Source organism: Bos mutus, chromosome 8, assembly GCF_027580195.1.
Source record: "Bos mutus isolate GX-2022 chromosome 8, NWIPB_WYAK_1.1, whole genome shotgun sequence".
In the NCBI taxonomy this organism is placed as follows: Eukaryota; Metazoa; Chordata; class Mammalia; order Artiodactyla; family Bovidae; genus Bos; species Bos mutus.
In genome coordinates, this window is record NC_091624.1 from 9,167,975 (window position 1) to 9,228,922 (window position 60,948).

Here is a 60,948-nt window from a genome sequence, read left to right on the forward strand (position 1 = left end):
GAGTATGGAGAAAGCCACGCTCCCCTCAGAAAAGACAACTTCTTGTTTCAGCAGCAGTGAGTATGGTGAGTTTGAAACCGGGGCCCTAACGCTGACCGGGAACCTCTTGGGTAGGGAGCCTTGTCCTCATGTCCAAACCCAAGTTTGATACTGAGCTCAGTGGGATGACAGGAGTGGCGGGACTCCTCCCTTTAGGATGCTGCAGTCACATTCTAGAACACACCAGACAGAGCCCAGAGAAAGACCTGCCTGTATGATCCTCCGAGCTGGGAATTACATGAGGAGCAGGAGCCCTGAGAGGAAAGAATACACGTCCATACTTTGCTTCTAAGTCCCCGTGGCAATGTCTTACATGTGTACAGTGTGTGAGTGTTCGCGTAATGTCTGCTTCAGCCTCCAGATGGTAAGTTCCAGGAGGGCAGGGCCTACATGAGTGTCATTCCTCCAAACTCAACCAGATTCATAGCAGATAAACACGCCAAAAAACGCCTGTGCATTGAGAGTCTCCAGGTGGAGGAGGATGCCTCTGAGTCCTGGACTGTAGCCATATCCAGGAAGAAGAAATGTGGCTCCCTTGATGGGCACCGACGCTGTGCCCAGGTGACCTCACATAGCTCACAACCACCCCATGAGGCTGGCTGTTGAGAGGTAAAGGTCCTCCAGCCCAGTCACTTCAGAGGGATTCGCAACAGGGACTTCCCTGGCAGTCTAGTGGTTAAGACTCCACACTTCCAATGAAGGGGGCACAGATTTGATCCCTGGTCAGGAAACTAAGATCCCACATGCCACGCACATGCCACGGGGCACAGTCAAAACAACAACGAAAAGGCTACCAACCCCTTCTTGGAGTAATGTATTTATATGCATTTAATAAAATACACAGAATTATAAAGGACATCAATTACATATCATATATATGTAAGATAAATAAGATTCCACATTTGAAACAAACAAACAAAATTCTCATAACAGCTAAACCCTCCTTGCAACCAAAATCTCAAAGTCCAATTTCTATAAAAAATCAAAGAGGTCCTGCTGTGCTTGAATTGGGCATGAGTGTCTGGGTGCCCCACTAGCTCCCCTCCCCCCACAGGGCTCCATGGTGCATAGTTTAAAAGCCCATCTCTGATTGTATAGAGGAGGCTTCAGTCCCTAGTGGGAAGGGGCTTTCCCAAAGCTCAGCAGCTGCTGCTGCTGCTAAGTCGCTTCAGTCGTGCTAGACTCTGTGCGACCCCATAGACGGCAGCCCACCAGGTTCCGCCGTCCCTGGGATTCTCCAGGTAAGAACAGTGGAGTGGGTAAGCTCAGCAGAGAGAGGTGGTAATGTCAGAACCAGGCTGGGCCCAGTTCTTCTATTTTCTAGGCCAGTGCATTTCACAAGACAAACTGCTGTCACTTCATGCTCCGATAAGAGTACCAACACGTCCCAGACCGGGAGTGGAGGTGGGGGGGCGGGGGGCACATGACTTACAGACTATTCCAGAATCTGATCCTGAACAGGGATGGAGGTGACCGCAACAGTCCATCCAGGCCCAAAGCAGAGTCTTCGCTCAGTGTTCTTCCCTTTCTCCTTTCAGATGTAAATTTACAAGTTTCCAAAAGAGGGTTTCACAAGAGAAGGCTCAGCCGCTACTCCCAGGATCACTGGCCGTACCAACCATGCCTCATCGGGAGGCCCTGATCATTCTAGACGGCAACCCCCTCGCAGGTCTGGGAGCCTGCGCAGCTGCAGAGAGTTTTCAGGAGAAGGAGGGTGGTGCACCGGAACCATGAAGACTGATTCGGAAACTCCCTTCCAGGAGGAGAAGACGTCTGAGCCAACGCTGTGCCGCCAACAAGAGTCACTTCAGACCCCAAAAAGCCACTTGGGAGGAGCTGCCTCCAATTAAAGTCTTTGGTGACGTCACAGGACTGTGTCCCTCCTCTCTCCCCTCCCCCTTACCGGTACATCCAGTTTATAGAGGAGTTCATCCATGTTTGTTACATGTTGTGGGCCTTTATTTCTTACATCTAGATCCTTGTTCCGTTTCACATTTATCATTATATATATTAGGTATGGATCCATATCTTTTTGGACATTTATTTGAAAGACCATCTTTGGCCCAATCATTTGCGATGACTCCTTTATCCTCGTGTACAAAAATTTCGTATGTATTTTGGTTTCTTTCTGAAATTTCTATTTTATTCCACTGTAAGTCGGTCTGGTACCACCTTGTCTTATTCCTCCATTTTTTAAATTTATTTTTTAGTTGAAGGATAATTGCTTTACAGAATTTTTTCTGTCAAACCTCAACATGAATCAGCCAAAGGTATACATATATCCCCTCCCTTTTGAACCTCCCTCCCATCTCCCTCCCCACATTCCTCCATTTTTTAAAAATATAAACATTAGTATCTATTTGTCTAGATCCATTTAAAAAAAACATTGATATTTTGGGGGATTTGTCTGGCAGTCCAGTGGTTAGGACTGTGCTTCCCAAGCAAGGGACACAAGTTTGATCCCTGGTTGGGGAACTAAGACCCCCACATGCTGTGCAGTGCAGCCAAAAAAAGAAAGAAAGAATTGATATTTTATTGTGACTGTACTAAATTTAAAAAAGACGCTTACTTCTTGCAAGAAAAGTTATGACCAACCTAGATAGCATATTGAAAAGCAGAGACATTACTTTGCCAACAAAGGTCCGTCTAGTCAAGGCTATGGTTTTTCCTGTGCTCATGTATGGATGTGAGAGTTGGACTGTGAAGAAAGCTGAGCGCCAAAGAATTGATGCTTTTGAACTGTGGTGTTGGAGAAGACTCCTGAGAGTCCCTTGGACTGCAAGATCCAACCAATCCATTCTAAAGGAGATCAGCCCTGGGTGTTCTTTGAAAGGAATGATGCTAAAGCTGAAACTCCAATACTTTGGCTACCTCATGCGAAGAGCTGACTCATTGGAAAAGACTCTGATGCTGGGAGGGATTGGGGGCAGGAGGAGAAGGGGACAACAGAGGATGAGATGGCTGGATGGCATCACTGACTTGATGGACGTGAGTCTGAGTGAACTCTGGGAGTTGGTGAGGGACAGGGAGGCCTGGTGTGCTGCGATTCATGGGGTCGCAAAGAGTCGGACACGACTGAGCGACTGAACTGGAACTAGTACTAAATTTTAAAATTAACCTAGGAAAAAAATATAAATTAACATAGGAAGAACGAACACCTCTACAATTTTGACTCCTCCCATCCACATACAAATGGCTTTTCATTTGTTCAAACCTACTTTTTTGTCTCTCAGGGCTATTTTTCAATGTTCTTCATATACATTTTGCAAATTTCTTGTTAAATTGGTTACTGCCATGATAGCACAGAGGCCAAGACAGGAGGGGAAGTAGCAGCAGCACTGCCACCCCAGCAGAGAAGGAACTAAAATGGTATAACCCACTTGTAAAGCAATTTGAACCTTTTAAAATTCCACCTCTGATCACTTCATTTGCCAATTACTAGCAGTATCACTTTAGCCAAAATACCTAATAAATTTTGTGCTTCAGTTTCCTCATCTGTAAAATGGGTACAGCAATGACATCTACCTGTGGCACAGCAAACTATTAGCCAGTTCTTCACCTTTCTTGGCCAAGTCTTCTTGGGTGAAGTGTCCTTTCCTCCCCCTTGACTTTGAACTTCATCATATGACCTGCTTTAACCAATGGAAACCTAGTAGATGGAATACCAATAGAAGCTTAGAAATGTGTTTTCACAGTAGGGCTTGCTGTCTCATGCCTCTAGAATCCCCCTGAGAAGAACATGCCCCAGCAACCTATTCCAAGGAAGGAGCTACATGAGGCAGAACCACCCCAGCCAGCCTGATGAACATGGGCAGACGCCATGGCATCGTGAACCAAGGGAAGGTCAACGGGACAGAGGGTCAGTAAACCTCCTCCCCCTTCTTTAACTCTGTGGTCCAGTCAAACCCTTCTATCCCCAACATTCCCTGGTTCTCAGGCTCTGTGACATCACAGACAGTCCCATCTCTGCTCTGCCAGCTGCAGGTGAGAGGGGCTCAAAGGTTGGGCCTGAGAGCAGGAAGAGTACTTTTCTGTATTTAAAGGACAACATCTCCATCACTCCTAGGCACCTATCCACTTTGCTCCGGAAGCAGACGCCATTACTCTTCCCATGACCCCAGTGTTTCTCTCCCTGGGTCCCAATCTCCCCACCTGTGTTGAATGACCCCTAAGGGCTCCTCCAGCTCTAGGAGTCTTCCCCTCTGACCTCACTGATCTTTCTCATTCTGGTTGAACTGCTGTGGGGTCACGGGAGACCTGAAGTTCACAGCCCACTTGGGGGCAAACCAACGGCCCTTTTCTTTAGCTCCTGCTTCCATCTAGAGGCTGTCATTGGTAGTGCAAGGAACACCACACCCACCCCACCCCAGCCAGCATTTCTCCTGGTAAGACAAAGCCCATGCAGATAAACTCTAGGAGGTGTTGGAATGCGCCAAGGGCTCTGCAGAAGAATGAACAGGGACTGCCAGGGGAGGGGGAGGGCCATTTAAATAGGGTAAATAATTCAGGTAACTTGGCCAGAAGACCTCACCAGAAAGATGACCTTTAAGCACAGCCTTGAAGGAGGGAGGGGTGAGCTTGCGGATCTCTAAGGAAGGGCGTTGCAGGCCAAAGGTGGAGCATGGAGCATGTGCAAAGGCAGTCGTGGTGGGGTGCTGGGTGCAGCTGGATAAAGGAAGGATGAGAGGAGACCGCAGGGGTAGCAGTGAGACTGTGAATTTTTGAGGGAAGTCCCAGAGAAGGACTTGAGCATTTCCTCGACCTCACACGAGAAGCCAAGGAGCAGAGGGGTGACACGATCGGACTTACACTCTCAGCTGTGTTGACACTAATGGAGACTGGGCTGGGAGAGGCCAGGAAGCCATTGCAATAATTCAGGTGAGAGATGGTGCTGGCTGGGAAGGGTGGGGAGCCGGCGCCCACGGGTGAGGCCAGGAAATGAAGCCAGTGTGATGTTAGTAAAGACAGCCACCAAGATGGAAATTCCCAGAGTGGGGCTTTGGCCAGAGGGAAGAGGGAGCAAGGGCAGGAGATGCCCAGGCATCTGGGAGAAAGAAAGGAGAAACTGGGACTGAGACAAGGGCTTGCAGCTTGTGTCATCAGAGCCGGAAGGATCCCTGGAGAGAAGGTGCAGCCCAAGTGCCTCCTATTACAGACGGGAGCCTGGACTCAGAGCTACTGAGCAAGTGAGTGATGGAAGCAAGAGTTCAAGGAGCAAGGCTGAGCTAAGTTACCTATTCCAGTGGGACTGGAAAAAGAATGCGTGCTGAGCCAGCATCTATACGCACCTGCCACCCCAGTGGTCACCGTGCATAGTTAATCACTTACTCCTTTAAGGTGGGTACCACTCAACACTAGTGTTTTCCAGGCAGGAAAGTGAGGCTCAAAGAGATTACAGAATCCACCCAAGAGCACAGACCTAGAAAGCAAAAGACAGATCTGACCCCTAAGCATGGGCTGGCCTGTGGGCGCTGCCAAAAGTCCTGGCAGAGAAGGGACTGGCTTTCTCTGGCTGTAATCTTCTATTCATTTAGGAAACAGCCTTGTCCAGAGAACTGGGCCAGACTCTAAGATTTGCTGATTTCAATAAGGCGACCCTGGGGTAAAGACTGGGCTTCCCAGGTGGCGCTAGTGGTAAAGAACTAGCCTGCCAATACAGGGGGTGCAGGAGCACGAGGGTTCCCTCCCTGGGTCGGGAAGATCCCCTGGAGGAGGGCATGGCAACCCACTCCAGTATTCTTGCCTGGAGAATCCCCATGGACAGAGGGGTCTCAAAGAGTCGGACCTGACTAAAGCCACTGAGCACACACACACGTGGTAAAGACTGGCAGAGCAGAAGCAGTACTTCCCATGGTTAAGTGAATTTTGGGCAGAAGAGGGCATGGATCTGCTGGCGCTACAGGAGATTTGGGAGAGAAGAGGGGCGTGATATCTTGGGGGAGGCTAGTCCAGTATGACCCACTGCTTAAATAACAATGGGCTTCTGGATTGAGGCCCAGAACCAGACACCGCAGTGCCCTTTCCTCTTCCCACCACCCACCAAAGCATGGTGTCAAGGATCTTTTGTTGCTGCTGCCCTGATGAGGGGTCTTCCACCACAGGTAGCTCCCACAGTCAAAATGCCTGCCAACAGCGTCACCCACGGACCTTCGGTAGGTTCCACGCATGGGTGTGGTGGTGCTTTGGTAAAAACACCGAATCATTTCTCTGGACTTCTGACTCCCCACCCAGCTTCTGCTCTGGGTCATTTCAGATTTCTTTCAAGTCTTTTGGGGGTGTGGTAGGGGGTTTTTTTTTATTCAAACCTATAACAGCACAGCTAAAAACTACATCAGTTATTAAATAGACACTTACTCCTTGGAAGGAAAGTTATGACCAACCTAGATAGCATATTAAAAAGCAGAGGCATTACTTTGTCAACAAAGGTCCGTCTAGTCAAGGTTATGGTTTTTCCACTGGTCATGTATGGATGTGAGAGTTGGACTATAAAGAAAGCTGAGCGCCAAAGAATTGATGTTTTTGAACTGTGGTATTGGAGAAGACTCTTGAGAGTCCCTTGGACTGCAAGGAGATCCAACCAGTCCATCCTAAAGGAGATCAGTCCTGGGTGTTCATTGGAAGGACTGATGTTGAGGCTGAAACTCCAATACTTTGGCCACCTAATGAGAAGAGCTGACTCATTGCAAAAGATCCTGATGCTGGGAGGGTTTGGGGGCAGGAGGAGAAGGGGATGACAGAGGATGAGATGGTTGGATGGCATCACTGACTCAATGGACATGAATTTGGGTGAACTCCAGGAGTTGGTGACGGACAGGGAAGCCTGATGCTGCGGTTCATGGGGTTGCAAGGGGTTGGACACGACTGAGCGACTGAACTGAACTGAACTGATGACGGACTTAAGTCCTACACACCAGTCAGAGCTCAGTCTCAGCTACTTACTGTGCATGTCTCTGAATCTCTCTCTGAGCTTCAGCGTCTTCTCTGCAAAATGAGGATCATGAGAATATACCACCTGCTTTTCAGGCTGTTAGGAAGATGAAATGAAGCGACGTATATAAATGACTACAGCCCCACTCCGGCACTCAGTAGATGGTAATTGTGTATCCGTCAGAGTCAGGGCCAGACAGGCTGTGCTAAAGTGACAAAGAAATTCTAAGATCTCAATTCCTTAACCCAATTTGAGGTTATCTGTAGCTTGAGCAAGCAGAATATTTTTTTTAAGTCACTAATAATATGCAAATATCCCAAGGAGGATATGACCAAGACCATTTATTCATATGTAATTCAAAGCCTTTACCCGGGATAAATATTTTCCTCCACTCTTCCAGATCTGAATGCAAACCCTCAAAGAAATAATATGTCAACGAGATACCAACATCGTCATCACCATCACTTCAACAATTTTGCGTTGAAGAAGTGTGTTCCTGGGAGACCCTGATTTGTATAGATGGCAGCCCCTTGCATGCGTGTGAGGCTGCACGGTCACTAGAGTGTCTCCAGGAGGAAGAGGGTGGTGAACAGGGACCATGAAGACTGATTCAGAAACTCTCCAAAAGGAGCAGGTGATGTCTGAGCCATCCCTGTGCCACCAGCAAGAATCGCCTCAGCTCCTGGAAAAACCATTAGGAGCTGCCTCCAATTAAAGTCCTTAGTTGCATCGTAGGCCTGTGTTCTTCCTCTTTTTTTCCCCTCTCCCAGCCCTGTTTCTGAGATCCCCTTCAGTAGGGGACAATTAGAATCTGGCATCCCTGATTACAAAATGAGGTTTGATAAATGTCCATCCACAGAGGAATGGATAAAGAAGATGTGGTACATATATATACAAGGGAACATGACTCAGCCATTAAAAAACGAAATAATGCCATTTGCAACAACATGGATGGACCTGGAGATTGTCATACCGAGTGAAGTCAGACAGAGAAGGAGAAATGTTGCATGACATCCCTTAAATGCAGAATCTAAAGAGAAATTATACAAATGAGCTTACTTACAAAACAGAGACTCACAGTCTTAGAGAACGAACTTGTGGTTGCTGGGGTAGAGGAAGGATGAGGTGAAGGGATAGGGAGTTTGGGAGGGACGTGTACACGTTGCTGTATTTTAAATGGATAACCATGAAGGACCTACTGCATATTATTTAAAAAAAAAAAAAAAAGAAAGCAACAAGGAAATGAGGCTTGATTCTAAAGCACTTTCAGTCACTCCTCACCCACCTGACGAAGGGCTTGGGAGAGGCTGGTCAGCGTGAGGGGCAGCTCTAAATAGACGTGGCAATGCCTGTCTGGAGCTGGAGGGCACAATACTGCTTGCCTACGCAGGTCTTGATTTGGTGCTCGGGGCCCTGATGAACAGCGGGGCAGGCAGCAGCCCTATAGAGATGCAGCGCACAGCCCATGCAGATGTAGGAAGCTGTCTGTGCTAAAACACAGAGCATGCCAACATGAGTAACATGCAAGAGCCCCCAGGTGGCTTCAACTTTAGCCAGGGAGCCAGGCACAGAAGCAGTCGCTTCACACAGCAGACCACGATTTGGAAACAATAGCACTGGGAAATCTGGCAACCAACTTGGGGGGATGTGGTGGAAGGTTTCCTGGTGCTTGAGCTTCCTGAGAGTCAAAGGGAAAGAAGAGGCGGGAATGGTATTTCAGAAGAGGGGAACAAAACAGGCAAATCTGGGAAATAGAGACACAAGCTGATAGGAGTACAAGGTGGTGAACTTCGATGTTTGGAAAGATGAAAGTGAAGACCTGAGCCAGGGCGTGGGGGGAGGTGAGGGGAACAGAGCGTTAAGAATCTTAAATCCAGGAAAAGAAAGTTAGACTCTGTCTGGAAGGTAATGGGGAGTCAAGAAAGGTAATGTTTCGGCAATAGTTACATAGCCATATTTCTAGTTTTTGCAGTGTGAACATGGTGAGTTGTTAAGGCAACATTTACTCCTTGTGTCTGCCCCCAGCACAGAAGAATCAGGGAAGAGGATGTCTTACATCAGGATATCATAGATTACAATTCATACCTACAACAGAAAGGTCATCATGGCTGCAATTTGAAGGATGTGCTATTTGTAAAGGAGTGTGAGCAATCCTGGTAATGTATAAATCCGGTATATTGCTTACTTTTCTAAGTACTTTATAAGTATAAATTCACTTAGCGTAACAATCCAACAAGGACAGTACTGTTACTGCTCTGTTTTTACAAGTCAGGAAACTGAGATACAGTGCCTAAGTCTCTGCAATCTACACTAATAGTATCAGGGCTGAGATTTGAACCCAGGACTCCTGGTTCCAGATTCAGTACTCTTAACCAACGGATTATGCTGCCCTTCACAATGATGGTAGAATGGCAGTCAGTGATTGCTTGTGGCTCCCAGCGGACTGTTTGTTGCCTGCTCTTCAAACCTGGTGCTGGGCCCTTTGAACTCTTTCCCCTCGGCAGCTAGTGCAATGCCATGCTTTGTTATTATGGGGTGGTCCAGATAGTGGTAGACACAGGGTTCTCCTTCTGCTCTGGGGAGCTCCTCTTAAGAAGGCTCCTGTAGCAGCTCCTTGGGTATCTGGCTCTGGCAGTTCACATGGCTTCTCCCGCACCCAGATCCAGAAGCATGTGGTGGTGGTCAGTAACACTTAGCAGCCAGCAGCTTCTCCCATGCCTTCCCCCAGCAAATGGAGCAGTGCCCCCATCTCTCCGTGACAGCTAGAGATATCTAGCTATCTATCTAGCACCCTAGAGGGCATATTTCTAGAACATTCTGTCAACATGGCATCTCAGAGACTTCTCTGCATCCAGGGGGCCACAGCCATATCATTTCCAAGGTCCATACTTCAGCTGGGGATGGAGCGGGGGTGGGAGGGGGTCTCTTCCTAGGGGGCTCTATCTCAGCCCTTTGGTGGTGGCTATGCCTTAGATCTTTTGTTTCTATATTCTTTATAGGAGATTACTTCTTATTAACTAATCCATTATTTCGACCCCCCATTAAAGTTAGTAATTCTCTATATTAAATGCCTTATATTCAAATGACTGTGTGCTTTCTGTCTTCTGATTGGCCCCTGACGGATACATCCAAAAAAAGGCGGCCTAAGCAATCAGGACAGTGACATAGGTATGCACTAGGTCAGCAGCTCTAGGATGGAGAAGAGAGTCCCAAGTTACAATATATATCTCAGGTAAAGCCACACTGTAACTCAGAACCGTATAGGGAAGAAGATTCTGTACAATGAGGTTCTTGATTTCTTTTGCAAAGCACAGAACTGAGAAAAGGGCGGCAGTGAGGCCAAGTTGACCGCACACAGGCAATCATGTCATCTTGGGCTATCTCAAGCTAGAGGAGCCTATAGGACATCTAGGTGGCCACATCCAGAAGAGCTTTAGAAATGTGTAGCAGGAAAAGGTAAAAGAACAATGGCTGGAAGGGAACCTCTAGAAAGCCCTAGGTTCCTCATGTCTTGGAACTGTTTCCTGCAACAGATACAGCACGTGATCTGCACATAAAAGATGCTCCGTAAATGTCATCTCCTGCATTGAGAAGCCACTTCGCAGAACCTGTCAAATGGCTCTTGGCCTCAGGATGATATCTTTCTTTAGAGGATTTTCAAATAATAAAAATAATAAGGAAGCCACAGTTGGGCCTCACCTCTGAATATGGCACACTAGCTGGTATCAGACTAACCCTCCTGAAGAGAGTAGCTTAAAAGCCTGTGGTTTCTTTTTCCTTAAATCTGTCTGAATGTATCAGAGAGCTACCAAGGCAGTGAGGACTTGAGGAGCCAAGATTCTGGAAAGAAATGAAGTCCAGAGAGATGAAACGGACATCAAGGTCTTCTCACCTACTCCAGGCACTTGCCAATTCCTAAAAAGAGTCTGCTTCCAGCAGAATCACAGCTTAGAGGCTGGGGGCTCACCCCGGAGGAAAAGATTGGCTGTTAAAAGCTTTTATAAAATAGGTTTCTAGTTAAAGTTCCCAAAGAGCGAGGACCTGAAAATCAATGCTAACCAGAAACAGACTAAATCTCACTAGGACTAAAACCCAGAGTCAAACTATTTCAGTTTTACCTTTCTCAGAAGCAAAAACAAATCCTTTCTGAAGGAATATCCAGAGTCTTGTACATTTCTTCAATCCTTCATTTTTTTAAAGAGTCTAGCATTCAATCAAAAATTACCAGGCATACTAGAAGATCAGATCAACTGACCAAAAACAAAAGGAACATATTTACAGAAGAACCAGATATTGGAATTAGCCCATGTGTACTGAAGAAAAAAAATTTTTAATATTGAAGAAAATAGATGATAGGATGGAAAATTATATCTGAGCACTGTAAACTATTTTAAAAATCAATTAAAAACTATAGGACTGAATATTACAATAGCTGAAATTAAGAACTCAACTGAAAGGACTTCCCTGGTGGTCCAGTGGTTAAGACTCTTCACTTCCTGTGCAGGGGGCTGCAGGTTCGATCCCAGGTCTGGGAACTAAGATCCCCACATGCTGCATGATGTGGCCAAGAAAACAACAACAAAATCAAACAAACGAAAAACAAAAGAGAGTAAAAGTAATGGAGTGAAGATAAGTCAGTATAAAAAAAAAAAAACTCATACTAAATCTTGAAGAACCAAAAGAACAGAAAACACAAGAGTCTTAGAGATACAGTGATAAGACTTTAACACACATATCCTTAGAGTCCCAGAAGGAGACAAGAAAAAAAAAGGTAGAAGCTATGATGAAAAATACTATGTCCCAGATTTCAAGATGTGCTCTGAACCCCAAACAGGATAAATATAAAGAAATCTATACCTAGGCAGATCAAAATACAATTGCTGAAATGCAAAGTGGAGAGAAAAGTTTAAGAACAGCACAGAACTGACAAGTAGTGAAAACCAATGACATCTTCCAAAGGTTGGGGGCAGAGGGAGTGCGGTAAGCTGTAGTACTCTGGAATTCTTGACTTCCCAAAAATTTCTTTCAAAAATAAAAACACAATAGAGACCTCTCAGCAAACCAAAACTCATTCTGTCACCAGAAGATCTGTACTGGAAGGAAAATACTAAAGGTACTTTTAAATATAGTTAACACTATGCTGTAGAAATTCCAAAGGCAGTTTCTGGAGAAGGTGAATGAATCGAGACTAATGTATGCAAATGCAGGAGGGACAAAGGGTCACAACAAAGTAACACATGAAGAGTAACAAAAAGTAAAGACGTGGATAAACCTAATGAACACCGACGATAACGATGTCTGTTGTGGTTTACCATACAGCAAGAATTGAAACTCATTGTAACCAGAGCATCACAGGCAGAAAAGGTGAGAGAGTTCTAAACTCTTTGGATTGTCCAGAAAGTGGTAGAAGGATTCTCTTGTAACATACTTGATAAGTATGGTGCTGGTGAAGATGGTGCTGTGTTGTGAAGTGGGAGCGGAGGGCTTGGATTGAGTGAGTCAAGAATGTATGTTGTAATTTAGGGTACCACTAAGGGAGAAGAATGCATACCTCACAAGCTAATAATACACAAATCACAAAGCCTTAATGCAAATGAAGGCAAAAGAGTACAGAAAAAAGAACACAGAAAGGGAGAACCAGTGGAAAGTAAATAGTAAGATGGACTATTTAAGCTCAAATCTATTTAACATATCAGGAAACACACTAGACATAGCATAGTAAATATTGTAGTTAAAAAACAAAGACTGAATATTTTTAATCCCATGTTTATAAGAGGGGTATCTTAAATATAGGGATAGAGATAAGTTGAGAGTAAAATTACGAAGAGATATACTACATAATCACTAACCAAAAGAAAGCTAATGTATCAGACAAAGTAGATTTTCAAGGCAAAAATCTAGTAGAGATAAGGAGGGACATTTCATCAAAATAAAAGGGTCAAATCAGGCAGTTTTAATGATTCTAAATGTGTATGCATGGAATAAGAACAAAATTTGTCAGAAGTGAATTAAAATACGTGTTCACACAAAAACCTGTACACAATTGCTCATAGCAGCATTATTCATAATAGGCAAAAAGTAGGTTCACTACCCCAAATGATGAATGGATAGACAAAATGTGGTGTATAAAAGAAATGGGGTCATTAAAAAGGAGTAAAGTACTGATACATGCTACAATGTGGATGAATCTTGAAAATATTATGTTTCGTGAAAAAACAGTCAGACCTAAAAAGCCACAAACTGCATGATTCCCTTTATACGAAATGTCCAGAACTGGAAAATCCATAGAGAGAAAAAGTAGATCAGTCATGGTCAAGTGCTGGGGAGAAGGCATAGGGGGTGACTGAATGGGTAGGGGGCTTTTTTTGGTGGGGAGAGGAAGAGGTGATGAAAATGTTCTAGAATTAATTAGTGGTAATGTTTGTGTAATCTTGTGACTATACAAAATACAACTGAATTTTATTCTTTAAAATGGTGAATTTTGAGTCGACCCAGGGAGCTGCGCGCGGCAAGCAGCTGGCTCTCTTGCTTGAGGCACTAGGGCTCGGGCGGTCGGACAGACGGAGTGAATAGAGAGATGCCCAGCGGCCGCGAGCTCCGCGCAAATCCCAGGAAAAAAATAAATAAATAAATAAAATGGTGAATTTTATGGCATATTAATTACATCTCAATATGTTGAACTCTGCAACTAAAACAAGAAAACTTGGCAAAAGTAAAAGGAGAAAACAGAACATCTACAATCCTAGTTGGAAACTTTCCTCTCCTGATAGCACCAACCAACCAAATTCAGTAAGGATACAGATTTGAATAACGTAAGTAACATCTTACCAAATAGACACAGATAGAAAACAGCATGTAGCAGCTAAAGAAAAGACAGCGTTGGATGACGGAGGCCTTCCTATGGACCACACTATGGACCAGACCTGTGCTTGCCATGCATCACCTCAACTCATCTCCCTGTCATCACACACGCCCTTAACAGATGAGAAGCAACAGAGGGTGAGCATCCAAAATCTCCAACCAGCTTGTTCTTAAAACCCCGCCAGGCTTCTTCCAGTACTGAATTTCAGAGAGATCAGACTGGAATCTTTATTCATATAAGTACACCTCACGGTGCTGGGGTAACTGAGCTCTGATGCAGAATGAATAAACATGAACTGTTAATGAACCATGTCATCCACAGAAACATACCTGGGGCACCTACAGCACACAAGACATAGTGAGAGAAAAAATAATAATGACAGCCACAATTTATTGAGGTTTTACTCAAGTTTGCAACTCACAGTTGTAAGCACTTTACAGTATTTTTCCTATCATTTAATCTTCACAATCAGTTGCCAGGTAGGCACACTTATCCCCACTCCACCTTTGAGGACTGAGACCCAAGGATGGGAGGCACCTCCCCTAAAGTGGCAGACCTTGGATTTGAATACATGCAGCTCTGGAATCCAAGCCCTCCACTCCCACTTCACAACACAGCACCATCTTCACCAGCACCATACTTATCATTAACACAGAACCTTGAAACAGCCCACACGTTCTTTTATGGAATCTCATCTCACAGCAACCTTGTAAGGTCTAGGCAAGACAGAGATCACAGAACTTTCTAAAAGAAGAAATGAGGCTTGAACGCAAAGAGATGTATCCTGTGGGCATACCTGAATGGCCCATCTGCCCGGTGAGACCACCAGAAACTCTACAGAGAGGGAAAGGCAGGAAAGAACACATCAAGGGCCCTTTAAGGAGAAACTGCTGTTTTCTCAAAACACACATATTTTTATTCTCTATTATTATACTTACCAGGGCTTTGTGATTGGATGATAAACATGGGCTTCTACTGGTCACATTCACAGCCCACACTTCCTCTGTGGCAGGCAGAAGAAGGCAGTGATCACTTTTATGAATAAATCTCATTAAGCAAAGCAGGCCACAGCATTGGCCGAAGAGAAATGCTTAAAACAGCCATTTCTAAGAGCTGGTCTATGCTCATGCTTTCTCTTCTCTGGCCCAGAGAAAATGGTCAGATTCATCTCTTACATGGTAAGTCAGCCACATAATTACAGTTCATGTTCACTAGAGTCATTTATAGAGTGAACTGACATTCAGAGAGGTTAACCTAGCCAAGGTCACACTGCTAAGAAGAAGCAGATCTAGGATGAGAATCCAGGTCTCCTGCAAGCCTATCCAAATGATGATCAAGTCTGGGCACCTTATCTGTGTGAAGCTATAGAACCTTTCTACATGTAGACAAAGGCATAACAGACAGAAAGGCCAAGGGCAAGAATGGAACAGAAAATGCTGGAACTTTCCAGATATTTGACTTTGAAAGGGCCAATTAAAAAAAAAAGGAAAATCCAAGCTACCCATTATAAAGATGCATAAACTGAGGACCAGCCAAAAATTACATAGCTAAAAGTGTTAGTTCAAGACCAGAACCCCAGTCTGTGCCAACTGTACTCATCATTCAACTGAATACAGAGAGTGTTTTGCAAAAGCTACTATTGAGGTGACAGCACTCGATCTACAGGAATTTCTTTTCCTTAGCAGGTCTAGGTCATACACAAAAAGTATAAGTCTTTGTCCTTGAGGGGTTTATGGGCTAGCTAGAAAAACAGGCCTGTGCACAGGAAATCAGAATTAATAACAAAACGGCAGTAAAGGCAGCTGCTGCTGCTAAGTCGCTTCAGTCGTGTCCGACTCTGTGCAACCCCAGAGATGGCAGCCCACCAGGCTCCCCCGTCCCTGGGATTCTCCAGGCAATAACACTGGAGTGGGTTGCCATTTCCTTCTCCAATGCATGAAAGTGAAAAGTGAAAGTGAAGTTGCTCAGTCATATCCAACTCTTAGCGATCCCATGGACTGCAGCCCACCAGGCTCCTCCATCCATAGGATTTTCCAGGCAAGAGTACTGGAGTGGGGTGCCATTGCCTTCTCCAGTAAAGGCAGCAGCTACATCAAAAACTCAAAGGAGGAAATTCCCGGGGGGCCCAGTGGTTGAATCCCGAACTTTCACTGTAGAGGCCCAGGTTTAGTCCCTGGGCAGGGAACCATCCAGCATGCCATGTGTCACAGCCCAAAGGCAAAATAATAATAGTAATTTTTTAAAAAGAGAGAATTTAAGGGAGGCAGAGTCAGGAATTCCCTGGATGCCCAGTGGTTAGGACCCAGTGCTTCCACCGCCAAGGGCCTGGTTTCAAGCCCTGGTAAGGGAACTCAGATATGCAAGTCCTATGGTGTGGCCAAAGAAAAACAAGGTGAGATGATTTGGATTAATAGATTAAAGAGGTAATTTTAAAAAACAAAAAAATAGAAGTAGCAGCGATGTTGGAAGGCTTCCTGAGGAGGGGTAAGGACAGCTAGGCTTTAAAACATGCAAGGAGGAGGGGCAATATGGAGGAGGAGACTAAGAGGAACAGACTCCCATGTATAAAATAAATAAGCTACAAAGATATACTATACAACACAGGGAATACAGCCAATATTTTATAGTAACTATAAATGGAGCATAACCCTTAAAAATGAGGAATCACGACATTGTACACCTGAAACGTACATAGTATATCTTACATCAACTATACCTCAATTTTAAAACATCTTTTTTTAAAAAAAAAAAGCATGCATAGGAATCCAACAGATGCAAAAGAATAGCTATGTCAGTTCAGGAAACATTTTCAACCTATGAAGGATTTTTATGGGCGATGAGGCCAAAATTGCAGATAATGGCAAAGTCTTCGGCACTGGGGAGCCTTTAAATGCCAGGCTGGGGTCTTTAGATTCGGGCCCAGGGAACAATGGGTCTTCATATTTTTTCAGAAGCAGAGCACCTGGAAGCCTCTGAGCTCTTCATGGAATTCCACGAGGGAGAGATCTCGCTTCACTGCAGGACAGCGTTAGTGTGAGGGAACAGGACTGCTGTTCTCTCTGCAGTGAGACCACACCCACAGGCATGTGTGCCTTGGAACAAAGTAAGTCCTCTAATCAGACAGGATCAGTCTCTTCCAAATCTCATTAGTTACATACTGTTCGTTCCTTCCTTCTGTCTCCTGAAGGCCTGCGTGCTAGCAGACAAGCCCAAGTGACATCGTTTTTCAGAAAATGTAGGGCAAGAACAACTTAAAAGTGGAGAACATTCTGAGAATTTACTTCTTTGCTTCAGACTGGGAAGGGGGCATCTTATAATTTAAGGGGCTCGAGGCAACGCCACACAGAGCAGAGTCCTTCCGGAGTCTCCATCTGACGCGAAGCAGGTGAGGACCGGAGCATCACCTGAGAGCCAGCTTTGGGCCCACTTTCAGCCCCGTCTGGTCATCTTCACATTTTCGGGGCTCACCAGACAATGAAACGGATGGGCGAGGGGCCCCTTCCACTCATGCCAACAGTTCTAAGCAGCACAGAAAGTAGCTCAGAGTGGGACCATCCGCTTCTGCAAAGGCCAGGGGTCAGCGTGGACTGTCGACAAGCCATTTTGGTGCAGGGTCCTGGAGTGAACACCGGATCCCCAGTGCTGAAATGAATGACAGCCTCAGGGCACCCCAGAGCCTCTCCATCAGCCACCCCGGGGCTCCAAGGCCTCCCTGACCTCTCACCTTCAGTCCTGGAGGAAGAGGAGTACCTTCGTTCCAAGGTCACCTGGTCAGGAATGGGCAGCACCCGTGCCCAGGATGTAGGCCTCTATGAGCTGGCAGGGGCATGGAATCCTTGGAGAGTCCATGTGTCGTGTCCCCAGTGCCTGGGGAAGCTGAGAGGTCACGAGGAGGCGGGTGTAGTAGCCACCAAACACCGCCAGCAGCTGCTGGGCCATTTCCTGGAAGAGGCAGGGAAGCAGAGTGAGGCCCACAGAGAAGTATCTAAAGAGTGAAGAGAAAGCCAAGTGGTCCTCGGCTTTGACATTGGTCCCGCAGTGACACTCACTAAGAAGAACCCGGCCAGGCCCTCAGCCGGGGTTCTTGCAAGATGCCTTAACAGGTCGGGAACTCCAGCTCTCAAGCTCTGTGGGGCTACTGCAGTCTCAATTTCCTCATCTCCAAGGTGGGTAACCTAACTGCTAGTAGGTGATAATATGCACAAAAAAGCTTCCCTAACGGCTCAGACGGTAAAGCATCTGCCTGCAGTGTGGGAGACCTGGGTTTGATCCCTGGGTCAGGAAGATCCCCTGGAGAAGGAAATGGCAACCCACTCCAGTACTCTGGCCTAGAAAATCCCATGGACGGAGGAGCCTGGCAGGCTATATAGTCCATGCGGTTGCAAAGAGTCGGACACGACTGAGCAGCTTCACTTTCACTTTCATGCACAAAAAAGCTAGGGAGCACTACAGAAATTACCATTAGCTTATAACAGCCAATTGCACACACACACAGAGACACCCTGTCTCTTTCTCTCTCTTCTTCCAGTTGCAAGTGATTTTGTAAAGTACAGAGGTCCAGGTAATGCACCTGAAGAGAAGCGCCAGTAAACGGAGGCAGGGTTCGGAGAATACCCCTATGATGGCAGATTCTTCAATTTACACAGGGTAGTACCTGCTGTATTACTTCAGGCTAGTATTCCTATATTAAAAGTGCTCATCGAGGCTACCAGATCACGCTTCTCTCCTCTATGCTGTGTGAGCCCCCTAGAGAAAATAAAGGATGCTCTGATCCAGGGAAAGCGGGGTTTAGGGCCTGACTCAGTTGGATACTTAGGGGCAAAAAAAAGCTGAGCCTAAGAGCGCGAGGGGACCGTCCCCGTCCCACTGAGAACCTGCCTTCACTTCCTGTCCTCATGCACGTGAGAGGAGCAGGTTTCTCTCCAATAAACTACAATGCATCATTTCACCCTGTTCACACATTTGTTTTTGTTTGCTTGTTGGCTGGCTGAGGCCAAAGACCTCTTCAATCAGAGGTGTGTGTACAAAGGATCTGACACAAGACAAACACAGTATGATTCCACTTAAAAGAGACACATACAGCAATAAATTCAGGAAGCCCAGGTGGCTCAGCGGTAAAGAATCCACCTGCTGATGCAGGAGACCCAGGTTCAGTCCCTGAGTCAGGAAGATCCCTTGGAGAAGGAAATAACAATCCACTCCAGTATTCTTGACTAGAAAATTCCATAGACAGAGGAGCCTGGTGGGCTACAGTCCATGGGGTCGCAGAGTCAGATAAGACTGAGTGACCAAGCACGTGTGTGTGTGTGTGTGTGTGTGTGTGTGTGTGTGTGTTAGTCACTCAGTCACATCCGACCCTATGGACTGTAGCCCATCAGGCTCCACTGTCCATGGCATTCTCCAGGCAAGAATACTGGAGTGGGTTGCCATGTCCTTCTCCAGGGGATCTTCCCGACCCAGGTATTAAAGCCAGGTCTCCTGCGTTGCAGACAGATTTTTTACCACTGAGCATGCACACAGAGCAATAAATTCATAGAGACAGAAAATAGTATGGTGGTTCCCAGGAGCTGGGGAAGGTAAGAGAGTTTGTATTTTAATGGGTATGTGGTTTCAATAATGAAGATAAAAAGGGTTTGGAGGAGGATGTAGTGATGGTTGCACAACAATGTGAATGGACTTAAATGCCCTTGAATCATACACTTACAAAGAATTACGGTGGGAAATTTAATATTGGGTATATTTTATTGCAGTGGAAAAAAAATTTAAGTAAAAAAAAAAAAAAGAATTGGAAAAATTGTGTTTACTGCATGCTCTTATTAACACATTTGGTCTCCAAAGTTCCATCCACCTGTCTGGCAGCTGGGATTCCAGGGAAGATGCTCTAGCTCCTTAACGTGCAGCACAGCTTAGGTGGTAGCACCCAATAGAACTTTGGAGCAGGAGGAAATGGAATTCAACAGAGATGCATATAAGATTTCAGTATCTAACTGCAATTTAAGGAGATAGATTGATGACAGACTGGCTGATAAACAGATTTTAAAATGACCCAAATACTTATCAACATGTTCATGTTTAGGTAGGCTTACCACCTATGGACCCACAACTACACATCCCATGGAACTACACACAAAAAATACCAAGATACTTTTTAAATGGGGGGGTACCTAATAAGTATTTTTTATTTAAAATGTTATATTTATTTTCCTCTTTCAGAGATCTTTCACCTGCAGCCAGTCTGAAGGTTATGCAGTAAGGTGTGGGTTACACCCAGGCTGTTTATGTCGGTACAGTTAGGGATCAAAAAAAGTGGGAATATCAGCTCAGCCACCCTGGGACAGACTGGGAACAAGTCACTTCACTTTGCTGAGCCATTTCCTCAGCAGCAAAAGACAGAAAATCGAAACATCTTTCTGATTGTGCTACAGTAAGGATTTATTAAAGGAACTTATGGAAAGAAAGCCCAGTGTGCAGTACTCAATAAATGCCATCAATATCACTATCATTATTCAAAAAGCAGAAACTAGCTCTGTTGGATCAGTGTTTCCTTAGAGTTATCCTTTGTGCTAGAAAAATGCTGAAAACATCAAATAGCCTACCACTTACTAATTCAGATTGAGCTTTGCACCCATTTACTTCAAAATTGATTAATATAAGCAAAGAAACTCAACAAGAAAATTTGCCTCCTGAAAATCATAGGCTGGTTTCTGCCCTGGATTCTGCCATATTCTCCCTTGTTATGTGACCTTGAGTAAGTCAGCTGACCCCCTGGAAGTTTATTTCACCCAACAAGAAAAAAGGGAAAATAACCCATATTTTAGAGGAAATGCTAAAGAATTTTATGCATGACAAAAATCTATAAAAATGTAAGAGGTCATTATAACTATTTATCTGCCTTTCACACATACTGGGTTCCTCCTGAAATAAGACAGTCTGGCCCAGGCTGAGACTTGGGCATCGATTGTACTTTCCCTCACTACGTTGTAAGAGCAGCTACTTTAAAAACATGTGCACACGCACTGAGACTTGATATTCATGACAGGAAATTGTATTACTATTGGTTTGAGTGAATTTGAAAAAAATCATTTAAAAGACCCATCATAGTTAATAGGCTATTTCACATAAACCCAGACATGAATGCACAAGAAAGAATGTGACCTTATATTTTCAGCTCTTTGAAGAGATTAATATATTTATCATTTTCTCTCATAATGGTCCTATTTGCAGGCTCCCCACTCCCCATCCATGCAAAAGGGAAAGTCTGGACTGGACTAGACTTTTCATCTCCAAATCTAGTGGCAAAAAACCAAAGGCAAGTGTTCTCCTGTATCACACCCTGCCGGAGATCACCCCTCGCGGCTTGTCATCCAAACCGTCTGTCCTCATGGTGAGAAGGGGGTTCCACAAGCTGCAAACCATATTACCAGACTTCTGGTCTACCAGCTCTTAGCCATCCCAAACAAACAGCTTAGCTAGCAGGACCCAACAGAACTTTGGAGCAGGAGGAAATGGGAATTCAACAGAGATGCACATAAGATTTCAATATCCAACTGCAATTTAAGGAGATAGATACATTGATGATAGATCGGTTGATAAACAGATTTTAAAATGACCCAAATATTTATCAACATGCTCATGTTGAGACAGGCTTACCATCCATCAACACACAACTACACATCCCATGGAACTATACAAAAAATACCAAGATATTTTTTAAATGGGGGGGTACCCAGTAAGTATTTTATATTTAAAAATTTATATTTATATTCCTCTAAGCTATCTTTGGAGAAGGCAATGGCACCCCACTCCAGTACTCTTGCCTGGAAAATCCCATGGATGGAGGAGCCTGTAGGCTGCAGTCCATGGGGTCACTAAGAGTTGGACCCGACTGAGGAACTTCACTTTGACTTTTCCCTTTCATGCACTGGAGAAGGAAATGGCAACCCACTCCAGTGTTCTTGCCTAGAGAATCCCAGGGATGGGGGAGCCTGGTGTGCTGCTGTCTATGGGGTCGCACAGAGTCGGACACGACTGAAGCGACTTAGCAGCAACAGTAGCAGCAAGCTATCTTTTAAACTGCTGCAGTGAGGAAAAAAAATATTAAAAAAAACTAGTAGGCTGGAAGAGGTGTATTGTCCCAACCAACTCAGTAAAGGCACGTCCCAGGAATCTACAGTAGAACTTGAGAGCCATGCACGGACTCTATGCAAACACCCGGTGAAGGAGGGCGGCCCTACCGGCCCGGGTGCCTGTTACCTCCGGCTCAGCCTCAGGAACAAGCTGGCGAAGTTCAGTCTGCATGAGCGGCTTCTCCGTGGAACCCGGACGGTCGGGCAGGAGAGGAGTTTCCTCCAGCAGGTTCTCTGGCCCCTCGTTGGCTGTGGGGCTTACCCCAGTCTCCATGACAACACACAGCTGGCTCAATCTGCTTCTCAGCAAGGACTACAAAGGAAACAGAGAGGGGCTCAGTGGTGTCCTCAGTTGGGTGGATGTAGGAGGCCAGGTGGCTAGCCAAGCATTGGACCCACAGAGGATGGGTGGACTGTCTACAGATTCAGATGCTGACCTCAGGAGACCCTGGAGCTGAGCCACATTGGAGAGATCAGATAATTCCTGCAAAAATACAGTCAGAAGCACTTTTCCGTCCATGCTCTCATCTGTTCCTCAGCGTAGCCTGGGACATGGGAATCTTTACCCATATTTGCAGATGAGCAATTGAACTCAAAGGCCTTCTCCTAAGCCACACAGGGACTAACTTAGCTGGATCGGGGCTAAGCCACAATCCTGACTTCAAGACCAACTATAGCACTTTCGGGACCGAGGAAATGGGTCCCATGAAAGAAGCACAGGGCTCGAGGATGGGAGGGCTGGGCTCCAAATCCAGCATTTCCAGCTGGCTCTGGGCCTTCTCAGAGCCTCAGTTTCTGCTTCTGTGTAGGTGAAGCAAAATCTCCCTGTTCTTCCCCAAAACACTGAAGATTCTAAACAAGGGAAAGTCACTTAAATATATGGTATTTTCCTCTGCCAGAATCTTTATCATTGTTGTTGTGATAAATGAAATCTATTATTATTTATTACTATTATTATAATTAAAATAAACATTCACTATAAGAAATGTGGCAAATGCAACTAGTTATACAGGAAGAGAAAAACAGCCATAATATCCTGGGCAAAAACAGCCATGATTCCACAGAGGTATTCTTCCTTCCAAGTAACTTTTTCCTTAGACATTTTCCCAACACTGAGATAATGCAATCTATACAATTTAGCCTCCTGGTTTATTTTCTTCTTTTGTTTTTCACTTAAGGTATCTTACTTACTTCTTGGCTCATCTTCATCTCTCGAATGTGATCAGACAAAAACTGCGCACAGGTCTCCAGGTCAAAATAGACAAACCAGAGCTGGGGAGAGAAGCAGTCATGACCACAGAGGACAAAGCCCTCCGGACCTCGAACTCTCCATCCCCAAGACGGGCCTCACCCCCTGCCTCCTCCCCGCAGGCCCGCCCTTCTGGGGATGACCAGATTCACCCTGGTCTCAGATGGGAGCCATTCTGCTGTCTCTGAGTTCCCCTACATAGCCGATCCCCTTTGGATGACTGGCAGACAAATGGCTTTGTGTGCAAAATTCAGAAACTGTCAAACCCTGTCCCAAATGGCTGAAGTCCCATCTCTCTCAAGTCACTGAACATCCCAGATAAACTCTGGACCATCCTGGACATCACATATCCACCTGGGATGAACGCATGTATGTACCCCCTCTATCCACAGTGGTTGGGATGCCCTTCTGTCTGGAACCTAACAATCAAACGAGTGAAACCCTTCAGAGCTATCACCTCCACTGTTCGTGGCCAGGTCAGAGGTCAACAACCTGGGGGCTCTGGAGGCAGGAGCGGCTAAGAAGTCTGCTGGCCCCTCGCCATCACCTCCCGTTCCACCTCCACCTCCACAGTCCCCAGGAGGCCGGGGTAAACTCAGCCAGGTGGAAATCCTCCATGTTCACACATCACAACCTGAGTTCTGCAAGAAACCACTGGCGCCTGGCCCACTGCCCTGGCCGCAGACCCACTCCTCTGGATCTCGGGCCTCCCTCTTCCCGGTGAGACCCAAGGTCACATCTCTCCCACTACCTCACCCCCAAGGGAATATGTGGATTCCTTTTTTACTTTTTATCATGAACATATATACACAGAAGAAGAGCACAGGAAGGCATTAACTCCCAGTCACCCATCATCTTGGTTCAGTGATTACCTCTTCATGCTGCACTGATTTCACCTCTACCCTCACCCATTACTCACCCTGGACCCCTCTATGCCGCACATCCCCCCAAAAAATCCATTATATCACCCCGTCTCAAGATGCTACTTTGTAACTGGAAGAACCTGGTTTTTTAAAAGATGTGTCCACTCCTTAGTCAATCCAGCCAGCCAGCCATATATCCAACTAACACTTGCCAAGTCGCTCCTCTGTACCAAACGATAAAAGAGGATTTAGAGATAAATGAGGCTGAAAAGACCCCCAGATTCAAGAAGCTTCTGATCTACACTATCACGCTTGACCTACCAGTAGTCTAGTGATCAAGTTCACCCTTGGTGTCAAGCAAGATCCCTTTACATCCTACACCATCTCGGGCGTGCTTCGTAAACTCAGAACCTGCCTATGTCTGTTCTCTGCCATAGCCTCAGTACCTAAAACAGTGCCTGGCACATTGTGGGCTCTTGGTAAATATTTTGGGGATGTACAGGTCATATGCCCAATGGGCTTCCTACCAAAGACCACCTGTACCCCCACCCCGGGCTCCCACTGGGTGAGATGCAGGCGTGACACTGACTGAGGAGATGCACCAATCCCACTGGCCGAGCACAGCCAGGATGGGGAGCCCTGAGCCTCATCCAGCCCGGCTGTGTCCCAGACACACTGCATGACCTCCTTCTGGTCGCTTCAGATCTCACATTTCCCTGGAGCCAAGGAAACAACCAAGCCAGGGCACACGGCCTTCAGGGTCTGACCTGCCTCTCCAGGGACCTCATCTGGGCACTGAGGGCTTGAAACAGGGGAGGCCCCATCTCTCTGCTGAATAAATGTTGAAGGCAGAATGTAGCTTGGCTTCCTTCAAACTGTCCCTCCAGCCCCGCCTTGTGGAGGTTCTAGGCTGCTGCTAACCACAAAGAGAGGAGTCTTCAGAAGGGGACACAGGAGCAGGGAGGAAGGAAGGGCTGCTGATGCCGTCTCTGTTAGCAGACCCGGGCAGACACTGCACAGACCTGGGGAGCCCGGCCTCAAAGCTCCCACAGAAGGGGTCGCTCGATGACGCAGTACCTGAATCACACTCTGGCAACCTTCCACCGTGTCTGTAACCCCCAGCAGCACCCGGTGTCTCAGGAGGGCTCCGTTGGCAGCTGTCAGCCTGAGGTCTGTGTTGGTGTTGGCCTAGAAGACAAACGCCAGCCTCACGGCCTGAACTTCATGTTGTCGGGGCACTCCTGGGCCCAGGCAATAACCATGCACTGTCCCAGCCCAAGACACCACGGGACAATCTTGGTCTTTAAGACACAGCCACTGTCTCCCCTATACAACAGACTGTGGGGTTGTTGGGACAATAAATTCAACAGTGTCAGCAAGCCTGGGGTGAAGCCCAGCTCCGCTACTTCTGGGTAGTGTGGTCCTGGTCAGCTGTGTCCCTTCTCTGAGTCTCGCTTTCTCCAGTTCTGAATAAGGATAAAAAGTGTCCCCAGCCCTTAGGAAGGTGGTGAGATTGAATTGAGACTGTGTGTGTGAAGCACTTCACCCAGTGCCCAGGACACAGTCATATGCCACAGGTATCTGCAGGAGGAGGGGCTCCTGCCTCTCCCAAACAGGGGAAACCAAAGCGGTGTGTACAAATGCTGAGGCTCTCAAGGATGTTGTGTGATGCAGGTTGAACACAAACAGTCAGAGTGACGACGGTCAGGGAGGGGGATCTGCAAGGTCCTGAGTAACAAGGGATTTGAGAAGTCCTTGAGCTGAGGCTCAAAGGAAGACGTAAGGAAGGCTGTATGACCACAGACCAGTTACTTAACCTCTCTGAGCTTTGAAGAGTTAATACGTTATATAATACCAGGTAGGATTATGCGCTCCCCTTGTGGCTCAGATGGTAAAGAATCTGCCTGCAACGCGGGAGACCCAGGTTCAATCCCTGGGTTGGGAAGATCCCCTGGAGAAGGGAATTGCAACTCATTCCAGTATCCTTGCCTGGAGAATTCCATGGGCAGAGGAGCCTGGCGGGCTACAGTCCACTGTCTCACAAAGAGTTGGACACAACTGATCAACTAATGCACGCACACAAGTAGGAGTACAAGCACGCTGCGTATATGACATCATTTAGTTCTCCCGGCAATCCTATGAGGAGCTACAATTATCATCCCATTTTACAAATGAGAAAACTAAAGCCCCGAGAGGTTAAGCCGTAAGTCACCCCAGGTTGTAGGGCTAGCAAATGGTAGGGGTATCCTGCCTTCTTGTCAGGTTGTTGGGCATAGATATCAGGCCCCAAATACAGAACACATAATAAGTGCTCATTAAATCATGGCCATATTAGAAAGTAAAGGATCCTGGAGGATCAAAAAGAGCAATGAAAGAAGAGCCATTATGCACCTGGGGCCTCCATGCTGCACCTACGAGGGAAAACAGTTTTGTTCATCTCTCTGCCCTATGCCCAGCACATCCCCTGGCATTGCTGAGCCTTCGTGAATACCAGCTGAATAGGGAAGAAACAGAGGAAGGAGGCAGAAACCCACAGCAGGCCTCCCTGAACTGCCTCCCTGAAGCACTTGCCAGGCACCAGATATTTTTCTTGCTCCTGATAAAGCAGAACACTTAGCATTTTCCCCCTCCCCAAGAGAAGGTTCTTATTGCAAAAGCAGCCAGTTCAATTTATTTTTTTATAGGCCAAACACAAGACCATGAAAGCATTAACGGAGCCCAAGGGCAGCATTATTTTGTCAGCCTCATCTCGAAGCTCAACAAAGATCCTTTCAGAATGATTGAGCCATAAAGTTCCTATTCGTTCCTGTGAGCACAGGCGCTAAATGGAATTCATACCCTAAACTCTGACCACATTTCCTCACATCCCGCCCTCTCCTCCTGAGTCAGGCAAGAGTAGAGTGTTTACTAAAGGTCTCAAAGTCCATCTCTGTGCCAGGTGCTGGGGAGCTTCCTAAAGTAGCTTAGGAGAACAGTGGAGGGGCTTCCCTGGTGATCCAGGTGTTCAGAACCTACCTGCCAACGCAGGGGACACGGGTTTGATCTCTGCTCCAGGAAGATCCCACATGCTGCAAGGCAACTAAACCTAGGCGCCACAGCTACTGAGCCCACACTCCAGAGCCCATGCTCTGCAACAAGAGAAGCCGCCACAATGAGGGCCTACGCGCTGCAACTAGACAGCAGCCCCTGCTCGCTGCAGCTAGAGAAAGCCATGTGCAGCAGTGAAGACCCAGCACAGCCAAAAATAAACAAATAGATTTTTTTTAAAAAAAGAAGAAACAATGACGGTGGAGGTGTGGTAGGCAGAATAATGACCCCCCAAGGCTGCTTAAATCCTACCGCACAGAATCTGTGAATTTATGTTATATAACACAGAGGAATTAAGGTGGCAGATGGAATTAATGATGCTAATGAGTTAGCCTTAAAATAGGAAGACTGGCCCAGATTACCTAGACAGCCCAAAGACCCAGGGATCAAACCTGAGTCTCCTGCATTGCAGGCAAATTCTTTACCATCTGAGCCACCAGGGGAGCCCTAAAGTCATCACAAGGGGCCTTAAAAGTGGAAGAGGGAGGGAGAAGACTCAGAGTCAAGAATGTGAGGACTCAATTCACCACTGCTGGCTCTGAAGATGCAGGAAGGGGCCATGAGCCAAGAAACGCAGGAGGCCTCCAGAGCTAGAAAAGACAAGGAAACAGATTCCCCACTAGAGATTCTAGAGAAGAGATAGCCCTACCCTGTCAAAACTTTTAAACTACAGAACTGTAAAACAAAACATTGTTTTAAGCCACTACATTTATGGTTATCTGTTATAGCCACAGAACACCAATGCACTTGGGTATTGGTCCAGAACATGGCTTGGAATCTGAGCTCCTGGCTTTGAATTCCAGCTCTGCCATTTATTAGCAGCATGACCTTGGACTACTCCTTGGGCCTTTTGGAGTCTCAAGTACCTCACCTGTAAAATGAATATAAAAGACTCTACCCAGAGATTTACTGGGGGGTTCTGAGTTAAGGTATGTAAAGCACTTAATAGATGATCTACCACATATGAAGCGCTCAACAGTAACAAAAGACTGATGCTAAAGAAGCAGAAGACAGTTAGCAAACCATGCATTAAGCCAGAGGTATCAATCTCCTTTGTGAATGAAGGCACAGGAATCAGAGGGTTCAAGCTTTGAACTCCCAACTCTGCCAATCAGACTGGGATTGGCACAAGTTACCTAAACTCCCTGATCACCCACTCTTGGCCTCAGAGGTCACTACTGAGATTAAAGGTGATGCAACTGTCAACTGAGAGCCAGGCTGGAGTCCACCCACGCACACGGCTATCGCAAGCACACAGGCAGGGGAGGCGCATGGCAGGGGAGACCCAGTCGCCTCAAAGGGCCGTCCCTGCCACTCCCAGACTCTCTCAAAACCCAGCCCGCTTCCAAAAAACAACACACAGGGATCAGAGGGAAAAACAGAAAGGACCTGATCACACGTGTGACTGGACTTCTTTGAGTCACTGGACACATGGGCCAGGGCGAAGTTTCCCAGCTGGGGAAATTCTTTGAAGCAGGTGGAAGAAAGGTCTGACTTGGGGTTCTCCTGCTGGTACAGCCTCTCTGGAGGGAGCATGGCTGGGGTCCCCGGAGGGCTCACCTTCCTCTGGTGTCTCTCAAAGATGACCACGAGAGTCAGGGTGAGGCTCGTGGCAGCCAGGGTCACGAGCAGCACGCCTGCCCAGTGGTTCCCCAGGGCGAACATCTGGCTGGTGGAGTAGATGTTGGCCCACACCACCACGTAGAACACCTGTGAGAAGCCAGAGAGAGGGCATGGTCAGGGACACCTGTCCTTGGGTGGAGCAGCTCCACTCCCAGGGCCACCCTCTGGCCACTTCAGACACCCTCTTCGGATTTAGAGAGCTCACAGTGCCAGACAGACCAATGCGGGTGTGGGGGCCTGTGAGAACAAGCCCTTGTTCCTTGTTCATAAGCAGATGGAGAGGCAAGGGGTTAGAACAGGTATTCCAAATTCCTTCTTACTCTGATTTTAAATAAAACAGAAAAGGGCAGGTCTTGGGAGTGAGATGAATCTGAGTCAGAAGCCCACTTTAAATGCTAAGTGGACTTGACATGTTATGGCACCTCTCTGAGCCTCAGTTTCCTTATCCATAAAATGGGGACAATAATACCTCCCTCATGTGGCTGTTATAAAGGTCAATAAAATAACCAAGTCCCAGAGAGCAGAAAGGTCTTCACAAGACCAGATACTAAGACTGGGGTCTCGGGGGTAGGTCTGCAGATTCCCAGTCCCCCATCCTCTGCCCTTAGTAAATCTGCCATCCACCCCTTACATGAGGAGCTGGTAACAACTCTCCCCCATAAACCTCCTCCTACACCAAACCCAGGGCCGTGGGTACTGCTCTCTCCCCGGCAGCCTGGCCACCAGCCCCTAAAGGCGTTACCAGCACCCAGAGGCTGCAGGGCGTGGCACTGAATTCAGCAGTGTCTCAGGGGACCCCGCCCTCCTTACCACAGCGAAGGCCAGCCGCATGGGCCTCGAGTTGTAGATGATGTATCTCCTCACTTGGGGCTCTAAGAGGGCGCTCTCAGCCAGGCTCCTGTACTGGTCAGCTGGGACCTGTTTGGCCACCCAAGGGAAAGAGACCCGTCGGCCACAGAGAACCATGCCCCTTCTTCCCACCAGCAAGCATGCTGTGTCCAGTTCACGTGGCTATCATGTGGAAGTGGGGTGAGTGCATCCTGGGCTGCCCTAGAACGCAGAACAAGGTGCATGGAGCCCTGAACGGCATCACAGGGTCAGAGAAGGACGGGCCCTAATGGGGAGGCGGGACAGCTCAAGACCCAGGGAGACGTCCGGGAGAGGGATCCCCATAACCCCAGGCTCAGCACCTCACAACAGACCCAGGAGAGCCTAATGGTTAAGGGGCAGGCCCTGGAGTTGACCAGCCCTGGGTCCAAACCTTGGCCCTGCCCCTCATGTGCTGCGTGACCCAGAGCAAGGAAACCCACTTCTCTGAGCCTCACTTTCCTCCTCTGGAACATGAGGGTAATAATTGTACACTTTATAGAGGTGGTGTGCATATTAAACAAGATAATACATATAACACTTATATATGTATTATACCGAAGAAGGCAATGGCACCCCACTCCAGTACTCTTGCCTGGAAAATCCATGGACAGAGGAGCCTGGTAGGCTGCAGTCCATGGGGTCGCTAAGAGTTGGGAACGACTGAGTGACTTCACTTTCACTTTTCACTTTCATGCACTGGAGAAGGAAATGGCAACCCACTCCAGTGTTCTTGCCTGGAGAATCTCAGGGACGGGGAAGCCTGGTGGGCTGCCGTCTCTGGGGTCGCACAGAGTCAGACACGACTAAAGCGACTTAGCAGCAGCAGCAGCATGTATTATACAGTGAGTGAAAGTCGCTCAGTCATGTCCGACTCTGCGACCCCATGGATTTAGTTCATGGAATTCTTCAGGCCAGAATACTGCAGTGGGTAGCCTTTCCCTTCTCCAGGGGATCTTCCCAACCCAGGGATCGAACCCAGGTCTCCCACATTGCAGGCGAATTCTTTACCAGCTGAGCCATAAGAGAAGCCCATATATTATACAGTAAATATATGTATTATATATATATATATATACATATTATCTGGACATCCCTGGGAGTTTCTGCTCTCTTACTTGGGGCTTCCCTGGTGGCTCAGATGGTAAAGAATCTGCCTGCAATGCCGAAGACCTGGGTTCGATCTCTGGGTTGGGAAGATCCTCTGGAGGAGGGCATGGCAACCCACCCCAGTATCTTGCCTGGAAAATCCCCATGGACAGAATACCCAGGTAGGTTACAGTCCATGGGGTTGCAAAGAATCAGACACGACTGAGAGACTAAGCACAGCACAGACTACACAGAGCCGCTCTCTTACTTAGACGGATATCTGTATCTAACTATCTGCTTATCCAAGCCCAGGGCCCCCTTCCAAAGTGAACACTTGATATACAAGTATTAGTATCAAACTACATCAACAGCTATTAATGCAGTCCAAGATACTGAAAACTCACATTTTTCTGCCCGAGCAAAACGCCCTAGAGCATAAAGGTCTTACGAGAATGAACTGCTTAAGAACACAGAATTTAATCATTAGAGATGATAGTTAGGAGCATGGTAGAACAATATGCAAACTGTTCACCAGTGAAGAAAACCCCATCTGAAGACAACTGTTTAAGGAAAATGTCCTTTTGTACAAAGGCTGAAAGGAAGCGTGGGAAGGAAAGCCAGCTGTCATGCTGATGTGGGGTGAGTCCTGTCAACTTGGAACGCTTCCCTTTAATGGTGCTAAAATGTTTTAAACCATAATACAATTCTGTGTTAAAGGAGTAAATTCTCAAGTCTTCAGGGTAAAATTAAAATTGTAGCTTCCTTATCCATAAATAATCCATCCCAGGCAGTGATGATCAGACCTCATACTCTAAAGGATATGAGAAGAGTGAGAATCACACCTGTGGGAACTTAAGAGCCACAATTTATTGAACATTTACTATGTGCCAGAGTCAGTGCAAGTGTTCCTAGAGCATTATGTCTTCTCATTTGCACAAAAACCCCAGTGTGTGACCCCAGGCACGGGACCTAGTCACCTCTGTAGCAATCACTGAGCAGCTGTGATTAAGTGCCCAGCACAGGGCGGACACCCCCAAACACACGTCTATTAAGTGAATTAACTGGCATATCAAGCACAGGGTAGGTGCTTAAAAAAATGTTGTGAATCACTGCAATGTTTAACATGGATGACCAACAAGGACCTATTGTATCACACATGGAACTCTGCTCAGTAACATGTGACAGCCTGGATGGGAGTGGAGTCTTGGGGGGGCGGGGATAGATACATGTTCGTGTCTGGCTGAGTCCCCTCACTGTTCACCTGAAACTATCACAACATTGTTAATTGACTACACCCCAGTATAAGATACAAAAATAGAATTTTAAAAGAACAATGAATGAGCCAGTAAAAAAAAGAAATGTTGTAAATAATGAGATGATAGAATAGATAAGACAGACAGATGGGTGGATTGATGGGTGGATGGGAGAAAAGGTAATAAGGACACAGTACAGTCAGCACTCACCTGAATACCCCAGGTCTGCAGCTGCTCTTCGGCGGCTCCCAGGTCAAATGAGATGGGCGCACAGGTATTGTCGATCCGGAGCACCGTAAGGACCTGGCCACTGCGGAGCTCTGAAAGCAGACAGACGCTTCATGTGGCTAAGCGATAAAGACTTGGGGTGAACCCAGATCTTGATGGCCTCACCTCCTCCGGCCTTGAACATTCGCATAGCAAAGAAGGACTCGCCATCCTTAAACCTTCCAATGAAGGCTGCAGGTAAGAGAAAGGGTCTAATAGGGCCCGAAGGAGGGAGATTCCTAGGTTATCTGGGGGAAGTGGAAAGTGTTAGTTGCTCATTCATGTCCAACTTTTTGCGACCCCATGGGCTGTAGCCCACCAGGCTCCTCTGTCCATGGGATTCTCCAGGCAAGAATACTGGAGTGAGTAGCCATTCCCTTCTCCAGGGGAATTGTCCTGACCCAGGGATCAAACCCCAGGCTCCTGCATTGCAGGCAGATTCTTTACCTTCTGAGGCGCCAGGGAAGCCCAGATAATCTGGGGAGGGGCCCACTGCAATCACAAGGATCCTTAAAAGTGGAAGAAGGAGGCGGCAGAAGAGCCAGGAGGGCTGTGACTACGGAAGAAAGGTACAGCGATGGCACACCTCTGGCTTTGAAGTGGCAGAAGGCTTCAGGAGCCAAGGCGTACGGGCAGCCTTCAGACGCTGGGAAGGAAAGGAACAGTCTCTCCCGGAGCTTCCTAACACAGCCCTGCTGACCTCATGATCTGAGCTCAGTGAGGCCAGTGTCAGACTCCTAACCTACAGAACTGCAAGAGGATACTGCATTTTCTAAGCTCCTGTTAGTGGTCATTGTTACAATAGCCACAGAAATCCAATCCACTAACTTACTGGCAAGCCCTCCCCAGTATCTCAGCACTCGTTTGACACTTTAAAAGCATAAATTGCGTGAAAGTAGTACCTCAAAAAGCACATCAACTCAGGCTTATCACAACTTCTCACTCTTGCCCTGCAACATTGCATGGAAGCCAGACCAGGAGCCAGAGTGAGGTTAATCCCCTCAGGCCCAGGGAGGAATGGCAGCAGAAGGAAGCCACACCTACTTCCCTTCTGAGCAGAGAAACTGAAGGAAAGGACTGAGCTCTTCTCTCACCTATGAGGCCCCGGGAGCCACCCGTGAGCAGCCAGGGCAAAGCTGGGGCTGGCTGAGCCCTGAGATACTAGGATCCTAGAGTTTAGCCACTCGAGGATGGAAGCTGAATATTTCAGCACATTTTCTGTAGCTGTCACTCAGAAGAGGAGCAGGACTGAAGGGGTTAAACCACAAACATGTTATCTACTGGCACAGAGCCCAGCTCTGGGCAATACTGGAGTCTTAAATCTCCACCTTCCTGGGGATTCCTGCCCACCACCCTCCTCAATCGCTCCTCCACCCCCTCACCCAGTCCATCCCTGGGCCCTGCCAATTGGGCCCAACAAAATCTCTCCCAGCTCCATGCACCCCTCGGCATCTTCCCCACAACCCTCACCCAGGCTCCCTTCACCTCTCCCTGTACCCCTGTCTCCTAACTGGCTTGTTCAACTGCTCTTCTTCTCACAGTGCATTCACACAGCTGCTGCTGCTGCTAAGTCGCTCAGTCATGCCCGACTCTTAGCGACCCCATGGACTGGAGCCTACCAGGCTCCTCCGTCCATGGGATTTTCCAGGCAAGAGTACCAGAGTGGGATGCCATTGCTTTCTCCGATTCACACAGCTGCCAGGGCACAAATCAAACGATGTGAATCCTCTGAGTAAAAGTATTCAATAGGGGCCTTCCCCTGGTGGTCCAGTGAGTTAAGCATCTGCCTGCCAATGCAGGGGTCTCGGGTTCGATCCCTGGTCTGGGAAGATCCCACATGTCGTGGAGCAACTAAGCCCGTGTGTTGCAACTACTGAAGCCCATGTGCCCATGTGCCCTGGGGCCCATGCTCTGCAGCAAGAGAAGACATTGCAATGAGAAGCCCGCACACCGCAACTACAGAGTAGCCCCCATTCCCTCAACTAGAGAAAGCCCGCCCGCGGCAATGAACACCCAAGCTCAACCGAAAATAAATAAACGAATAAATCTTTAAAAAAAAAAAGCTAACTTTCAATAGCTTCCCAGTGCTCTGAAGAAAACCAAGCTTGTTACCATACTCCCCCAGTCCTTAGAAGAACTAGCTTCCTGCCAAACTCAGCTTGAAGGCTCAGCCTCATCCTGCATCTTGTCACTTCCTTTGTTCCTGGGACTGCAGTGTTCTCTCCCACCACACGGCCTTTGCATATGCTCTTCCCGCTCTCTCCCTAGAACACATCCCCCTGGCATCACTCCCTTAGACCCCAGTCATCATTTGCGTTCCAGTTCATTAAGCCCTTTCCCACGGAGTCTTCCTTGATGCTCTAAACTCTCGCCAGGTCAAATCTGTCTGATAACCCTGCCCATCACTGCCCTTCTCCTTTATGCTCACTGAAGATGAGTTCATGTACACCCAGTTACTCAATCAGCCACTGTCTCCATCCGAACAATATTACTCCCACATGGGTTTCACACATCACTGAATCCCCTTGAACTGGGTTCAGTGCCAAGTATACAGCAGGTACTAGATAAATGTTTCATGTATGAATGAAGTGGGGGAAGCACACGCTAAATGGTTTGGGGTTCAAATTGTACGTGAGCCTGTCACTAACAGAGAAACCTTGAAGAAGCCATTTAATTCCTGGCCATCCCCTTACAGGATGATGATATCCACTGCAGAAGATTCTGCAAATAATTAAGACAATGAAAATAAAGCGTTTAGTGTAAAATGGGTGCTGACTAACTGGCTGCTATGGTTGTCATCATTTAAAAGCTTGTCAGAGCACCTAAGTTACCATAAAGCCACACTGGTTTAGTTGTATTGTTTTTATCTTCTCACACCTTGTTCCAGAAAGGATTTCATAAAAATAAAATATAAAAAGGCAAAATTATAAAATAAGATTTTAAAATAAGTAAATGAGGGAAAACAGATAAAAAGAAGATAAGGGCTGAAATAAAAATAGAACAATAAAATAAAATATGAATAGTTTCCGGGGACTGAGCCCTTCCTATGCAGTAGCCACAGTCACAGGGTCACAGTCCTGATTCCATTTAATCCTCCAAGAGCCCTGTGCTTAGTCACTCAGTCACGTCTGACTTTGCAACTCCATAGACCACCAGGGTCCTCTGTCCAGGGGGGTTCTTCAGGCAAGAATATTTGCCATGCCCTCCTCCAGGGGACCTTCCCAACCCAGGATCAAACCGAAGTCTCCCATATTGCAGGCGGATTCTTTACCATCTGAGCCACCAGGGAAGCCCAAGAATACTGGAGTGGGTAGCCTATCCCAGGGGATCTTCCCAATCCAGGAATCAAACCAGGGTCTCCTGCAAAAGCCCTAGAAAGTGGAAAACAATTACTATGGGAAAGGAAACAGAGCCTCTGAAAGGAGAACCAGCTTGACTGGTGGTCCCAGGGGAAATGAAAGTAAGAAAGAGAAGAAGTGAAAAGAAAGAGGAGCACAGAAAAGGCAGCAGCTATGCTGTAGGAGCCTCGGACTAGCCCTTCACCGCACAGCACAGGGTGGAAAACCCACACTGCTCCGGACCTCGGGCGTGGAGACTGCGAACTGCTCCCCTAGCCTGGCTCTTTGCACTCTGTGGATGGTGTTTGCCCGAGCAATGCAAAGACTTCTCACAGTGATGGTATCTCTGTTTCCCTTTCAAACCATGAATTCCTGGATTCTTGGCAATAATCTCTCTCATCTGTTTCTTAAAGTGAGAACTTAAAGTCCTCCACTTAGAAATCCTTATTTTCACACTTAAGCTAAAAAAAAGGATCTGAAAAGCTACCAAGAAACATGCATGTGTACAAGTGTGTGTGTATGTGTGTGTGCATGTGTATGTGTGTGTATTCACATACAGAAAGCTATTTCCTATAAAGGGGCAAGAACTGGCTTGCCAAAAACCAGTGGAGCAATGTCTTCAAAGAGCTGAAGGTAAATTATTCCATTCTATTTCATTCTACTGGTATGCGTATATGTGTGAATTGCTTTCCTAATAACAGTAGACATAAAAGGAAGCCTTGTTTTTAAGTTTGAAATCATCTAAGAAACCAGCCACAATATAAAATGCCATCTCCACTTGCCTATGCCCAGCCACTCATTCATTCATTAATTCATTCATTCAAAATACTTATTGAGTTATGACCAACCTAGACAGCATATTAAAAAGCACAGACATTACTTTGCTGACAAAGGTCTGTCTAGTCAAGGCTACAGTTTTTCCAGTAGTCATGTATGGATGTGAGAGTTGGACTATAAAGAAAGCTGAGCACCAAAGAATTGCTGCTTTTGAACTGTGGTGTTGGAGAAGACTCTTGAGAGTCCCTTGGACTGCAAGAAGATCCAACCAGTCCACCCTAAAGGAGATTAGTCCTGGGTGTTCATTGGAGGGACTGATGTTGAAGCTGAAACTCCAATATTTTGGCCACCTGATGCACACAGCTGACTCATTTGAAAAGACCCTGATGCTGGGAAAGATTGAGGGCAGGAGGAGAAGGGGACGACAGAGGATGAGATGGTTGGACGGCATCACTGACACAATGGACATGGGTTTGGGTAGACTCTGGGAGTCAGTGATGGACAGAGAGGCCTGACGTGCTGCGGTTCATGGGGTCACAAAGAGTCAGACACGACTGAGCAACTGAACTGAACTGACTATGTGCCAAGCTATGTGCTAGGTACTATAGACACAGGGATAAACAAAGCAATACAGAGCCCCTGCCCTCATGCAGCTTACATTTTACTTAGGAAGCTGGACATTCAACATGTTATTACATAGGGAATTAATTTAATTACAAACTGCTAAGTGCCATAGGGAGAAGCAGGGATATATCAGAGGGTCTGGCTTAGGCTGGGCCATCAGGGGAGGATTCCCCATGGAAGGGATATCTGAACTGAGCTCTGAAGGATGAGGGGAAATTAAGCAGGGGAAAGGAGACAGGGAAAGGGCATAACATGCAAAAGGGACAGCAGGCGCAAAGGTCCTGGGGCAGGGCAGCACGGCCGGGGCAGCAGGAGCCATTAAGGCAGGCCTTGCAAGCTGGCGAACGACAGAAACGGAAACAGAAAGGTCGTGCATCTTTAAAAACCCCTCTGAGACACCACGAAGAGACAGTGGAAGAGGCAAGGAGCAAGAGGAAGCTATAGCATCCTAGCAGAGGGCAAGCTAAGGAATTCGGTGACAGAGACAGTAAGTAGCAATGACAGAAATGCCTGGAAACACATCCCCAAATGCCCACCCTTATCTCAGGCACTTCTGGGCCCTTCCACTCACCTCTCCTCAAGCATACTATCTGAGTCCAGCTCAGCATCCTAGGGGCGGGGGCAGGGGGGTAGAGGAGGAAGGAATTAAGGGTCATGACCCTACCTTGCCCCCAGCCAGGAGGGCTTCCCCCAGGCAAGGGACTCCAGCCAGGGGAAGAGGTGGGCAAGGGGCCAGCTGCCCCACCGGGGTCCATCTGCGGTTCACACGCCATAGCAGCACCAGCAGGACTCCTACTTCCCCTTCTCGGAGCCGCAGTTCATCCTGGAGCAGCCAACTCAGCTTCGCCTGCCTTCAGAAAACAACATCATGAGAAACAACTTCAGGCCTGGTCCTGGGCTGGCCAGCTTCCTCAGACTCTCAAGGCCAAAGCCATCACCAGACTGAGGAGAGCCACCCAGAGTCTTTCCTCAGACTGTGGTCTCGTTGATCAGGCTAAGGAACGTTCTCAGAGGGAATGAATAGGAGGAGCCAGAACCCTCCAAGGCCTGGGCTGAGAACTTCCCTCTGGTCTTGGATCTTCTCCAGCTCAGACTCATCCAGGAACCACAGGGAACTCACGAGCTGACCAGACCCCACTCTCAGGCATCTGGGATTTCCCTTCCTGACTGAGTAGAGGATAGGTCTATTCATGACAGGGAGCCTTGTTTATACAAAGCAACAAACTGTTATAAAAAGAAAAGCAAGGACTTCAGCACCAAAGGACCTAGATGTGAACCTTCACTTGACCCTCACGTGCTCTGGGATATCCACTGTCAAGGTACTTAGCTCCCCAAGCCTTGCTGACCTCACCTGCAAAATGGGTGCAAGGAGGCCAGCCCGGCATAGCTGCTATGGGGCTACACAAAGCAATACAAGTGTGGCATCCAGTATCCTGCTCACCATCAGGCCACTTCCTCACAGGTTTTTCCCATTTCCCCGGAGACAGAACTGCGAGTCAAAGATGTGACGTGACCCGCCCAGAGTGGGGTGGCTGGGAGCTGTGGGGACTGGAGATGAATCAGGCCATCCAGCTCCAGAATCCAAGCCTATCATTCCCACATCTTTGAACCTCGGAACCCAAGTCCGGCTATGGCTGAGCCTCTTCCTTAAACTGCCTTAAAAAAGAGTGGGTGGAAGGAGACTGCATTTCCCAGGTGTGATCCAACAACACATTCGAGTTGGCATCTGAGCTGCCAAGCTATGGGAGGGCAGGGACCATCTCCCCCAAGCCTGGCGCACAGTAGGCACTCCCAAATACTGCTGAATATCAGTCAATCATATCATCCCTTACTTCCTTCCTCTCCCCTGGTACCCCCAAGAGGCATGAAAACAACAGCCCAAGGATGTCTACCCTGTACTTGGCGATAAACGAGGTTCTGCTCCATCTGATTGGGTCTTAGGCCTATGGGACAAAGAGAATCCGTGGATCTATGCTCCAGACCAGGAACCCAGGGACATCCTAGCTAAGAACCTGTTTCCCAGAGAGGCTATACTGCAGTCTCAGAAACATTTGTGGGGCCCAGGAGCCCCCTGTCCCTCCTCCAGGCAGAAGGGACCATCCACAAGCTGGAGCTGCCCAGACAGCCTTCCAGACAGCGTGGACGGTTCATTAGCTGCAGAATCCCACAATTAGACGGTGTTTTGGGAAGAAATCCCCATCACCCCAGTTGGCCCAATTAGCCTCCCACAAAGTCCCAAGCAGGAGAAGTCATGCACCTGTAGGCTATTTAGTGTAATGGAGAAAAGCAGCCTGCACAGTCCTGCCACTTCCCACGTGAATGACCTGGAGCAAGTGCCTTGCACCGACTCGGTTTCTTCACGTGTGCATGGGAATAATGCAACCAGGTTGTTGTGAGGCTTAAAGAATTCAAACTTAAATCACTTGAGAGCAGCAAGGGCAAAACAGAACATATCAATCATTATTTTTACTCCACAGACACTCCCTAAGAATCTTCTGGTGCCAGGCCCTGTGCTTTCTAGACTATAAAGCCAGCAATAAAATCTTGAGTCCCTGTTCAGCCCTCTCTGATGGGTACCACCATCTGGTAGAAAAGACAAACTCAGAGAAAGAGAAACAAGAAACAGAGAAACAGACAATGATCAGAGAAGGCAGTCAGAGGGAGCGGGCAGTACCTTGGATTGAGGGAAGACTTCTTCTGGAGGCTTCTCAGAGCACAGAAGGAGGATCCTGGCTTGGCAAAGGTGGAGGGAGAGAAGGAACTGCCAAGTAGGGAGAGGTACAAACCAGAGGGCAGGATGGGGCCAATCAAGGCGGCCTCTGCTCTCACCCTGTAGCCTTTCATCCAAACTGGAGGCTGCAGAGGGCAGGAGGGGTGTTGGCCAAGGGCAAGTGCTGACCCATCACCCATTAGTGTATTCTGAGCTGCCACCCCCTCTCCAGCTCTACACTAGCCCTAACGGGACAAGGGGGGGGCGAGGTCAGACACCAGGATGGAGTCAGGCAGGGAGTGAGCCCAGCCCTGAAGTTCCTCAAACTAACTGGCCATCCACTCCCCAGCTTCCTAACTCCCCTTGCTGATTCCATTTAACCAGACCTTCCAATTATCCATCTTTCTGATTTGGGTAGCAAACCTCTGCAAAAATCTCCGTTTCTGCAGACACTGAGTGCCCAGCATCCCCAGAAGAGCCCCAAGCGCCTCCCTGAGTTGTGTGTGTGTGTGTGTGTCTGCTGGGGGGACGGGGGAATCCTACAGTTTTCACAAGTCAAGTTTTGTTTTGTTAAACTGGAAAGTCCCAACAAGGGGCCGTGATGGAGGGTCTGTCACAGAAGTTTAGGGGTGGAAAAGCCTTCAGAGACAATAGCTCCAAGCCCTCCATTTTACACGTGAGAAAATTAAGACCCAGAAACGAAAGTGAACCATCCAAGGTCAAGGAGCCAGGTTGGGGGATGGAGCCACAAAGGAACCAAGCTCGATCGGACAGGGGATGTTCGGCCACCTCTGGCCTCGGCCTGGGCGGCTGAGTCTTGATCCAGGGTCTGCTGCCCCTGGGCCTCCCTCCACCCCCGAAATCAGCCCCCCGCCCCTCTCGCCCTCCCCCGCCCCCTCACAAGGGCCGCCGGAGAACGCTCCCACGCACAACAGGGGCCCAAACTCAGCCCTCGGCGCCCACACCAGGCCAGGACCGGGGCACCCAGGCGGCAGCGCGGCTGAAATCTGGACTCGCGGCCGCCCGCGCCCGCGCCCGCGCCCGCGCAGACACAGGGCCGCGCGCCCCGGGCCCGCGCACACTCACCCGTCCGCGCCGCCGCCGCCGCCCGCGCCGCCGCCCGCGCCGCCGCCCGCACCACCGCCCCCCCGGGACGCGGAAGGTCGGGGGCACCGCCGCCCCACCGCGCCGCAGCCTCTGGGCACCGCCGCCCGCGCCCCGCCTGCCGCCCGCGCCGCCCTCCCGAGTCCCGCCCCCGGGCCGGGCCGGCCCCGCGCGGTCACCCCACCGGGAGGAGCCGCCCGCAGGGCTCGCCTCCGGGCCTAGAGGGAAGCAGGTTCGCGTCGGAACCGAGCTGGGAGCTACCTTTCATCAGCCGGGCTCCCTCCCGGGGCGCGGGGAAGCGCCTCCGCCCTCGCCGACCACGTGCGTTGCTTCTGGGGCTCTCGGGGAGGTGGGGTGGGGGGACCAGATCCCGGGCCGGGATGAGTTTACGCCCAGCTCTGAGCCTCGGTCCCCGGATCCTGAGAGCAGCGGCTTGCGTCTGAGGTCCAGCCCGCGTCTGACAATCATGGGACCCGATGGATGAAGCAATATTAGGAACCAGAAATTCCTCAGGGACTTGTTTTTTAATGAAAAATTACATGTGCATTGTATTAAGAGCATCGGTTTGGGGATCAGGCTCCCTGAGCTCTCAGCCAAGTGTCTCCGATTTTTAGATCATCTTGAGTATAGAGTTTTCCCTCTCTGTGCCTTAGTTTTCTGTTAAAAACAAAAGCAAATTATTCTGCTTCATGGGATTATATGAAGCGTTAACGAGATAATCTGTGTGAAATGTACATAACTGCAGGACCAATGACGGTGGCCACCACCCCCACCTGCATCACTCGGGATTTCAAGGGGTCTACAGTGAAAAGTACCTCCTTCCCTGAGGTTTCTGTAGACGGCTTGTGGACGGGTGGGGTACACTGTGCATTTATACAGAAGGGAATCTGTTCTATTCTTGCTTTTTCTTTCAGCTGAGTTCCTTGGCATTCACCTCATTCCAGAACACTCCACTCTGGTTTGTTTTTAAGGGGGTACATAAGACACTTCCGTATTTTGTAGGTGTGTGTTAGTCACTCAGTCAGACTCCCTGTGACCCCATGTACTGTAGCCCACTAGGTCCTCTGTCTCTGAAATTCTCCGGACAAGAATGCTGGAGTCGGCTGCTATTTCTTTCTCCAGAGAATCTTCCAGACCCAGGGATTGAACCAGCGTCTCCTCTGCTGCAAGTGGTCTCCTGCGTTGCAGGCAGATTTTCTACCAGCTGAGCCACCAGGGAAGCTCTATTTTGTAGGAATAGAGCTATTTTTCCCTTGCCCCTCACCAGTGGTGGGCATGTAAAGGGTTCCCACTCTTCCTCAACAGCCTTCCTCATATGGTCATAGCCACCATGCTGTGTACATGCCACAGCCTGCGTATCTACAAGTGGACTTGCTGAGTTAGTTGCAATTTTAATTTCAACAGATACTGCCAAATTGCTAGGGGCCTCTCAGATCACCTCTCAGATTCCCTGGAGAAGGAAATGGCAACCCACTCCAGTACTCTTGCCTGGAAAATCCCATGGACAGAGGAGCCTGGTAGGCTACATACACTCCATGGGGTACCAAGAGTGGGACAGGACTAAATGACTTCACTTTCTCAGATCACAGGACCTAGTTGGCTTTGGGCTCTGCCAGAGGCAAAGGAGTGCCTGGGGACATGAGCAGTGACTGAGGAATAAAGCAGCCATGCTGCCCTCATTCACCAGGCAGGTGAGGATCTAGGAAGTAGGCTACTAAAAATGAAGTTCATTGGTTTATTCATCAACGGATAGACGTCAGGTGTGTGCTGAGTGGCACGCATTGTTCTGGGCACCACTGAGCAAGACATACAAGATCCAAGATGTTTATTTTGCGTAATTTCTGTAAGCACAATGTAGGGGCACGAGAGCAGGAGTCATGGAATGCTGGAGCTTTCCTACCTGCTGATAAGATATTGAAAGGGAACCTTGGACCGGTGTGTGGCCTGGTCATCGCCTAACTCACTCCTGCCACTCCAGCAAGGCCTGCCTTCTCCATGAAGCCAGATACCGTCCTCCTGCGCTTTCTGCCGGGCTACTGTCACTCTGCGTTCTCACTGCTTGTTGTTCCAGCTTGAACTTCTATGTTGACACATCATCTCCTTTGCTAGGGAGGCACAAAGGACGTGGCCCTTTGGAACTGCCTGGCTTGGCTCCACCACTCACTGGCCTGTGAACTTGCACGGGCCAGTTCCCCTCTCTGAGCTCCAATTCCCTCATTTATAAAAGAAGAATGTCTGCTAAATAGAGAGGTTTTAAGAATTAAGTGAAATGGTGAGGTGCTTAGCAGGAAGTGCTCAGTAAAAGTGAACTGAATTTCTGGGCAATTCTTTTGCATCTCCAAAACCACAGCACATGGCACGGCCTGGCACTCCAGTGTGAGGGAATGGGGCTCTGTGGAGAATGGAGAAAAATGAATGAAATCCAGTGCATGCATGCTTAGTCATGTCCAACTCTTTGCAACCCCGTGGACTGTAGCCCGCACTCCTTTGTCCACAGGATTTTCCATGCAAGAATACTGGAGCGGGTTGCCATTTCCTCCTCCAGGGGATCTTCCTAACCCAGGGATCGAACCCATGACTCTTGTGTCTCCTGCATTGGCAGGCGGATCCTTTACCACTGAGCCACCTGGGAAGTCCAAAATCCAGTGAAATCCAGTGAAAGGTGACTGATAACCTCTGAAAACCCTAAGCTCCAAGAACAGTGACCCCATCTCTCAGTTCCTCCTACACCCGTGCTCTCTCAGTTTCGGTTCTCAATGGTTGCCATCCTTCTCCTTCTGGGAGAGATGCCTCAAACCTCATCCCCACCTCCTGGCCTGGCTAACTGACACATTCTCAGACCTCAGCTGAAAGGGCCCTTCTTCTAGGAGCCCTCTCCTGTCCTGAGCCCAGGCCAGTCCCGCGTTCTCACGGTCACTCTTGATTAATCTGTGGCCACACCTAGCACACACTACGGTCATTCTTCAAGATCCCCTTTCCCAAAAAGCAATCAGCCTTGGGAGCACAGGGCTGTTTCTGCCCGTGCTCAAGAGCGGGCCCCCAGTAGGGTTACATGCATCTGAACTGGTGAATGAATGGCTATGAATGAACTCATCAGGGCTTCAACTACAGATAAATCCAAATAACCACAAACCCCAGCCAAAGCCACCCTTACTCAGCACTTGCCCCATTCTGTTCCGTCATGTGGGTGAGAGTTACAGGCCCGTGTCTGAAGGCCAGCTGCCAACTATCTGGCAACTTTGGTGAAGCAAGAAGGAACTTCTCAGCCTGGCAGAATTTTCACGTGTGGCAGCAGACGGCACAGGAGAGCACCTCAGAGCCGTGGGATAAGTAAGTAAAAAGGCAAAGATCAAAAATTAGATCTTGTTTTTGGGACTGGTCTGCCAGTTGTAGAGTCACTGACTTTCTCTTTTAGAAACGCATTGCTTGAAACACAGCCATGGCCTGAACATACTAAGCCATACAGCAATTCAGGCTGGACGTCAGACAGACTTGGGTTCAAGTCTTAGGCTTAGCCACTCATTAGAGCGCTCTGAAAAAAGTATTTCCACAAGCAAGTCCCACAGAAAGTTCTATTGCTCCTGGCTCCACTACACTGATTCTAGATCCTGGAGTCACATCTCTCAGTGAGTTCTCCGCTACAAGATATGCATGTGAGAGCTTGGGGCTAAACACACCACCATCCCTGTCAGCAGCGTGCAGATAGACAAGTCATATGCTATCTGTCAGGAAACTGGGTCAAAACCAGCAGAGATACTTTGAATTTTCATCATAAGGCTGCCAGTCACCTGCGGGGTCAGGGATCTGTCTTGACACTGTGGGTAGAGGCAAGTGCACGGACAGGTACAAAGGGAACGAGGTGGGGCAGGGCCTGAAAAGGGAGGACTGGCATCTGGTTGGCAAGGGGAGGGGAGGGAAAGGCAACTGAAGGTGACCTGGCTTTTAACGAGAAATTTCAACTGTCCCATCTTCATAATTTTAAAAACCCTGTAAGACATAGTAGACAACCCAATCATGATCTCAGAACCACCAGCGTAGTTTCTGTTCTATTCTTATCTTCAACAACTGTCATCTGGTCTAAAATGCTGCCACTCTACCCTTTTATTTTCAAAAAGAAAAAAAAAAAAGGAATTGTCTGCCCCAACTCTCCAAGCCCATTCATCCCCATCTCCACAGACATGGCCTTGAATTCACACTTGACCCAGGAGCCAGTCAGTGTAATTTGAAATTTCTTAAAAGCCAAAGAAGATACATGTTGACATGATTCGGCAGCATTCTCTCCCTGAATTACTGACCAAATCTTTCAGTAAACAGTGTGCTTCTCCTGCTCCTAAAGATCTGCCCACAAGGTGCCTCTTTTTATTGGGCTTCATCTTTTTGAGCTTCAGAGGTAGTGCCTTTTATTCCCCAATTGAAGGTTTGTGGCAACTCCGTGTCAGGCAAGTCCGCTGGCACCATTGTTCCAACAGCATTTGCTCGTTTCATGTCTCCTGTGTCACACTTTGCTAATTCTCGTAGTATTTCAAGCTTTTTTGTTATGATATTTGTTACGGTGATTATCTCTGATGTTACTGTTGTTTTGGGGTGTTAAGAACCAGGCCCATATAAGATGGCAAAATTAATAAATGTGTGTCTTGATGGTTCCACTGAACAGGTGTTCCCTATTTCTGTCCCTTTCCTTGGACTTTCTATTCCCCAAGACACAATATTGAAATTAGGCAGATAAATAACCCTACAGTGGCCTCTTAAGTATTCACATGAAAGGGGGAGTTGCACGTCTATCATTTTAAGTCAAAACCCAGGAATGATTAAGCTCAGTGAGGAAGACATGTTGAAAGCCAAGATAGGCCAAAAGGTAGGCCTCTTGTGCCAGTTTTCAACTTGTGAATGCAAAGAAAAAGTTCTTAAAGAAAAGTGCTATTCCAATGAACACACGAACTGATAAGAAACAAAGCAGCCTTACTGCTAACTGGAGAATGTTGCTTTTTTTTTTTTTATTGACTATGTGGCTTTCAGGATCTTAGTTCCCCGACCAGGGATCGAACCCAGGTCCCTCCTGCAGTGGAAGTGCAGAGTCCAAACCACTAAACCACCAGGGAACTCCCTGGACAAAGTTGGAGTGGTCTGGATAGAAGATCAGCCACATCCCCTTAAACCAAAACCTAATCCAGAGCAAGGCCTTAACTCTATAATTCTGTGAAGGATGACAGAGGTGAGGAAGCTGCAGAAGAAAACTTTGAAGCTAGTGGAGATTGGTTCATGGGGTTTAAGGAAGGAAGCCATCTCCATAATATATGAATTGATGTAGAAGCTGTAGCAGATTATGTAGAAGATACGGCTAAGATAATGGGTGGAAGTGGCTACACTAACAACACTCAGTGTAGACAGAACAGCCTTTTGTTGGAAGATGCCACCTCGGACTTTCATAGCCAGAGAGAGGCCAGTGCCTGGCTTCAAATCTTCCAAAGGACGGGTTCTCTCTCACTAGGGGCTAATGCAGCTGGTAACTTGAAGTTGAAGCCAGTGTTCATTGACCATTCTAGAAATCTTAGGACCCTTAAGAGTTGTGCTACATCTACTCAGCCTGTGCTCTAATGGAACAGCAAAGTCTGGGCAACAGCACATTTGTTTACAACATGGTTTACTTAATATTTTAAACCCACTGTTCAGGCCTGCTACTCAAGAGAAAAAAGATGTCTTTCAAAATATTACTGCTCATTGATAATTCACATGGTCACTAGCTGGCATGGAGGAAGCTAGTTAGTATTTGCAGCAGAGAGTTTTTACTCACCAAATAACCACAGGTTGGTTATTTCTTAGCCTCCCTAGCAGTCAGGTGTGCTCCTGGGCCTGACATGCATAAATGAGCTGAAAACAATTGTTACGTATTATTTCAGGACCAAAGCATAGAGCTGCCTGTTTGCTAACTTTTCCTTCCCTTGTCTCAGGGATCATGGAAGCCATGTGCTAAAATGATAGAGCCACGAAGTGGAAGGAATCGGAATCACTGCGTCACCGTATGGAGGACAGCTGCCTGGTCCCCCAACCTGTATCAGACATTATAAAAAATAAATCTTTGTTGTATTAAGCCATTGAGACTTCAGAGAACATCCAATCCGTACCACTTAGAGCTATTATTAGACTTGACATAATCAAGGATGAGAAAAGCAGCATTTTTTAGAAAATTAGGAAATGCTCGTTGGTGCGTACAATGTCCCAGGAATCGTGTGGAACATTCAGTAATTCTCCTGTCGTTAAGTGGTTGTCCGCTGGGTGGTTTTGGACCCCAAGGGATATCTGACAATGTCTGGAGGTATTTTTGGTCATTACATTGAAGGGGTTACTACTGGCAGCCAGTGGGTACAGGTCAAGGACACTGCTGAACACCCCAATGGGTAAGTGTACTGAAAGTAACTCTCCCACAGCTGAGACCTTCTGAGATAGTCACTATTAACCAGCAGCGTATAACCACCAGTCATATGCTCTGCATATGGAAATACAGGTGTGTTTAGCTTTTCATTCTCAATGAGAACCAACCACACACTGTTCGGCATGTCTTGAGGTTCATTCTACATCAGAACCAACATATCTGCGTGTCTTTGAGGTTGAAGAACCTACCAGATGCTACTTTCTCAAGTCACACCTCCAAAGGGAAATTTATTTTTGGTCACACTTCCCAGCTGGCACGCAGGACCTTAGTCCCTGACCACCACACCACCTGCATTAGAAGTGTGGGGTCTTAACCACTGGACCACCAAGGAAGTCCCCAAAGGGAAATTTTTTAAAATGTTACTCCAGACCCCACTCCCAGAGACCAGTTCCACTGCCTGGGAGGGGCCGGGGCAGGCACCATTTTTGCTGGGTACGGTCAAGGTTGACAACCAAGATTGCCAGTCTCTTGGCCTCCCTCAGGGCTCTCTCCCCACCCGGGAACATCTCCAGTCTCCCTCCTTCTGTCCCCTCACCCACAAGCATTTAAACCTGCCATCGCCTTCCTCAAACCACCTCCCCCAACAGCCACTGGGCACCCGTTTGCTCTCTCCCCTTACAGCCAAGTATTTTTCTGCTCACTTTACATTCAGTTCCTTCTTCAGTCTCTTTAGGCTCCTGTCCCTTAGTTCACGCACCAAGCTCTGTTCGTGTCTCATCTTGTGAGCCTAGATTACACCCCTTTTGCTTGTAACTGGAAGGTTAAGAGTCAAGCAGTCAGGGAAGTACAACCCTACAGATTCAGGGTGAAAATACTGGTGGACACCAAGTTGAAGATACTGGGTCTTAACTAGTGAACACACGACGTTTCTCCTTGGTAGTCCTCCAGTTTGGGAAATCTGTATCTGCAGTTAGGTAGAGGCTTGGAGTTCTCTCTTTAACCATACCAGGAGTAAAGGCCTAACAAATCCAGGTACTGTTTGGGACACATTAGTTAGGGTGGAGATGCTTATCAGATGTCAAAGCAAAGCATCAAATAAGCAATCTGAGAATTCTGAGTTCAGGGGAGGTAAGTTAGAGATAAATTTGGGTCTTCAGTTGGAGATATAAATTTGGGTCTTCAATATAGATGATATTAAAGCCACGAAATGTAGATGGTCTCAACAAGGAAATGGATGTAGAGACATCCAAGAACAAGACTTCAGGAAAAGGGGAGGAACCAGCAAGAGACTGGAAAGCAAGGCAGCACACTGCTGCAAAACGGAGGCTGAGAACATGGCTTGAGAGGACCGTGTCCCATGATAATCAAGGTCAAGCAGGCAGAGGATGGGACTCCAATCTGGTCAGCACCGCTCACCTGACAAGCAGTTACTGGAATGCTTGAACACCAAAAAACAGGAACGCTCATATGGAAAGTTCTTATGAGGAACTCTATAAAAAGGGACCAACAACTGGAGACGGAAGCGCCCAGAGAACAAACCATCCGGGGTAAACAAAAATAATACATTTTTAAAAGGTCATCTAATTCTCCTTTAGTTTCAGGATGATGTTCTTTCCATTGTTTCCACCTACCAGAAATTATCTTGCCCGCCAAAGACTATCAGTTTACAGTGGGTTGGCGGTAGTGGTTTAGTCACTAAGTCATGTCTGACTCTTGCGACCCCATGACTATAGCCCACAGGTTCCTCTGTCCATGGGATTCTCCAGGTAAGAATATACTGGAGTGGGTTGCCATTACCATCTCCACTACAGTGGGTTGGGGGCATCTAATTCTTAAGTGCTAGTGTGAAGTTACCTTAGGTTCCACACTAAGCATTTAGCCCACCAATAAGGAAATACAAGGCTGCCCCAGAACAGGGGGCTCTCGAGAAAAGGCAAACTTCAGACTTACTAGTTGACTGCTGTTTTTCAAAACAGCTGCTGGATGAAGTCACAAGTGATTTCCTTCCTGCTAAGGTGCATACCGTGAATATTTTCTCAGTATGCACGCAAATGTGTGTGTGATGCATGTACTAATTTCCTTAGTGAAATTCTGGGTCAAAGAACATCTGGGTCAAAGCACATTTTGCATTATCAAAGAGCATGCAGCTGAGAGGAGGAAAACGCACAACAGTCTTTACTTTTAAATGATTATCAGTACAGTATCAGTACACAAGTAGTAAAATGTAACAAGTTAGTGAATTCTACCACCTAGTAAGTGTGAATAAGAGAAACTAACAGCAGCCCAACACTAGGACCCATTGTTCTAACCCTTAGTTGGAAAGGACTATTTTAAGGCTGGCTGTTGTTTAACATGGGTTACAAATGACTATTTACTACTTTTTCATAGATAAAGCCCCTGACCTTCAAGAAAGATTTAGGGAAAAAAATGCTTTAATCCCTTTCTTTCTTAGGAAAATTGGGTTTTAAAGAACTATCTAAGAAAGAAAAAGTCAGTGTTGATAATATGCTGCTTGAGAGAAAAGGCATAGAAAACAGACAACATATATCCATTAAATTTCTAAGAAATATGAGGTAAAAAGATACATCTTTGGATAAGCTCCAAGCCTGTACAAAGAATCCACGTTGGAGATTCTGCAAAAAGTGAAGGGACCTACTATATAATATACAGAAATAATTTAATGCCTTTTCGTAAGATGTAACTCAAGCCTTGCTAAATGAAGCCTCATGTTCCATGAAGGCGTTCAAAACGCCAATCCACGCAATAGGCACTTTTCTTCTGCCTCTACCCATTTATGCGGTAGTTCTCATGGATTTCCGGCCGGATGTCGCAGACAAAGGCCAAGAGGTTATCCAAGACTTCATCCCTGTTCTGCTGGAAGTAGGTTTGAAGGATGGTCATCTTCTCCTGGGTGTCCTTCTCTACTTCAGTGCTGCAACTACCATGGGATCCCAGAGCCTAGATTCGGGGAATGACAACAGAGGGAACATCAGGATGAACATTTAATAAGCAGCTTTCAGACTTTTAATAAGCAGCTTCCTGACCAACCCAGACAGCATACTAAAAAACAGAGATATTACTTTGCCGACAAAGGTCCATCTAGTCAAACCTATGGTTTTTCCAATAGTCATGTATAGAGGTCAGAGTTGGACTATAAAGAAAGCTCAACACCAAAGAATTGATGCTTTTGAACTGTGGTATTGGAGAAGACTCTTGAGAGTCCCTTGGACTGCAAGGAGTTCCAACCAGTCAATTCTAATGGAAAACAGTCCTGAATATTCATTGGAAGGACTGATGCTGAAGCTGAAACTCCAATACTTTGGCCACCTGATGTGAACTGACTCACTGGAAAAGACCTTGAGGCTGGGAAAGATTGAAGGCGGGAGGAGAAGGGGATGACAGAGGATGAGATGGTCGGATGGCATCACCTACTCGATGGACGAGTTTGAGCAAGTTCCGGGAGTTGTTGATGGACAGGGAAGCCTGGCCTGCTGCAGTTCATGGGGTTGCAGAGTCGGACACGACTAAGTGACTGAACTGACGGACTTCAGACTTTTGAAGAAACCCAGTTTCATCATAAATATAATGATCAGCAGCAGGAAATGTAACATTGTGACCAAAGAGCATGTGAGAAGTCAGCGTTCCCATGGTTTGTGGGAGCAGAAGCTGATACAGTCAACTTGGGTGGCTGACTTTTCAACATTGAACAAAAGGTAAACAAACTGCACAGCATTTCCACTCCTGGGAAATTATCCCGGAGAGGGACACAGTCACTTCTCTCTAGAGTCTAATGTGCAGCCTTAACCAGAGACTGAAATGAACCTGAAGACCCAACCACTGAGGCCTCGTGGTTAGTAGTATCTCCTAGTGCACTTTTAAAAGGGAGAGATATATGTGGTATTTAAAAAAAAACAAAACCTCTTAAAAAGTAACACTCAGTTCAGTTCAGTCACTAAGTCGTGTCCAACTCTTTGTGACCCCATGAACCGAAGCACACCAGGCTTCCCTGTCCATCACCAACTCCCAGAGTCTACCCACACACATGTCCATTGAGTCGGTGATGCCATCTAACCATCTCATCCTCTGTCGTCCCCTTCTCCTCCTGCTCTCAATCTTTCCCAGCATCATTGTCTTTTCCAATGTGTCAGCTCTTCGCATCAGGTGGCCAAAGTATTGGGAGTTTCAGCTTCAACATCAGTCCCTCCAATGAATACCCAGGACTGATGATCTCCTTTAGGATGGACTGGTTGGCTCTCCTTGCAGTCCAAGGGACTCTCAAGAGTCTTCTCCAGCACCACAGTTCAAAAGCATCAATTCTTCGGTGCTCAGCTTTCTTTATAGTCCAACTCTCACATCCATACATGACCACTGGATAAACCATAGCCTTGACTAGAGGAACTTCTGTTGACAAAGTAATGTCTCTGTATTTTAACACTAGGGAGATGCAATTTAGGAGGAATATACAGTTTTACTATGACTAGTTAATGTTTTAGCACTTCAGCAGTGGATTCACCAGTATTATGAACACATGACATTCTAGAAGAATACACAAGAAACTGTTAACAGTGGTTATCTCTGAGGACTGCAGGTCTGGGTGAAAGGGGAACTATCCTCTCACTGTTGCTGTTTTATTGCTTGAAATTTTGGTGCACTGATGTCTTACCTCTTCAGTTTCTATTTAGAACTTCACACAGTGATAAACTTTCATTTACTGTCTTCTCATTGTTAACTGTTGCACCTACTTTATCAGAATGTGACCCATCAGGTTCTTAAGGCATCACTTTTTTTGTGCCTGACCCTTTCCAACACCTAAGCTGCTGTCACCTCATTACATATGTTAATTACATTCCTTCACTCAAAAAGGTTCACGTGAACAGGCAGAGATTCAAATGTAGGGCTCTTCATACTATCACTGTTCATACTGTAGGAATACCTTGGAGCATTTCATAATCGTTGGCTCAGCCGCCTACCCATATTTTAAAAGTCCATAATCCTTACTCAATGGGGTGGGGGGGGGCCGGAAAAATCCACTACCTCTATTCTATGAACATGTCAACTATACAGCAAACCTCAGAAGTCACAAAAGTGCAGCAGTTACAATGGAATACGGCTAGAAAAACTCATCTCATGCACGAGGCCATCACTATCAGCAATGGTAGCTTCAATGCAATAATAGGACAAGATGGCCACCCCTATTTCTACACTGTCTTGTGGGCAGTCTGACAACTTACAGCACCAATTCATGAGTAAGAGACCCAGACTCATTTTAAGTTTAAATAGCAGTCACTGCCCAGTGCAAAGATGAACGAAACTTCGGCTACTTACTAAGAGAGAGGCATGACCCTTTAATCTGGACTTGGACCTGGGAGGGTGTATACCTGGATCTAGTAGGCCACAATGAAGAACTTGAGAATGAAGCCCGTAAAGGCAGAGAGGAGAGATGGAAGTAGCCCTGAAAGCATTATTTAAGCTCATAGATCAAAATGAACTCAGTCTTTACCTGGGTTTCCAATCATGTAGGTTGACAAATTCCACTTTGCTTAAACCAGCTTGAGCTGCTTTCTATTACCTGTATCCAAAAGTCCAGATGGAGGTTTTTCCTCTATAAAGCCTCTTCCATCCTTTACCTTTTCCCTAATCCCCCTGCTTCCTCTGTACCTTCTGTGATCTGTTTCTGTACTACTATTATATGCATCACGTGCATCGTGGTCTAGCCTCTACTGGTAAGTTACTATCTATACTAAAGCGGGGCTCCATGGAATTCATGTTTATGACCATCGCAGTCCTCTTCAGCTGTCCATTTGCGTGACTTGTGTTTTATTACTGAGTGTCCCTGACCACCAGACTGTAAGCTAAGGACCATGTCTATTTCTGTTCGCAGCTGATCCTCTGCATCTGGCACACGTTCACCATCTAAAGATATTTAATATTATCTACATTTAATATATATTAAATAACATATCTCCATAAAGTTATCTATATTTAATATCTATTAATAATTTCATTATTTATCTAAGTGAAGACTAGAATTCAAATGTTAAAAACTAATCATCCTGAGGGATTCTGCCTAAGTATCCAATAACCCAGTTTTCAAATTTTACCAGAATCAGAATTGCTGAGCTATGCTATTTTGGGAGCCTAAGGGGAAAAGGAGAGGAAGGAAGCCTCAGGAAACTAAGGCAATAATGAAAATTCACGGGACCCACCGCAGCTTCCTTGGCCTTGAACTCCTTCTCCCTCTGCAGGCGGTACTGTTCAACTTCAGCCTGGGCTTCTTCTTTAGCCTGCTTCAGCCTCCGGTTCTTTCCTGTTTTCAAAGGAAGTGGTTAACAGACAAGAAGAAGAGGAAGCAGAGACTGAGATGGTAAATTCTAACCATAAACAGTGACAAAAGTTTGAAGATACAGTCTCAAGAGACACGTGTAGGGAAGAGGGAGAAAGGGAATTGAGAGCTAACCAATGGTAGAGGTTCCTGCCTCCTGTACTTAACTAGACTGTACTTCACTGGGAAGTGACTTGATAAAAAGGACCACCTTCTATACTAACAGACTGTAAAAATTATGCAAAACACTTTGGAATGTGCCAGAATATTTTCTCAACCTCAACTACTAAGAATCAACATAAAATGGGCGACATAAGCCATCTGGGGAATTCTCTCCCTGAGAAGTAAACACTTAATATGCTGCTCATTACAATCAGAGCTCAGCTAGCTTACCGAGGCGGCTAATATGCTCCCAAAGGACGTCAACCTAAACTGTAACTAATGAAACAGATGATGTAATATTGGAAACTAACATCCATGCCTGTGCGCAAGGAAATAAGCAAGAAATGTTCTGAGAAGGAATTCTTCTCAGATATGGAGCCCTGGGCATAAGACTGTACAAACATCTAAGTGAGGAAACACAGAGGCTCTGGTTTCTAGAAGAGCATAGTTTAACAGACAGCTGGGAAAACTCTCTAGCTTCTGTCAGAGTCTCTATGAAAATGGACCACAAGATCAGTAAGTTTCTCTGTCCAACTTCTCAGATACACAAATTGGGGGGTGGGGTGGGGTGGGAGGTCCTAGGCAATCAGTCTGAACACTTATTTAATTCAGAGTGAAAGACATTCTGCATCTTAAAAGCAAGCTGTTGGGAGGGCAGCTAAGAGGGAGGGAATATATGTATACTTCTAGCTGACTCATGCTGTTGTACAGCAGAAACCAACACAACACTGTAAAACAATTATCCTCCAATTAAAATTTTAAAAAGAATTAAAAAATAAAAGAAAACTTATAATTCATTGCATATCAACTGCCCAAATCCCACACAGTCCATGTAGATGAATGAAACTGAATTTAACCTTCCACCTCCTGATCTTGCCTAGGAAATCCCTTGGACAGAGGGGCCTAGCAGGCTACAGTCTGTGGGGTTGCAAAGAGTCAAACACCACTTACAGACTAAGCAACAGCAGCAGCAACAACTCCTGATTAACAACAGAATTTTGGACTGGTGATAACCCCAGGATATTAATACTAAATGAGGCTAGTCTAAAACAACCAAAAGGTGACTAAGCCCCTCAAGGAGTATTTCTCCAGGTTTCTCCAGTACTATTTAGGGCCCACCACTTAGGATCTGCTCCGACTGACCTCTACTCCAATACTCCACATGCCATCCTCCTCATCAGCTATACATTCGAGGCCAAGAAAGCCAAGATTATTTCCCAAACCAACAAATTTTAACTTGGCCTGAATATTACACAGTAGCCCCACATTTTCACAATACCACTTGCAATCACTCCCAACTCCCATGGCTTCCCGAATTAATTACTTAAGGTAAACCATTTTCTTGTTACTGTTGTCCAGGCACTCAGTCATGTCTGACTCTTTGAAACTCCATGGACTGCAGCACACCAGGCTTCCCTGTCCTTCGCCATCTCCTGGAGTTTGCTCAAACTTGTGTTCATTGGATCAATGATGCCATCCACCATCTCATCCTCTGTCCTCTCTGTCTCCTCCTGCCTTCAATCTTTCCTGGCATCAGGATCTTTTCCAATGAGTCAGTTCTTCACATCAGGTGGCCCAAGTATTGGAGCTTCAGCATCAGTCTTTCCAATGAGTAACAGTGTTAATCTGCTCTAGGATTGACTGGTTTGCTCTTTGTGCTGTCCAAGCGACTCTCAAGAATCTTCTCCAGCACCACAGTTCAAAGGCATCAATTTTTTGGCGTTCAGCCTTCTTTATGGTCCAACTCTCACATCCATATATGACTACTGGAAAAACCACAGCTTTGACTAGACAAAGTAATCTCTGCTTTTTAATACGCTATCTAGGTTTGTCATTGCTTTTCTTCCAAGGAACAAGTGTCTTTTAATTTCATGAAAGCAGTCACTGTCCACAGTGATTTTGGAGCCCAAGAAAATAAAAGTCTGTCACTGTTTCCATCATTTTCCCATCTATTTGCCATGAAGTGATGGGTCTGGAAGCCATGATCTTAGTTTTTTTTGCTGAGTTTTAAATGAGCTTTCATTCTCCTCCTTCACCTTCATCAAGAGGCTCTTTAATTCCTGTTCACTTTCTGCCATAAGGGTGGTGTCATCTGCCTATCTGAGGTTATTGATATTTCTCCCAGCAATCTTGATTCCAGCTTGTGATTCATCCAGCCCAGCATTTCACATAATGTACTCACATGTAATTTAAATAAGCAGGGTGACAATATACAGCCTCAATGTATCCCTTTCCCAATTTTGAACCAGTCTGTTGTCCCAAGTCCAGTTCTAACTGTTGAAGATCCAGTTTTCCCCACAGCCAGTCCCTCCCGTGAGGAAGCTTGCACAAGCCTCCTATCCTCATCCATCAGAGGGCAGACAGAATGAAAACCACAATCACAGAAAACCATTCTCTCCCTGTCAGCAAACATCTTCAAAGTTCAATTCTGACTGGCTTCTCAGAAAACCAAAAAGTATTTGAGCAGGAAGTAATTTCTTTTAACTCTGGTTTTTTCTGTTTTTTTGAGGGCCTTACATGTACAGGCCAGCATTGCTGTTTCACTCCAATGACACAATGATTTCATGAAAACTTGGGCTGGACCATTTTACTGCATCATGTATTGTCTCTTTCCAATTCCTAACTGGGCATGTCAACCATGATTACAGATCAAGAAAGGCAGTAACTTTTTCAAATTGTAGGTGTTAATAATTCTATTCCTAACTACTGCAAATCCTGAGATATATATTAGACATAAATTTACTCCTTTAAAACAATTTCTTTCCATCACTATGTTATAGCTACCGGAGATATACAAGTCCCTGCACCAGGTCTGACAGGAAAAAGGAAGGTGTAAATCACGACCCCTACCTCCAAGGCACTCAATCATTTTTAACCATATGCCAAGTAACTGTTTCTGCACTTTCCCCAAATATTCTCACACATTTCCCAACAGATACAACTTCTGTTGCTGATGATCCATCACAAGACATACTCTGAGAAGTCATTCTGGAAATACTCATCAAGGGCATGATGAGAATACTCCATGAGCAACACAGAACTTTCCAGTCACCAGAGCAACAAGATTTCTTCCTATGTCCAGCCCCCTCAAAAAAAGCTCTTTCAATGAAATACAAAGTATCATATGACCCCTAATTGAAAAAGTACCAGAGCCAGGCTTGAGTATGGGTGAAGAGTGTAAATCTTATGATTTAAAAAAAAAAAAAAATCAAGAGAATACTGAGATTACCAGTTTTTGGTATTTTTACCCCAGCTACATTGTGTCCCAGGGTATGGTCATATCATTTTTCTCTGGGTCCCAACTTTCCCATGGGTAAAATAGGAATAGAAACATCTCACCAGATGGGAAACTGAATAAATAAAGTTTAATTAGACACAGTTCCTGTTATCCAGGAGCTTATTCTAGTAAGTGAGCCATATAAAGAAACAGGTTACTGCACTGTGACAACAGAAACAGGCATTTGGGGAGGAGGTCTAACCTAGTCTGAGGGGTAAACACCAAGTTAGGGCAAGTTTCCTGGAAGAACTATTGCCTAAATTTTAAGATCTGAAGGAAGACTATGTGTTTGAGAATAAGGAGAGTAAACTAGGAAAAGGCTTTTCCAATCAGGAACCAACTGTGCAAAGGCTTGAAGGTGATATCAACCTACGTGTCTTTAAGCAATACCTAAGAGATTAGAGAAGAGCGAGCGAGCCTGATTTAAAAACACCTCCTACACCCTCCTACGGAATTTAGGTTTTATTCTGCAGACACTAAAGGTCTGGTGACTATAGGAGGAAATCAGAGTGGCAACTGAGATGTATGACTCTGACTACAGTGAGAAGAATGAATTGGAGGGAGGAAGTCTCCCATTCAACAATTAGATTCGATCCTCCTATTAAGTCCTTTAGTAACCTCTCATTTCTCAACGCTAGCCCTCCTCTCAGCCGCAATTAATCTACCCAATAGCTGCTTCCTTCACTGGGGCTTTGAAAACTGCAATAAAAGACCACAAATGAACGGCGTACTGCGTTTGGCACGTATTAAGGAATTAATAAACTAGGCTGCTATGGGCTTCTCAGAAAACGGCGTCCTGGACTAAGATGCTGGCTGCAGAGATGGAGAAAAGTGAACAAATAACGCCTTGCCGAGTGACTAAACATGGCGAATGAGAGAGGGTCTGAGACGTGGCGAAGAGGGCTGTTTCCAGGCTGGGTAACACGGTAAACGGTGGAGACAACGACTTCCGTTTGGAATAACCCATTTTATTCGCCTCCCAGACCCTAAGAAGGTCGTCCACCTATTATTGATTCCACACCCTATCTACTAGCCCACATCGCAGCTCTCAGGCGACCTAGAAGACTTCCAGAGGTTCGGATCCGGAGAGCTGCGAGTCACACAAGCTTCCCCGACTGTAACCATCCCCCTCCCCCTCCCAGTCCGCAGTTTTTCGGTCCTAATGCACCTACCACCCCTCGCGGCCTAGCCGCAATCCCTGGACTCGCACCACGCCGGGCTGCCTCAACCCCAAACTCACGCTTGCGGGCCTCGGACACCTTCTCGGCGGCCCGTTTCTCCGCCTGGAGCAGCTGCTGGATGCCCTGCGACTGACTGGCCATGGCTATGGCTATGGCGCCGGCAGCGGCGACTCCGAGGCGGCAGACTGCGGCCTACCTCAGCCAAATCGCCCCCTCGGGTCAGCTGATCCAGACGCGCACAATCTGCGCTTGCGCCCGTAGCCCCGCCCACTGTCACGTGACCTCCGAGACGCCGCGTCAGCTGACTGCGCTGCGGGCCCTGCGACTTGGGGCGGGGAGGAGGCGGGAGAGTGGAGCGGCTTGACCGCGCCTGCGCAGCATCTGTCTTCACCGTCTTCTGTCTCAAGAGCAAGCTTCGGCCTAGCGTTTGTCTGGTTCTATCTTTGTGGTTGTTTTGTCACGTCGTTATTGCAGTAATCCCCCCTTTCCCTTTACAATAAACTTACATTGAGATCCAGAGAAGTAGGGCCAGGTCAAATCATTTTCTCCTGTTCTGCACACTGCTTTACTCCTTCCTGTTTCTGAAACTTGCCTTGGCACTCAGAATATATTAGGAGGCAGGCTAAACGTCTTACCCGGGCTCTTGGGTTGGATCTGAATTGGGATAGGGAGACTTGGGGGTCAAGTGTGCCACTAATCCGTGTGGTTTGAGGAGAGATGCGTTCCCTCTCTGAAGCTGAGTTCAGGAAAGGATTGGAGTGTTTTCTGTAAATATTTGATGAAGGCATGCTGCAAACCTAGACCACGTTTATACTGAGGCTACTGAGGAGAGCGAGACACAAGGTCCCTGGTGGAGTGTCCAGATGATGGACAAAAACAGAGTAGGTCAACTAAATAGAAAATTACAAACTGTGGTAAAGTAATGAAGGAAAAACACAGGTTGTTCTGAGAAGAAGTAAGGAGAGGGAGTTGATGAGGTGTCTGAAGATGCTTCCAAAGAAGTGATATTTAAAATGAGATCAGAAGAATGAGAAGCTAGCCAGGAAAGAATAGTGGGGATGGTGCGGGTGGAGGGTGATTAAAGGAAAAGACCCACATATGTGGATTTTCAGGGAGCAACAAAGACATCTCCCACCACAAAGAGGGAGATAGGAAGCCAGGGGTTGAGTTTATGATATGACAGTGTCCTGAACGCTTGACAACTCCTTATGGTAAATTAGAAGTAGCGTTCAGTTCAGTTCAGTTCAGTTGCTCAGTCGTGTCTGACTCTTTGCGACCCCATGAATCGCAGCAGGCCAGGCCTCCCTGTCCATCACCAACTCCCAGAGTTCACTCAGACTCACGTCCATTGAGTCAGTGATGCCATCCAGCCATCTCATCCTCTGTCGTCCCTTCTCCTCCTGCCCCCAATTCCCTCCCAGCATCAGAATCTTTTCCAGTGAGTCAACTCTTCGCATGAGGTGGCCAAAGTACTGGAGTTTCAGCTTTAGCATCATTCCATCCAAAGAAATCCCAGGGCTGATCTCCTTCAGAATGGACTGGTTGGATCTCCTTGCAGTCCAAGGGACTCTCAAGAGTCTTCTCCAACACCACAGTTCAAAATCATCAATTCTTTGGTGCTCAGCTTTCTTCTGCCTCTTGAGAAACCTGTATGCAGGTCAGGAAGCAACAGTTAGAACTGGACATGGAACGACAGACTGGTTCCAAATAGGAAAAGGAGTACGTCAAGGCTGTATATTGTCACCCTGCTTATTTAACTTATATGCAGAGTACATCATGAGAAATGCTGGGCTGGAAGAAGCACGAGCTGGAATCAAGATTGCCGGGAGAAATATCAATAACCTCAGATATGCAGATGACACCACCCTTATGGCAGAATGTGAAGAGGAACTAAAAAGCCTCTTGATGAAGGTGAAAGAGGAGAGTGAAAAAGTTGGCTTAAAACTCAACATTCAGAAAATGAAGATCATGGCATCTGGTCCCATCACTTCATGGGAAATAGATGGGGAAACAGTGTCAGACTTTATTTTTTTGGACTCCAAAATCACTGCAGATGGTGACTGCAGCCATGAAATTAAAAGACGCTTACTCCTTGGAAGAAAAGTTATGACCTACCTAGATAGCATATTGAAAAGCAAAGACATTACTTTGCCAACAAAGGTTCATCTAGTCAAGGCTATGGTTTTTCCAGTGGTCATGTATGAATGTGAAAGTTGAACTGTGAAGAAGTAGTGTTATTAACCCCATTTTGTTATTGACCAACCAGCAGTTCAGAGAGGTTAAGTAACTTGCCCAAAGGCAACCCCTGTTAACTGTCAGGTAGGGTGTTTGAGGGTTATCCCAGTTGCCACTAATGGTAAAGAATCCACCTGCCAATGCAGGAGATGTAAGAGATGTGGGTTCGATTCTTGGGTGGAGAAGATCCCTTGGAGAAGGAAATGGTAACCCATTCCAGTATTCTTGCCAATAAAATCCCATGTAAAAAGGAGCCTGGTGGGCTAAGTCTATGGGGTCTCAAAGAGTCAGACACGACTGAGGACAAGGGTGTTTGAATCTACCAGGTCTACCAAGTGGAACATCTGACCCATTGTGCCCTTCTATGAGAATCTTATGGGCTGTAGGAAAGACCAGGTGATGCACCAAGAACATAAGACTTATGTCAGAACTTTTAGATAAAAGTATCTCTCTACTTCAGAAGGAGCTGAATTCCTACCTCATAACAGTTTCATGTGATAAGTTTCAGTTCAGTCACTCAGTTGTGTCTGACTCTTTGAGACCCCATGGACTGCAGAACACCAGGCTTCCCTGTCCATCACCAACTCCCAGAGCC

At 46.9% G+C, this 60,948-nt stretch overlaps 3 protein-coding genes and 1 long non-coding RNA gene across 9 annotated transcripts in view; 2 read left to right on the plus strand and 2 right to left on the minus strand.

Moving 5' to 3' along the window:
* TEX48 (testis expressed 48) overlaps positions 1–1,712 on the plus strand; it is a 10,626-nt gene extending 8,914 nt beyond the window's left edge. Inside the window, exons 4-5 of the mRNA XM_014479903.2 lie at positions 1–65; positions 1,578–1,712. The exon at positions 1–65 is cut by the window's left edge and continues 61 nt beyond it. Coding sequence (XP_014335389.1) covers positions 1–65; positions 1,578–1,681 — 169 coding nt within the window. The 3' untranslated portion in view covers positions 1,682–1,712. The remainder of the gene's footprint in view (positions 66–1,577) is intronic.
* Positions 1,713–14,212: 12,500 nt separating this feature from the next.
* On the minus strand, positions 14,213–43,307 carry TMEM268 (transmembrane protein 268). Of its 5 annotated transcripts, none has more exons than XM_070375030.1 (10): positions 41,068–43,307; positions 37,657–37,843; positions 32,197–32,306; positions 29,588–29,695; positions 28,715–28,864; positions 25,145–25,255; positions 23,147–23,227; positions 22,083–22,268; positions 17,554–17,771; positions 14,213–17,445 (listed from the first exon to the last, which is right to left on the minus strand). In XM_070375030.1, exons 2-9 carry the CDS (start codon positions 37,763–37,765, stop codon positions 17,601–17,603), a joined length of 1,026 nt encoding a protein of 341 aa, XP_070231131.1. In that variant the 5' UTR covers positions 37,766–37,843; positions 41,068–43,307; the 3' UTR covers positions 14,213–17,445; positions 17,554–17,600. The 5 variants fall into 5 exon arrangements, with proteins under 5 accessions (XP_070231131.1, XP_070231133.1, XP_070231130.1 ...); XM_070375032.1 differs by lacking the exon at positions 41,068–43,307 and adding an exon at positions 40,789–40,913; XM_070375029.1 differs by lacking the exon at positions 41,068–43,307 and adding an exon at positions 39,667–40,526.
* Positions 40,990–47,865, plus strand: LOC138988857 (uncharacterized). Of its 2 annotated transcripts, none has more exons than XR_011465026.1 (4): positions 40,990–41,127; positions 43,304–43,468; positions 43,999–44,136; positions 46,755–47,865. It is a non-coding gene; the product is annotated as an uncharacterized lncRNA (long non-coding RNA). The 2 variants fall into 2 exon arrangements; XR_011465027.1 differs by having other exon boundaries at positions 44,007–44,136.
* A 1,462-nt stretch (positions 47,866–49,327) lies between these two features.
* ATP6V1G1 (ATPase H+ transporting V1 subunit G1) lies at positions 49,328–58,359 on the minus strand. The gene is made up of 3 exons (XM_005901084.3): positions 58,178–58,359; positions 53,383–53,483; positions 49,328–50,134 (listed from the first exon to the last, which is right to left on the minus strand). Exons 1-3 carry the CDS (start codon positions 58,257–58,259, stop codon positions 49,961–49,963), a joined length of 357 nt encoding a protein of 118 aa, XP_005901146.1. The 5' UTR covers positions 58,260–58,359; the 3' UTR covers positions 49,328–49,960.
* Positions 58,360–60,948: the final 2,589 nt, after the last annotated feature.

What these genes read in the sequence shown, in the direction of transcription:
- TMEM268 (XM_070375030.1), bottom strand. Translation starts at nt 37,765, where the DNA reads ATGGCGTGTGAACCGCAGATGGACCCCGGTGGGGCAGCTGGCCCCTTG. An exon ending in CCCTCCTGGCTGGGGGCAAG is followed by an intron (nt 32,307 to 37,656) that starts GTAGGGTCATGA and finishes GTCTGCTTTCAG; the next exon opens with AGCTCCGCAGTGGCCAGGTC. An exon ending in AGATGAAGATGAGCCAAGAA is followed by an intron (nt 22,269 to 23,146) that starts GTAAGTAAGATA and finishes TTTCCTTTGTAG; the next exon opens with TCCTTGCTGAGAAGCAGATT.
- ATP6V1G1 (XM_005901084.3), bottom strand. Translation starts at nt 58,259, where the DNA reads ATGGCCAGTCAGTCGCAGGGCATCCAGCAGCTGCTCCAGGCGGAGAAA. An exon ending in GGTGTCCGAGGCCCGCAAGC is followed by an intron (nt 53,484 to 58,177) that starts GTGAGTTTGGGG and finishes CTTTGAAAACAG; the next exon opens with GAAAGAACCGGAGGCTGAAG. An exon ending in TCAAGGCCAAGGAAGCTGCG is followed by an intron (nt 50,135 to 53,382) that starts GTGGGTCCCGTG and finishes CCCCGAATCTAG; the next exon opens with GCTCTGGGATCCCATGGTAG.